Genomic DNA, 72,089 nt, shown 5'->3' on the forward strand with positions numbered 1-72,089 from the left:
GACTTTGCTGCCACGCCAAATCTAATTAGCTTATAAGGTTTCACCTCATCCCTGTAAAATTCCTCTTCGCTCAATCAGTAACTTCAGCATTCAGCAGGCAAGTAACTGTGCTCATGATGTAGTATAAGCTGGATCAGCTATCAAGTTGAAGTGCTGTCTAGTAGTGATGGAAGTTGATTCCAAAATAATTGGTTCTTCAACACCAACTCGCCTAGGACTCGTGATCGACTCTTGGCGAGTCCAAATGCTTGGAGTCGACTCTCTGTCGACACTACGTTGTGTTTCATCTTAATTGGTTCGAGGGACAGTTTGACGGAGGCGTGTGTAATGCAGTAAAGAATTGAGTTTGAATAGTTACTTTGTTTAATTATCAGCTTTAAACTGTTCCAGCACTGCTCATCGGCTGCTGTGAGCACAAACTCTGCTCACAGAAACGTTTTTGATTTGCCTGCGTCTACGTGGCACCACTCTGCACCCTAACGCTATATTTTCTTCATGGTTAGGGTTGCAATAAGCAACGATTAGAAGCTGTACTTGATTCCTTTTCAAACAGTTGAAAAAGACTTTGGAAATGTTTCTTTTCAAAGAATTATGATTTTCTCAGTACATCACCTCAAATTTACTCTTGCCCCTCATTATGTAAAGCTATCTGATGATCAAACGTATTGAAACATTAGTCAGCTGTAATCATTTGTCAAGCTTCCTGATACTGCTTGGTATATCACTATGATCTGTATTCCAAAAACTGGGTAAACTATGTTTAGGATGGTTTAGTCTCTACTGTATTCCTTTATCACAGGTTCTGGTGCTGTCTTGGCTTTAAATTAAGTGGATTTGAAGAGTCGACTCCATCGATTCCAGTGGCTTGAGTCAACTCCAGAAAACCCAAAGTCGTGCATCACTACTGTCTAGTGCCCAGTGCCGGAGTGGGTAATTGCAAGAGTTGGGAGAATTCTTGGTGGGCTGCAAGTGTTTTGGGCCGCTTACTCCGAGGTACTGAAAAAATTCATGCATATAAACACAAGAAAGCTCAGACAAACTCTAAATTTTACAAGTGTATTTCTGTAGTAAAAATAGTAAAATTGAGGGGTTAAACCAGTGGCCCCCACATGATGTAGTACAGCCCTGGTTTGCTGATTGTAACTTGTACAGCTGATAGAGATTAGATAAAGCTAAAGATAGCTTCTTCAGCTTGTGTGTAACTACTGCACTATTTAAGATGGAATGGAAATTCCAAAAAGAAGCTAACATTAGCCTCGAGAGATTATCAAATTAAGCATGACAATGTGGTGCTGGCTAACACAGCAGACAGTGCTTCAAGGAGTTTATCACTGTTTTCATAAAATGGACAGCAGCAGCAAGAACTGCAGAAAACCGTGATGAAAAAGCTAGTTACGGAGGATGAGGACATATCTGAGTAGGTGGGCACCAAGAAACGTTGACAGGGCGTCAACGTGCTTAGCTAACGTTAGGGTCGTTTGTAGCGTATTGTCTGTCATGGTTGTCACATTTAAGACAAAAACGTCTGTCGGTTTTCATTTTATCATTATCTAGCCACCTTGTTTATCTTAGTAGCATAATAAATAATGAATAAGAGACTTTACAGTTGGAGTTTAAGGTGGGCTGGTCTGCATTATAAAACTCCCGGTCTGAAACCAAGTCCCACTCCGGCCACCAGACCAAGTGCACCAAAACAATGGTCTCTGCGCTGAGCAAACTATGAATGAATCAAATCCCATATGTGTAAAAATATGTGTTTGATTGGATAAAAAGAAGCGGTGTAAATGTCATAAGAAATACTAACATATGAAAATGCTTGGATTCCTAAATTAACTAAATTATTTGAAAACAATTATTTGTCACCTGGACAGGCAACCAAAAACCTGTACCATCCAGGGAAATCCAAACCTAATAAATATTCAGCAGTACAGCTCTGGCTAGCCTTCTAACCTAACTGAAAACAAATTTTAAAGAAGAATTTCAAATAAGAATTAAATGTCCAACCAAATTTTAATGAAATTGATTGTGTTTATAAGGTTAGAGTTGAAAGAAGAATAAAAACCAGTGTTTCTTCGTTTTATTACATTATGCCTTTGAAAGCTCAGCATTTCTTTGGCAAATTTGTTGCCTTTTTCACTATTTCACTTAATATTTGGTGGGTCACAGAGCATACATCACCTCTACATTGGGGGAATTGGCATGAAACGGTTTGGGACCCCTTGATTTAGTAGAACACACAGCACTGTAGCTATGTGTTTGAGAGCTGGTGTTTCAGGAGGCTTATCAGACCCATCGCAGTTAATGTTGAAGCTTAGTTGGTTGATGACAGGCTCCCTGTGGGTGCTTTGATTTCCTCCCACAGTCCAAAGACATTAGAGATGCTAAATTGCCTATAGGTGTGAACATGTATGTGTATACATAGTCCTCAAGGTCTGGCTGTGTACCTTAAATGAGTTTAAAGTTGCACTACATTCACTTTCACAGGGGATATGTGCATTTTTGTATATTGTCATAACGTCACTTTTTAAATTAGGTAAATAACATATGCAATTAAAAAATGTAATTGCTATGACATACAGTACAACTGCGTTTTCTAACTACAGATACTGAAAATGTACCCTTAGGATTACCACTCCAATCATGGCACTTGCACCCTAAGTAGTTTTTTCCTGGGAGTACAATTCAAAAGTTTGGATTCCTAAATGGATATCTGTATGTATTTTGTATAAATATGGATTTTTCATAGACACATTTTGATCTGAATGCTCATGCTGAAATGGAAATTAAATTTGTTTTTGCAACAAATACAAATAGTGAAGTTGATTGTGGTATACAAAAATATAAGCCCACAACATGGTTTTCAGCAACATCTTGGCATACATTCATCTTCTTCAGTCTTGTCATCTCAGATGCCTCATCATGAAGCTGCTGAGAAAGCCAGCAGTATGTAAAGCTGCATCAAGACTAAAGTGACTAGATTATTTTAAAGTTAAAATGGACATTTTGTCTCTGCATTATTTTATCTGTTACTTTATAGTTTGGATGTATTAACTATTATTCAGAAAATATGAAAAATGGTAAAAATAAAGATGACTGAGTCTGTTTCCAAACCTTTGACGGATCATGAATGTACTCAGCGTAAGCTTTGCATTACATATTCCAAGTGTTTTCAAGAGGATGCCTGAAATCTTGTGCCGGAATAGGGCTGAGGCTTAAACCGTCATGAATATGGAAAGAAATGGAGAACTGCTGTTTCGAGACCAAGAAAAATTTATTTACAGTGCGTCCATAATCATGTTCAGGAAAGCATGACCCCTCAAATACATCATAAAAATGGCTAAAATGTATCTTGAGGCACAGGTGCTTGAGAAGTGAAAACATAGCATGTTGTATCTCTCCACCACCGAACAGAAGACTGAATAATGACCAAAATAAAAACTGTTCAATAAGGATTTTTTTTTTTTTTAAATGTACGAGATGTTCAAAAAGAATTCAACCAGTCTCCACATTGCAGACATGGAGATCTACTTTCCTGCAGAGTTTTGTTCCAACCTGCATCTAACAAGCCATCTTAACTGATACAAATGTATCTGATCCAGGTAACTTAACAGGAAGTTCTTTATCTGGAGAAGGTTGTGGTTGCAATTAGACTCTGCAGGAAGATGGATCTCCAAGACCAGGGTCATGACCACTGCTGTAGACTGTTGAAACATGGCAACAAAAAGCATTCATGAGAGCAGGAGTGGTGCTTCTGAAACATTTAGGGGCAGGTTCTCAGACATAGATAAAGAGTAGCTTTCAGAGCCAATTGTAATGTTCCATTTCATAATTCACTCTCATTGAGAGACAAGGCCTAATTAGTAACAAACAACTGCCCATGGAAACTATAACTGTTTCATTAATCCAAGTGTATACTTGTGTCTGAGAGACTGGCCAAACGTGAACAAGAAAGGACAGAGTGAAGGGAAAGACAGGGCCATGTTGTAGCAGTCGATGGTGTTGTTTAGCTTTCCATTAATATTGCTTCCATTCCATATCGTCGGGGGGATTCACGTCTACTTTCCGTCTGCCAACATCTGACCAGTTAGTACTGAGAACAGTGCCTCCAGATTCCATCTGTGTAGATTGAAGAGTGACAAAGATTCAGCAAACTACAGACCCTGTTTTAAAGCATGTCATTTTCTTGAGGATGCAACAGAAGGATTTAAAGTGAAAACTGAAACTCATTGTGCTATAATTGTCATAAGAAATAAGTAATTCCAGTTCCACAGCGTACTCTTTGGAACGAAAGCACATGGTTTTTTCATAAATAAAGCACGAGAGAGTGATAGAATTGGACCAGCACATAAATTAATTTTCATTTTCCCAGAGGGAGTTGAGCAAAGCTTCCACTGTGATCGCAAATACGCTCGTCATATTCTACTTAATGTTCATTAAATCGTAATAATTTGGTCTGGAGGGTAATGTCCCAGCCTGTCGTTCCAGATCTCACACATGAGTTCCATTAAAAATGTAGTCAGAAGATACAACGAAAATTGGCAGAAAATGTTCACATATACCGAGAGGAAAAGCTCAAAAAGTCATTTAAAAAGAATATACTTAGAGGGGAATTCCACAGATTTTTCTAAATTTCTGCATAATTAAATCCTTAGCTAACAGAGTCAATTATAGCATTTTGATTTAAAATCCTCCGTTCTAGAGAAACTCAGTCAGAACTGTTCACAGTGGTGGTGACAGGAACCAGACATCTGAATTTTTTTTTTTTCCCCATGTTGTTAAACTGTAACACTCAAACGTACACACTCCTACCAGATGTGAGTTTCATCATACAGATAGGCCAAAAATGAAAGTGCTGAATAACAAAACTCAGTGAAATTTGTGTGCTCATTTTATGACCAAATTTGATTGCATGCAACTTGATGAATAAAGGCCAGTGTCCACCTGTCATGCACTTTAATGCATGCAGCACACTAGCACTGCCACGACAGTAAGGTGGAAGGCTGCACTGATCTATGCACAGTTTCATGCCAAATTCACAATTAATAAATCACTACTTAAATGTACGTTTTCACACTGGATCATTTTCAGATCCGTGCATACGAATGTTTTATGAATAAGGTCCCTGGTTCCCATTACCACTGTAAAGAAGCTGGAGTCAGTAAGTTTCTATGCACCAAATTCACATTAAACCACTCTGTATGACTTTGTTTACATCCCAGCCCCTGAATTATGAAGTAATTTCTAAAAAAGCCAATCAAATTCCCCTTCAGTATCATTGCCCACCTATTTTAACATATAGCAACTCTTATTATCTGTTATTGTTGGAACATACTTGGCAAACTAGTTCCTAAAGAGTGCTTTTGTTACTACAGCATGAGAGACACTCATGTAATTAAGGGGTACTTTTATTCCAACTAAGCACTTACGAAAGACTTGTTCATGGCCCGCTTGACCTCATCCGAGCCGTCTGAGTAGATCTGCTGGAACAGCTTGTTCAGTGCCGCGTCTCCCTCTAGATTCTCATTCTTCTCTTCCTCCTTAATATCGCCCACCAACTTGTCCCACTTGCGGGTGTAGTGGGAGGATGACGGGTACTGGTCTGAAAAAAGAAAGGGAAGAACAGAGGGAGAGGGGAAATCAGGGAGAAGCCTCAGACAGACAGGTTGGCTTAATGACACATGGGAAATTGCCAGCCCGACTTTGTTTGCGAAGAGCAAATATGTGCTTTTGATACTGACTCGGAGAGGGAGCGAAGTGCTTCATGTTGGAAAGGGTGCCTTCTCCTTCCAGCTTCTCCCACCGGATGGCTTCCGTCTTCTTCATCTTAATCTCGACCTGAAGGAGGTGGGCGGGTGGTTGGGGGGGAAGGGAGGTTGGGTAGAGAGGGAGACAATGAGCTATTCTGACAGGGGCACATGCCACAGAAGCAGCAGGGCACACAGGAGCTGTGGAACACCACCCCCGTTCCCCTTCTATAGCTCAACTGAGCTTGCAAAGGAGGGAAGCGCAACACTGAGCAGAAAACTGCAGGGAGAGGGTTCAGATGTCGACACAATTTAAAGATATTTCTGCACAGCTTCCTGATAGGGAATGTTTCTTTCATGAAGGTTAGCACGAGCTGTGATACTGACATTTGGGAATCCGTCCTGGGGAGCGGGGTTGTGCAGGGGTCAATGCAGGAAATAAGGGCAGTTGTACGGTTGCACAAAATGGTTATGGTGAGGGAGAAAAAGAAATAATAAAAGATATCTCTCTTAAATCTCTCGGCGCAGGCCCTGACACGCGCTCATTTCATTCCGAGCAATTTAGCAGTCAATACCGCTTGATCAAGACAGGCACTTACAGCAGTCTGACAGAATGGCATTATCATCAAGCGCTTGTCCTTTAAGATGGAGAATGAAAATATAAATGGGACCAAATTGAAGTCAGTGTTACTGACGCAGCTAAAGCATCAAAGGGCCTTAAATATTGATTTAAAAGGAGGCAATCGTGCTGTAAATTAAAACCCTCGGCATAGTGAGACAGTCCGTGAGAATGTGCGAAAGCATGGAGCAAGAAATTGAGGCAGACACGCAAGTGTGATGGAGGGAATGGAAGAAGGGAGCAAAAGAGTAGAACAGCTAGCGAACATTTTTACGCCTCTCCTGCTTTTCACAGTTTCAAGCCGAGCGGTTACATGAGGCAGATGATAACTTGTGGGGCCTGGCTGTCCCCCCCCACCCACTCCCTCTTCTCTCTTTCTCTGGGCTATACAACATTAATCTCCCCCTACATCTGCTGAGACTGGGTGTAAGGGGAGGTGACAGGCACGGCACGACTGCTGAGATTTCTGACGGGCATCCACGAAGCTTCCTGACAGTGCCATTAAGACCCTGAGGGGTGGCAGAAAAACCCCACCATGCCACCTAAAAAACTCCCTGCCTGTCACCGTCACAGCCATTAAGTGAGCGGGTGGCCATCCCTGGCATGTCACGTATCCTCGTCTGAGCTTCTTAAACTCACAACAACCCCCAAAATACCAAAAAGCAATTGAGGGAGGGGTGGAAGGGAGAGAGAGGGAGAGGGAGAGAAAGAGAGAGCACATGCCGACGACTGGAATGGTGCACTGGCTTGGATTATGAGGCGTCTCGTTAAAAGAAATAAATAAACCAGTAGACGGTGACAGGCGTGGAAATTAAAAAGGGATGCTGTTGCTTATTTGTTTGCGAGGGGAAAATGACTCGCCGGGGTTGCAGTGTGCAAAGCAGCATTTCAGATCATGTCCCCTTTCTATCCTATCCCCATCCATCCTATCCAATAAGGCAGCTGGTAATTGGTTCCTTGTCATCCTGCCATCCCGACGGGCATGGCAAGCAAGGTCAGCCACCTCTCTCTGCAAAAGTGGAGAGAAGAGAATCTGTGGGCTTTTTTCTGGGTCACAGAGGGCAAGTTTATTGAGTTTACTACAAAGATAATAGCGCCGAGTTAAAGGCTTCATGCAAAAAGGACAAGGCTTGATTTGAGAGGGCTTGATTTGTTTATCCCAATCTCGACGAATGCCTGCGAGAAAGCTCCCAAAACGCACTTGTATATAAACACACTCGTATGAGAAATTGCACCCAAGAACCCAAGGATAAAAAAAAAAAGGATGTTGGCATTAACAAGATTAAGTGCAAAATTCCAAGTTTTGACATTCTAATTCACCTCCTACCGGAGAGCAGCCTTAGGCTCTCTGCTTTTCAGAGAGTAAAAATCCTATTATTTGCCAACTCAGACTTCCATGTTGACATTTCATTTGAGGCCATGTTGGAGCGAGAGTGAAAACCCAACCTGAGGTGCTTTGGTTTAAAAAAAAAAAGAAAAAACAGCTTTTGCTTTAAGAGGCTGGTGCTTCCATCCATCTCTAAATTCCTGAGTGCCAGCAAGCCATTGAGTTAGATCAAGGACTAATTACACAGTGCATACACACGACAACACATCATTCACTGTTCACTGCCCCCAAAACCTGGATCAGCACCAAAGTCTGGCACTCTGAAGCCCTTCGATGAAGTCAGATTGCTCTCTGTATTCAAAGTCTTTGGGACGTTCAAGTACCTGGGCGCCCATCCTAAAAGATAAAAGTAGCTTTAATGAGAATATTTTGGTTGTAGATAATGAATTAACATCTCTGAGTTTTTTTCCTACAACATTTTTGTCAAACTACAGAGGATTCAGAGGATTTACTCAAAATTAGGATTTGCTGAATCATGTTAATTTATGTACACATGGCTAGGGATGGGTAATATGACGCTATCGTGATGTAATTTAAGTATCTCATGGATATCGTTAAGTGCTTCAAAAACATAGAACAACTGCATACATCAAAAAAGTAGACCAATTATAGAGAATCTACAAATTGTTTGTCCTCCTGTTCTTTCTTAGTCAACTTTGAAGCGTAATGAATTGTGCTTGCCTTGAAAACATCTGGGATTTGCTTGCTAATTCAAACTACTGGTAAATGTTAATAATAATAAATACAATAATAATAATAATAATATTGATTTATAATACTAACCAATAATAACATTGTTTCTCTTCTGAAATGCAAATCATTGTATTTATAGTTTTTCCATTGCATCTTTTTTTAAATGTGGCAATACTTTTTTGCTGGTATAACTGTCAATTTAAATTTCTTTGCAACCTTAAAAAAAGAAATGCACTAAATATTGCAATACAAGTACTGTAATGTTACGTTTTTGCCATATTGCCCACCCTTACACTGCCCACAAAATCCAGTGATCACTGAATACCGATGCCTAGGTCTGACATCAGGGGGGTCTGAAGGCTGCCTTTTTGGACCTGCAAGTTCTGGTGTATCAGAATCCACACAAGTATGAACAACTAGGCCTGGGTGATTTTCAAAAATAATTAGCACAATATCTTCTAGTTTAAATAAAAAAAAAAAAAAATTGATTATCTATTAATGTATCGCCAGTTTTTCTGAGACTATAAATCTCCCTCTGGGAAAGCCACAGCAGAGATAGTGGGGAATTTACTCTACCGTTGCCTAAGGGTGTTGCCTAAAGGCCCCATAATAACCCAATGTTTTAACAGTAAAAGTGAACAAAACAGATGTGCATGTTATTTAACATTATTGACATTTACTTAACATATTTAGCAAGCTGTTTAGTGGTACACTGGTCGTTTGTAGTTCTCTGGAACTTTCTCAACATGTCATTACGTGGCCCTATTGCCCAGGCTTACAAACAACTACACAAAACCACTAGGTAGTGTTCAGAAAACCCAAGGTCACAAGTGTTCAACATGATGTGCTATACTGTGAAAGAGCTACACAGGCCATACGGGTCAAATATAGAAAAGTGGGATTTTATTTATTTATTTATTTTTAAAAAGTGAAGTCTCTATTCAGCTAGACTCTCCAATGCCTTCTCTTTTAATACTAGTACTTTTATTAAATCAGCTTGGTGCTTTATTCCACTGGGGTTGAGTGGAAAAACAACACTTATTACAAGTTATTCATATTCATAAGGCACTACCATGGAGTGTAGTTTTAAGTACATGGAAAAAATAAATGTAATGTGTTATAATTTTTTAACAATTGATTTTTAAACAATTGTGCTATACATAGGTTCATAGGTCAAAAAACCTCAAGTGGTGGCTATTTGTCTTTTGGCGTGTAACAGCCAGAAAATAATTTACAAACAATTATAAACAACTGTCTTCAATACTTCTACAGTTTCAGAGGCCAGATGCTGTTTTGTGATCGTGTTTTAGAGTAAGAGTAGAGAGAGAGTCATTCTGCATCTGGATTGTAATGCATTTTTGCACATTATTTTTTTTTTTTTAACAATCAAATCATTATAGCACCAAAATGGTTGTAAAAGGCATTACTGGGACCAAGATTAATTTGATATCATGACAACAGTAGATTCAAAAATCTCAATTTACCATAAATATTTTCCATATTATACAGGAAGAGGGACACGAGAAGGTGTTGGGGGTGCTGAAATTTTAAGCAGCATATACGTAGCGTGAATGAAGACATCATGCAAAAAGATTTGTTTTTATAATTTACATCAAACAGAACGTGTAAACATAATGAGAAATGACAGTATACACATATGACAACTGACACATAAGACCGCTGACGCACATCGTCTCTGTGCTTTCGCATACTGGACGAACTTTAAGCAAATGAACTGAGCAGGGACCGTGTGCTGCGGTAATCAATTGTGTCACGTCCACAGTATCATGGTGAGATTTAAAACTGGAACGCACATCGAGTGAGAGTATAATAGTTGATAAAATCATTCCATTAGATTATTATATTTTGAAAGTTTAAAAAACAAATGTCAGTAGGCTACTATGGGGCTCAGAACTGGTTTATAACTTTGCATATACTTTCCCTCTTTGCACCTCAACCTACAAGTGTTAGTGATGCATCCTTAAAGCAGCCAGCAGCTGGTGTGGGAAGGGATTCAGCTCACTGCAATGACAATACAGTGTTACTAGAGGTTTTGAAAATATATAAATAGAATATAAAAATAAAAACTAACAATCTAAAAATAAGCACATATGGGTTGTAACTATGCTGAAATTATTATAAAATTCAGATTTTTTTTACTACTGTTATTATTATTTTTATTACTATTATGTTATTATGAGTAGTAGTAGTAGTATTTGCAGTCCTGAAATGTCTTTCTGTATCTCTGTATGTACAGTGCTGTGCAAACGGCAGCTCTTTTCTATTTCTCAGCAGGAAGTGTGTTTTAGCTTGTAAAAACACTAACATTAGAATCAATACAAATAAACATTAACACAGCAAAACGTAAATTGAAATTCTTAAAAACAGAATAAAGTAATTTAGAAGAACACAGAAAACACAGGTTTAATTCCAGCCTTCTCAGTGCACTCCAGTCATTGTATGCATTTGTTAAAATTCCATCTGCAGCAGACCAAAATTAATTTAATCACATGTACCCGATGGGCCCAGTACAAGGCCCAATAAAAAAAAAAACAAAGCCAGTCATTTAAATCTGCACTTGCTGTGCGCTATAGTGTTTTCTATCTCTATATAAAATATGCATGAGGCATTCATTCTTGTTAAATGTGACTGATGTGTCACATATTTCTATTTGTGTTTTTTTCTGTTTAAAAATCTCAGCAGTTTTGGCTTTGACAGTGTGTTATTAATGGGTAGAAGAGTAGATAAAACAGCAGAAACAGCAACATTTTATGACAGCTTTGAAGGATTAATGAAGGATTGATTAGCTAAACTAGGGATTGGATGGTAACTGCAAATAGTTGGCTTCCTCAAGGAGAGGAGTGGACATGGTTAACACAAAATTACAATGTAGTGTTTATTCTAATGTTAGTGCTTTGTTTGTTTATTTGTATTTATTCTAATGTTACTACTTTACTAAAAAAATGTTTACAGCCCAGATAAATGACCTTAACATCATTTCATTTTCTCAGATGTCTAAGAACTGTGCATGACACTGCATGCTCATTAAAAACTTAAACATACTAGCAGATAAATGATTCCGGTCAGGCAAACATCTAAAGAATGGCTCATTTTAAAACTGAGGCTCCCTTAGCAAGAACAGCACAAAACGCTAAATGCAATGCTGGAAAAAAGCAACTGCACTGCAAAAATCTAGAGCAGACAGGATGCAGTCGACAATGGCTGCAATAATAATGCATTCAGGTGAATGCATAAAGGAGATTAGGATGCATAGCATGTGCTTGTGGGCCATGTCTGACGCTGGCGGGTTAGTGCTGAGCAACGTGCCATGCCGGTGTATTTTCTAAATCCAGGTGCTCCAGAGGAGCCCAGTGGACCTGGGAACAAATGGGGCTTTGTGAGGGCTCTAGTCCAGCGATCAGGAGAGAAGAGCGAGAGAGTAAGAGAGAGAGTGAACATGTGAGTAGCACTGGTGGGGGGGTGGGGTGCACTGGGGGTCAACTGTGTGCCAGGAGTCTCCTGAAGAAGCCTGAGTTTCGCCTCCCTCCCCTCTAGTCCTCATGTTTAAACAGAGCCCTTGTTACACTACCCTATGCAGACACCCATGGAATGCACTTCTTTCCACCGTTGCCATGGCACAAGGTCCAGGGTCCAGAGAGCCCTCCCTCGATGAATATGGCAGTCTGGTAGCAAAACATTTAGAGCGTGTGTGCGCTCTCTTACTGAGACCATTTATTTGCCGTATACTGTGGAATCTGTTTGTTCCACCCAAGCTAGAAATTCAACAGTTACTCAACAACAATGGCTGCACCTTTGATACAGTCCATCAAAACTACTAGTATTAAATAACACTGAACTCCAGTAAAAATAGGTCTGAAGGTTTTCAGTCAATGGAGTGTCTTCTCGCAATAAATGAGTTTCATTTGGGTAACACTGTCAATGCCATTGAGCTATTGGAAAACTAAGAGGGTGCAATGACTCCAAGCAGAGACCATTAGGTGAATGTGAGGCAAGGAAGATAGGTGGTCTGTTTATGCTCATTTAAAGGGAACCCTGACTGTTAAGACACGTGAGCCTCAATGTCCGATACCATTAGAATATCTTGCATAAACCAAGCGGAATTTGTTATTAAAATAGACAACGTTCTTCTACTAGTATGTTGCCATTTTGCTGCACCATCAAATGGTTGCTGTCTTTTTTGTCCATTGAGCAAGAAACAGCGAGCTTAATATCTAATTTAAATCAAATATATCATTCAGCCTTTCCAACTTTAGCTAGAATGTGACACTACCCAAGAGAAAAACGTTTCTGATTGCCTTATTTTCTTATTTCTTAGTGAACTGAGTATACTGCAACCCTATGACATCACAGTGCGACAGTGGCGACCTACTATCAGAGGGACTTTGCCTATTTGTCATGTTTTTATAATAAACAAAACATTTCCATTTGGTTTATACATTATGTATTATCACTATTGGACAGTACACTATTGGACATGCACTGTTACAAAGCCTAAGTCTTAAAAGCCAAATGAGAGCTAAATAAGACATTTTGGAGATTCAAGAAAAATTCCAAAACCCCTGGTGGACAAATGTTGAGATTACTTTACAAGTAATGAGAACTTGTCCAGTATTAATTCTCACTAAATTTGGTCCACTGTATTAAGTGAGTTAGCATTAATGTGATGTTAACACCACTCATTTTAACATTAACACATTTTCCTACTTTAATCTTATGAACCATCTATTTCCAGCTACTGCAATGGCATGAATTTAACACCGAAGTACAAGTATAATCTACTAGCAAAATATACCAGTGATGCAGCACTTTCAGTAATTCTGTAGACTTCATATTCAGGTTCATGTTAAACCTGCATTTGTATGAATGGAAAATAATATTATTGATTGAAGCTTATTCTGTCCACTTATATAATTATAACAGAATACACTGCTTTTAAAATGAGAAAAATAATAGTTTTGGGTCAAACTTGAGCAAATGAGACTATGATTAATCACAATTGTCCACACAAAAGAAGGCAATTAATCACAATTAATTACTTAAATCATTTAACAGCCCTAATTTCTACACTTACTGAATTCCAATTTGTTGTACCTTCAATTAACAAACCAATCTGTAACTAATACAGTGGTTTGCTTGCTTCTTTTAAGGCATATGATGCTAAGCTGCATTTGCTAAGTCAAGCCATAAACCACAAATTTGACCCTAGTAGTGACCAAAGTCTTCATCTCCTGTGCCAATTGCTGGTGTTTTCCTTCAAATCTGAGTGCATGGAGTGAACCAACACTACTCTCAAGCCCCTTTGTGGCACTGCTGGTGCACTTGTCTGTTCTGACTTTGCAATCTTCTGAAAAACGTAGTATTCAGATAAACGTTGTGTAGTGTTAAAATATCTCATTGTATTTTTGACATTATTGGCCACATCTTTAGTAAACATGGCTGCATAAACAGGCATGTATGGCATGTTTTGTAAGAGTTAAATCTGCAACACTGTCCATCTAGAGCAGCAAATGGAGTATTTGTTCGCTTCATTAACAAAAATAGCCTAACATTTAAATGTGTGCAAGCATGCCTGTGAGAACTGGGATGCCCTCTCATTAACTAGCAAGTGAACTCTACCCAGGATGACCCACCCAACTGTAAAGCAATTACATCTTCAAAAGTAACTCGTTAACATGAGAGCGGCCAGCTTCTAATGGTCTATAAGCGCACATTAGTGCACGCTCAGCTTATCACCTCCCTTTGCTGCTATGCTACTTTAACCATTTGTCATGGGGCCATTTAAAGGAGATACAGGCTGGGCGGCATATAAATGCATTTAGACTTAAGTTGACATATGAACCATATGCTTTAAGAATGCTTTTCCGTATCTTTTTAAGCAATCTGAAGGCTTTGATAATTCCAATTATTTCTCCTAAAAAAGTAGAATAGTTTAAAGAGTACATTGACCCTTGAGTGCTGCTGTTCTCTGCCCTCTTGGCATAATCAGAAAACAGGGCCCATTAGCAGGAGGATCGCAGATGTGTGTGTGGAGGTGGGGTCTGGTGGGTAATGCGGAGGAGAAGGAGGCATATTCAGCAAATGCCCATAAATTAACCTCACAAAATAAGCAGAAGGTAGTTAACACACACTATATATTTGCAGAGAAAGGCATCAGAGTTGGACACATCAACATATAGAAGGTCTACATTAACATAACAGAAGACCCTCTATTACATTAAGGTTTGAAGTGACCAAGGTGTGACTAGAAAAAGAGCTTTTTTCAGGCATAATTTGGGAACTGAAGAAGTCACTTGTATTAGCAAATTACAACTACACATATACACACGGGTGACAAATTTAGGGAAAAAGTTGAATAAATTAGTGGAGAAACAGGTGCAGATGCTTCCAAATAGGTGTACTGACTGATACAATTAAGCAATTAATATCCTATCATACTGTGCATGTATAAAAACGCTGAGCAGGTCCAGGTGACCTTAAATTAGACCAAGACGGCAAGAGGAAAAGCTCTAAATGACTCTGAAAGAGCGTTCATTATTGGGACACGGATTTCATGAGCTTCAGCAACAAAGAATGTGTCACTGGCTGGTGTTTGAATAGGAACAATGACCAACATCTGCCTTTAAATCTATGGGAAAGACATCAGTAAATAGTGCTGGAAATTGTAGTCAAAAGTGCACATTCAATGACTGATGCTTGCACATTGGTGTGATGTGTAAGGAAAACAGAAGAGCAACTGTTCCTCATTTGATTGAGAATGTCACTGCTGGATGTGATCAGACTGTGATAGCAAGAGCAGTCCGTCTAAAACTATACAGAAAAGGGCATTATAGCAGGGTTGCAGTGCATAAATCCCTCATTACAAAGACAAATGGCCATCTGAGAGGTCAGTGGTGCAAAAATCATAGGCTCTAATCTACAAAAGGTGTGGAAAAAAGTGATATGATCGGATGAGTCATTCTTCACCATATTCTCCACAAGTGGGCGAGTGTATGTGTGGCGAGAGAAACAGGCCTGAATAATTGACCCCTACGGTGAGGGGTTCAAGCAGCTCTGTTTTGCTGGCAAGGCTGACTTGTCCACCTTGAGGAAACAGTCACTGCAAATCAGTACATTCTGATCAACTTTATCCTATGAAGAAACGTTTCTACTTTCATTTGACATGTTAGAAAGCGCTTTCCACCACCATCATCACATCAATTGAGAGAACATTTTTTGGAAGAATGGTGTTCCATCCCTCCAGTACAGTTCCAGTTGTATAATTTATGCCAAGCTGTTCTGCACCTTACTAAGACACTCAAGGTTACTTTTTTCTTCAATTTGTCATCTGTCTGTATATGAATATGTTTACACTTCAAAAAATTGACATTAGTTATGACTGACTCTTTAAGACAGACCTTAGTGGAAAGGATCCTATAAGTGCTCTGCTCTGGAACCACAGGGTGTAGAAGGTGGATATGTAGGCAGTAATCCTCTCCAGATGGAAGCTTCACGTCTGCTCTCAACTGTGAGGGGGGAAAAAAAACAAAAAAAAACAAAACATAAATGACACCTTGCTACCATTTTGTCAGACTAGACTACAAAGTGTACAGCTAAACAAGGTCTATAACACACCAGTTTCAAATAAGGTGGGCTGATGACTTGGGAGATTAGTATTCTAACAGAAGCAAGACACATCGAGAAAAACAACTTGATATAAATGTTCAATTAACACCTACTCGACTTCCTGTGCCCAACGTCTACAAACCCTTTTGGCCATTTTACACAACTGGCAGCAGTTCTTGCCTTGCAGAGCAGTAGCGGCTGCTGTCGATAAGATTAAAGATCTGTAAATATAAGCGAGGCAAGACGTGAAAACTTTGTTCTACTGAGGCATCACTGCAGGCCTGGAGAAGGAGAAGCCAGGGGGCATGTTTGATGCCCGTGAGCACATGACGCACTGGAAGAAGAGGAGATGGAGGAAGCCCCTGGCTCCAGGGCCCCCGAAACCCCTCCTGCGGCTTCGCTTTGAGGCTCCCTTCAACTCTAAGCCTCCTGCTCACGCCCCCTCTCCTCTCCTTCTACTCCCCCTCCTCATTTCTCCCCCGCTTTACAGAGCTAGTGTGTCATAGAGGAAGACGATGCACCGTCAGGGCGCCGCTAGGGAGCCAGTGAGGCCCCCTCATTACCGCCGCACGGGCTGCTGGGATATCCCAGTGGGAGCCATGAAAACAGCCCGCGGGCAGATTCCCCTGATAGCGCCACATCCATATTTTATCTCATCTCCATCTCATTTGCAACCAAATTATTACACAAAACTCACATTTTCCGTAATTAATTTATAGAAGCCACATCAAACAACGGGCGATACTTTGATTTTTTTTTTTTTTTTAGGCAGAAAGGAATAAGATGGATGGAGGGAGGGAAAAGGAGGAGGTTGAGTGGTTATTTTCATAACTTTTGAGCTTTTTTCACACTCCTCCTTCTTTTAATCTGAAGGCTTTGTGAGCAGACACGTGTAATTGTGTATCACAGTGGCATGCCGCACGTTAGCGACTGTGACCACGCGTGAAATGCCTGTCCAACCCTCTGCAGCAAGAGATGGAGAACAAAATCCCTCAACTCAGCCAGCAATTGATTAAAAAAGCTCAGAGATAGGGTGAAATCTCTCATCTTCATCTAGACATTATGATTAAAGGAGATCTGTGAAAAGATAAGGGTGATGCAGAGGTAAACAATTAAGAAACTGCCATCTTGCTTTTATGTCTGAAATGCTACATTCAAAACAGCAAGTCCTATATAAATATGAAGCAACAAATATTTTGTTTAAAAGTATAATTCAGTCAAAAAACACGACTTTTGCTAACAATGAAAGAAAGTGAATCAAACAGCCTCATGCAAATGACATCGCAATAGCACTGTAGTACTTGAGTTTGGTCTTGGTCTCTAGATGTTCACAACAGCAACTGCACTCGGACTTGTCTTGTTCTTGATAGCTATTGCACTCGAACTTGTCTTGGTCTTAATAGCACTGCAAATTTAGTCTCTGGTTTCAACAGAGTCCATTTAAAAAAAATATTTCCCTTTTAACCGTCACCAACACACAGTGACTCATACTCGGGCAACTCAAAACCAAATCATTCTGTCTCTGTTTCATTTCATTGCACTGAAAGCAGTTAAAGACTAGTTCAGGCTTGGCCTTAAAGAGGACTCAATTTTGTTGATCTTGACTTGGTCTCTGCTAGTCATAGTCTTGAACTTGTCTTGGACTCAACAAAAGTGGTCTAGATGACAGCCCTACATCAAGCTAACTGATGGCTACCTGCTTCAGTTGAAGTATTAGAAACATCAGCACGGTTGATCTAGCTATTATTTTAAGACAGAGGTCCCCAGTCCCAGTCCTTGCGACCTCACACTCTGCAGATTTTTGTGTTTTCACCCACCAAACCTGATTCACCTTCACTTAACTAATTAACAAGTTCCTTGTGTGCTGGGTCAGGAGCACAGAGTAGGGAAAATGCAAAAATGTGCAGGTCACCAGGACTACAATTCAGATCCAACACACCTGCCTCTAATATTCACATGTCCCTAAAGGCCTTCATTACCTGAAGGTGCTAGAGTTGGAGCTAAGCTATGCAGGATGGTAGATGTCTAGGACTAGGATTGATCACCCCAATCTACACTAGATCCTTTTTTAAGTTACGTGGTATAACTAATCTACTGCACTCCAAAATGAATGAACCCCTCGAACATCTCTTCTGTGATTTCATTTAAATTAAGCAAGATCACTTGTTACCTCTTTTTCTTCAAAGGTGACGGTGACATCCTCCTTCTTTGCATTCTTTACCATTATGGTAATAGTGACTTGAGATTCTGTCTGGTACCAGTCATGTCTGAGGGAACAAAGAAGTACATCATGAGCTCCTCATTGATTTTTAGCAGGACCACGACAGAAGCCTCTTCAAAATTTGGAAGTGAATGCGTTTGTTGGCATTATATAGCATTATGCAGTATCACAATACATGAGCCAGTAATTTAGATCACACTTACTTGACAGGCGGGGTTGCAGTTTGCTCCTGAAATTGAGGCACATTTGAGTGTTTGCACATTCCAGGTGTGTGTGGCGGGGGGGGGGAGCAAGGAGGAAAAAAGACAAACACAGATCATGAAAACCCACCCAAAATAGTTTTGAGACATTTTTTTAGCTTTTATACCTAATTTCCTGTGGAGTGCATTTAAGGATATAAAGTGAGCAACAGTGCCCCCAAATGGACAAAAGCATATTACACTGTTAATTCCCTCAACGCGAATGCTCCGAGCATCCTTTGAGTACTGCTGCACCCCCGAGGGCTGATGCTAGTCTGTTTGCTATTCACCGCAGAAAATCAAACTCGGGACGCGAAGGGAGGGAACACAGATCAGGGGAGTAAAAGGAATACGAAAAAGATAAACTGATTTAATGATTTGATGGGGATTTGATTTTTTTATCCAGTGTATCACAGACCCTAGGTAATTCACAAACCCTAGTAATCATATGCTGATGTCATCATGTGTATAACCCAGTGTCAAAAAGGTGGAATTTGTCAGATTTGTTGCTGTGGGTCAGCCATCCCACTTTGATTCTGTACAAATAGAGGTACTCGTTCCTAGCAACATACAAAGAAAGCATACATACCACATTTGAGGTTCCGTTTTGGCTTTGTGCTGTTGAGTGAGAACAAAATAGCAATTAGATGGACGAACTAAAGCTCTCTCAATTTCAACTTTTTTTGATTTTCTTGTAGGAAATGCACTTCCACAACTTTTCTTTAGCTGGTCCATTCTACTTCATGAACTCAATGCAAATGGGGATGCATAATTAAAAAACATAACTCTAGCCGTCATCTCATGCGTATCATAAAATGAAAACACAGCTGGAGGGAAGTGTGCAAAAGTATATCCTGATATAAACTGACACCCATCCCTTTCACTAAGAGTAAAAAAAAATAATGTATTCAAATTGGAGCTCGATTTAAGATGCTCCAAAGGCAATACTGTTCATACAGTAGTTTTAATGCATTCGAGTCTGTTTATGACAAGTCTTAAGCCTCCAAACTATTCCTTCGACGCCTATACGCCTACGCTTAAAGAGTTTGAGAGCTGTTTACCATTCCGAGTGCATTTCTTGCCAGCGTAAATATAAGCCTAAGAGGTCTTTTTCCCCAGTATTAAGCTGTTATGTCTCATAAATTATTGAATATTTTCATAAACAGTATGAGACAGAGCTCGCATCCGACAGCGCATTAATGGCGCCTAAAATGAGGTCGCATTTCAAAAGAAGGGGGGAAAAGAGGGGGAGCGAGAAGGGGTAAAAAAAAAATCCCCATGCATATCTAGTTTTGATCTGTATGGAAAAGTCAGAGGCTGCTAGGGGGAAGGAGAGGGGATTAAAAAAAACACAGCCAAAGAGTAGACAGACGATAAATGTCACTTATGGCATAAAGTAATGTGTAAGCATCTACAATAACCCATACCCTCAACAGAGAAAAGAGAGGGGGAGGAGGAAGACCTTGATCAACTGTAGACACTTCATGCCACGAATACTTACTGCAAATGATGTAGTGCTTAATAACACGACAATCATTAGCCGAGCGGTCTTAATGGGAGCCCCTAATGAGAAATCTACGCTAATTCAGCCTCAGAAAAAGCGACTGATGGGAACTTTGCATGGGGACCGACAGTGGCAAGTCGACTGCAGCTGCAGAGAAGGCCTTTTTAGCACGCTGCTTGATTCTTAAACCTTCTCAAAAGAGCCAGAACAGCGCTGACGTTTTAGAAAATAACACCCGTGCTGCTCCCGGCATGGGCCGCGCAACACTGTGCTAACAACTGATAATGGCTTTGGAATAAAAACATTCAGCTTCTGCTGGTGGCAAATTCAACAGTGTTGTTGTACATCACCGCATTACCAGTTGTTTGTTGCCCCCAGGCAATCATTTTAGTGTGCCGTGTCTAAGAATAGCCAGCCCATGTTCGAGATATTTTATGCACGCTGCTGACATTGTTAGGTCAGTGGGTACGCTCTGACGCTTAAGTCAAATATGGACATCATTGTGATGTGGAGGTCATTGAATACACACTGCTGTTTAATCTGTGAGCTTTTTTGACAAATAGATACAAACCTAAATCTAACCTTAATTCAGACTTTACGCAAAATAATCAAGGGTTTTAGAGACATCTGACTAGTAGAGCTAAGTGTGTTAGTTCAGGGTTGGTACTAATTTAATCACCATGAACAGGGTTTGGTGAGATGTTCATAAATTGCCTATGCGAGGCGAGTCTACAGTCACTGAGGTTCGAGTTCAAATCGGGTTTCGCGTCTCTGGGGTGTGAGTCCAAATCAAGCCTCACGTTTCTGGGGCTCGAGTCTGATTCAGGTCTTGAATTTCTGCTGTTCGAGTCAGACTCAATTCTTGAATCTATGCGGTTTGCATCCAAGTCAAGTGGGGTTTGAGTCTGAATAGAGTCTTGAGCACCAAATGGTGTAAATGCAGCATTTAAAAGAAACAGGCAAAATAACTTGCTTGGTTAGTCAGTAGTTTGTATACCAAGTATGCTAGCTAGCTAGCGCATCAGCTAATCCAACTGATGTTTAAGATTTAAAGCTGATCTGTAATTTCAGACAGATTAGCTCACAACTTCAGCTAAATTAGTTATTGTACCTACTTGCATACTCACTAGCCAAACTACTTGCCAGCAAACTGTTTCAAATTGTTTGGCCTGTTTCTTTTTTTAACACTGCATTTAGTGAATTAATTCTGTCCATCAGACTGAAGGTTCTTCTATAATGGGAGACTTGTTGTTGGTGTATGAACAAATCATGACAAAGTGCATAGTATTACCAAGGAGTGACATGCATAAATAATTTCTCTGACTCCCTCTTATACATTTGCCATGATTAGCCATCACAGCAGATGGCACGACACTGCTTCTTTTCCGTATACCGATACTGATACCTTGAGTATTGGCTGCTGAAAAAACTACTATGTTTTAAGTGAAGCTCTTCACTCGGACATCTGATACAGCACTTTACGCTAATATCAACCACATACCGAAATATCCATCAATGGCCAAGTTTCATTGTACATAGGGCAGGATAATATTACTGTTGTAAAATGAAAATGAGAATCCAGTAGGGATGTATTGATATGGAAATTCTGGGCTGATTCGATAACCAATAATTAACACTTTCTGGTTTCTGATACTGATACAAATATTTAATAAGATATTAGTTCTGTTTGTACATTTTAAAACAAGTTCACATTATAATCAGTATATGAAGTACATTGTACTTAAGACAAGTTAGAACATGGATGCACCATTTCTTTTTCATAGCCATGGCAAAGCTAAATTAGACATGAATATTACTGCTAGCTCTTACAATAATTTATTCACATTAGTTTATTTAATGCAAGCACAAGCTACAAATAAGGGACTGAATTATTAGTTGTAATAACTGGCTATAATTTATACATCAAATCACCCACCACTACTACCACTGCTAAATTTATTTTATTTATTACTATTGCTGTCGATAAACTGTCTATAGATTCTGCATACCCAAAATTAATTAACAATTTAAGCAGACAACTTTTTGTGTTATTTGAACTAAACACTAAAAACTATTAATGAGGTTTTTGTCAGATTTTACCAGTAATTTCAAATATGTTTTGATACAGTAATTTAGCCTCCAGTTTCAGTTGTATAGTTCTATCCCCATTAAAAAATAGGAGTCTGGTCTTGTATGACTGGAAGTAACTGCCCGGCAGCATTGCCAAGATGGCCGCTGAGTGGACAGACTTCCCTATAGAAACTTTGTTTATACTTACTCGCCATTCTTTCTTCACAAAGCTTGATCCACGTTTGAAAGGCTTCATTGGAATCTGTGAAATACAAACAAACATTAAAGCAGTGATACAAGGTCTTACGAGCACTACATCCAGGTTTAAATGAAGATGCTCATATAGACTTGCAGATTTAAGACAGCCTCGTCTGATATGAATAAAATGGAAATTTCAGCTAAAACTCCCCTAAAAAAAGTATGTTTTCCATAAAAGAGAATTTCCATTTCGTATAGATGGAGCAAAATACCTGGCTTAGTAAGACTCTATTTCTTGGCTCCATTTCTACCCAAATGAAAAACTATGGTGGATTATGCTGTCAGTTAACTGTCTAACAAAGTTTTTTCATAAAAAATTCAACTTGAAAATTACTTTAAAATTCAAGTGTACATTGAAGATTTCACACTGACTACCAGTTATGCTACACTGGATTACTATAGGCTACTGTAACAGTTTGTAATAGGTATGGTTTTCTCAAAACAGTTTCCCTGGCTCTAATGCTCTAAACACATACAACTTTAAGTGCGTATATATCACACCAATTTTAACGTATTCCCTCTTCAATTTAACACATTTATTTGAAAGACTATCACAAACCTCTTCATTTCTTTGGTGCATTGTACCCCAGTTTTTCTGTGGACAAAGTTCACTGCTGAAATGAATATGGTAACTGCCTTTGTAACAGAAATTAAACTTGGTAGAAAAATTTTAGTTTGGTTCAGTACTTCTTTTCCGTTATCCCACCTGGGTTCACCACACTTGTCAAAGAGAATATCTTGTCAGTCAGTGACAATAAGAAACAATATACTCGGTACTGAAAAAAATGATTTTTATATATCATGTCCAATAAGCATAAGATGGTCAAAGGAATGATCTCTCAGAATACTTGGCTTTCACAAGTTCAGCTTGGTCTCTAAAACTGATGAATTATCTTTATTATATTCCCCTTATTTGTGTTTTTTGTGTTGTAAACATGTGATGCATACATCCTCTGTATGCACAAACCTACCATCTAGTTCCTTTCCTGTCGTAAAGGCCTGGTGTGCAGCGCTGATGTTATTAAGATGATATTCTGCAATTCTGGAGAGAGCAAATATGAGCATATGGCAAGAAAAATATACTCTGAATAGGTTGTTGCAAATTAAGCCCCAACAGAGAGGTTATGTTAACTAATGAAGGGCACCACTTTAAAAAAAAATCAGAGCTGAAAATGACTGGTCATTATAAAAAAAAATAAAATAACAGTACAATTAAAAATTCAGAACGGAAATTCAAGAACAGGCACACTTACCCTGTTCTCAAGAAGGCAACAGCCATACCAGGCTGAAGCTGCTGTGCTTTCTTAGCATCATCAGCTGCTCCTGAGGATACACAAAGGCCATATACCATGTGAATGATATGGGTAATATAGGATAAAATGTACAAATCTATATGTGTATATCCAATACAGACAGACAGATCAATAGACAGACAGACAGCAAGCCAGATCTATAAACATGTGACCAAGTGCATAAACAGCAAGCCAGAGACAAAAACACCTTTTAAAAAATCTAATGGTTCTTTGCATAGTTAACTTCTCCGTGATTAGAAATCCTGTTGCATGGTGCTTTGAAGAACCTTTTAAAAAGAGTCTGTATAGCACCAATAATGGTTTTGCTATTGTTACAAGTCTAAGAATCCTTTTTAGGCAAATGCATAAAGATGCGTTATGTTCCTTGTGAATTGTAAATTACAATAATTTCTAAAAAGGCTACGACAAATTTTAAATACCACTTTAAACACGACAAAATAACGCACTGAAAAGGAGAACGTAGCATGCACAACAACTTACTGTCGTAGTCCTGGAGCAGGATGTGTGCGTAAGCTCGCTGACAGAGCCATTCTGCATTGTCCGCTGTCTCTCCTAAAGCCACATTCAGCTCCTAGAGATACAACAGAACTGGTCAGCTTGGAAATAGATATTAAAGTGAGGCAATAATAAGGGACAGCATTAATATTTTAACCCAACAAACCACCTGACCAGCACAGCTGTACGTGGAATATTCTGGATCTGAGCAACGGTAGCTAAGCTAACCTAGCTAGCTAGCTACTTCGCTGCCCACACAGTGTGCATGCAGTGAGTGAACATATCTGCTGTCCACTGTAACGTTAACGATACCTGATAATTTTCTAGATGAAACGTGAATTCGTTGTGATCGTGGACATAAAGCGAGTTTACACAGCTATGTTAGTTAGCTAACACAGGTAAAGCAAACTAGCCGGCTAATAATATTAGCTACAGCTAGACACGACAACACCAAGACTTGCATGTAAACCAGCTAATTAAATGCTTAGTATTTAACAACTAAACACCGCGAAGCTGGTAAAGTGTCACATAAACACGGACAACTTTGCAGACCTAGCTAGATTACTTTGTCCAACCTCGGCTAGCGAGCTAGCAGCCACTTAATATGAGGCTGAAGTCCGTTTCCTGTTCCAATTGTCCCGTTCCACCTTAAACGGTGCGGCGGTTACTTTCTGGTGCTACAATGTAACGTTAACTTCTGCCCCATTTAAGGTGGAACGTGAAAATTCGAACAAGAAGCTGGCGGTTAATTAGCCCCATCCAGTCAATTCAGGTTGAAGGAGATCGTGCTACATAAAGGCAGTGCTAGTCCGTTAGCGGTTTTTCTTCTATGTTATATTAAGGTAGACTGTACGTTTCAGGTCCTGTATCTAACGGTCCTAAGCGAGTTAGCCAGCTAGCAAGCCGACTTTTTAAAACCAGCAACACAGGCTAGCTAACGTTAGCTAGCTTGGCTAATAGCATTACCTCAAGAGCTCGTTTCGGGTCCTCATCTATGAAACTGTCAGTAAAACTCCTGCAACAAGAAAAAATGTCAGTGATATGTCATTAACAGGCGTGCTGTAGCGAGGTATTCGGGAGGTCTGGGAGCGTGTTGTCTACCTGTCGCTCGCCATGATTGCGCTCTTTCCGTGACTGAACGTCTAGAAAGTTCTCTCTGAAAACTGAAACTAAAGGGCCTCTACCGCCTTCCGCCATGTAAACATGAACACTGTCAAACTCGTACCGCGGGAGATCACCCGACAAGATAAAAGCACGACGTGCTCAGGTCTGTAACGTTAAACTTTGTACATTTATGACAACAAATTTAACCCAGATATTTGACCAGATTATTGTTATTATTATTTTTGTTGCCACTGCTATAATAAAACCTGGTATCCTTTTTCTTCGGGACTGTAGTGCAAAGTTTTCTGGAATGATTTTTCTCATTTCTCACATCTTTAACCTTATTCAACAATTGCCTTTGGTGTATCAAGTGCACAAAATAAAAGCTTTGTAGTGAATGTACAATTATTTTTGGTTCTATTTTCCTATTTAATTTTTTCCATTTTTTCTATTCTATTTCTAGTTCCTGTACAATTATTATTTGTACTTTTTTGCCCTTGTATGTTGTTAAATTACATTTTAGCAGTTGATCAGCCTACAGCCAGCTAGTGAACATTAGCTTATATCTACATTTATTAGCTAAATCATTTCTATTAAGCAAACTATTAAACCTACCAGAGAAATTTTGCTAAAGGAAAAACGGAAACATCAGTGTTCTTATTAGCTACGCAATTCAGTGATTTTACTTAAAGGAAATCTGAGGGATTTGTACTTGCATTTTGTAATTCATGCTAAGCTATTTTAGCCGTAACTTTCAAACCACTTCCTTGTTTCTGCACTCAAGTGTCCATTTTATCAGCTCCACTTACCATATTGGTGCACTTTGTAGTTCTACAATTACTCACTGTAGTCCATCTGTTGCTCTCTATACCTTGTTAGCCCCCTTTCACCCTGTTCTTTAATGGTCAGGACTCTCACAGGTGATGGATCATTCTCAGCACTGCACTGACACTGATGTGGTGCTGGTGTGTTAGTATGTGTTGTGCTGGTACGAGTGGATCAGACACAGCAGTGCTGCTGGATAAACACCTCAGTATCACTGCTGGACTGAGAATAGTCCACCAACCAAAATTATCCAGCCAACAGTGTCCTGCGAGCAGCGTCCTGTGACCACTGATGAAGGACTAGAGGATGACCAACACAAACTGTGCAGCAGCAGATGAGCTACTGTCTCTGACTTTACATCTATAAGGTGGACCAACAATGTAGGTGTGTGGAATAGAGTGGACAGTGAGTGGACCCCGTGTTTAAAAACTCATGTCTGATCCACTTGTACATGGTACATGTATATGGTACATGGTCATAGAAACTGATAAAATGGACTAGGAGTGTAGCTACACGGTAGGTGTACTTATTAAAGTGGTCAGTCAGTTTATGTATATAAATTTATTTTGGACATTTTTTTGAAAGCAGAGAAACAAGGTTTCTACCAGCTAATAGACTAACCAATGACAGTGTACTACAGCAAGAAACCACCTTCTTGATCATGTTGTATAATACAGTTATTTCAGCTATCAGGTTTCACTACAAAAGAAATCATTCAAAGCCTCCAAACTTGTTGAAAATGCTTAATATTTTATTTCTTAAATACAAGCTGTATAACTCGACAACCGTTTGCAATATAAAATGGATCAAAATCAAAGAGTGATATAAAAAGCTTCTTAATCTTTTCATGTTCAATGATGTCAGCAAAAAGTTCAGATAATAAGACATCTCCCTCGACTGCATAGATATTGCATCAAATATAAGCAAAAAATGAGACCATCATCTTCAAAGATATAATAAGTAGAGACATTATCATTATTATTATGGCTTTGTTATCCACAAGCATTGTACAGGCTTTTTTCCATTAACATATAAAGTGAGATGTATGAAAACGAAAAAATAAAAAACAAACAAGTCACGTTCAACCGTTACAATTGTCAGTAATATAGCACATTAACAGACTGAAGACAAGAGCCAAACACAGAGGAGGCAGAACAGACTTAATTGCTGGCATATACAAAAGAAATGTCAGAGCAGGAATCCTTCTCTTTTTGGTCATAGATTGATTTACGTTAAGCCTAAAAGTCTTGTGACTCAGGTAAATTATATAATTTTTACTTAAGAATGTATGCAGACAAAAAGAATATGGAATCAATATGGAATATGTTTTCATCAAGATGGAAAATATGCAAAATAATCAGATCTCTAAGTACCTTGGACCCAAAGCTGAGAAACAGAGAGTTATTGTGGAGTTCAGGCATGTAGCTCAATGTTAACATAGACTGAGACAACAGCTACAGTAAACAATGCTGAACCTTTTTGAAATATGCATGGGAAAAGATTTATATTAATAATAATATTATAATATTAAACTGCAGTGCTGTAGCTACTTGAGATCACATTACGCTTTGGAGTGGTCAATACGATAATAATTGCCATCTTGATATATTACATCAAATTATGTCACAATATGCCTTTCTGAGTATATCATGGATGTCATCAGTATTTAAAGAGCAACAACTGCACGTTTATTAAAAAGGGAGCACCACTAGTCTTATTTATTTAGATTTAGTGCAGCACAGTATGCAGATCACTGAATAAAAGTCATTGTATTCATAGTTTTTGACAGTATTTTAAAATGTGGCTTCACAGGTTCTTTTCTGTCTGTTTCAACTTATCATGCCCCAGAAAAACTAAATATCCTGATGTATATCAGGTTTTGAGAATAAAAAAATATGGCAATATTTGAAATAAATATATCAAAAATAAAGCATGCCTTATTACTATGCATAGCAAAGTTGGGTATTTGGTCCAGGTAAGAATGGGGTCTTTTTTAATAGACAGGGTCTTTGTTACGATATGCCAATATGATTGTAATCATATGACATGACTGCATGATTGGTCCATACTGTTGTGCACGACATACAGTATCACTATTTAAAAAGAAAAAAACTAAAAAGCTGTGAAGTTGTTTTAGTAATGAGTTTGCTAATTGAGGTTACATTAACTCCTTCCTATCTCCTCTCAAATACAGTAGTTGCAGTTAGGTTTAACAGCTAAACGGTCATTTCATTCATTTGTGATAGATCTCTTAAAAGAGATTGGCCTTTTATTTCATGGCGACATAACTGACATCATCAGTACAACCCTGAGGCATAACATTGCAGTACATTATTTAGGGCACTTACGTGAAGAAAAAGGATTCAAAATGAGAATAAGTTGCATAATCAAGTCAACCTAAAAGATTTCATAGCATAGCAAGTCAAACATGGTGCAAGAAACAAGGGAAAAAAAGAGGAGTGACTAAATTCCAGTGCATGTACAAGTCCCAAAGGAATGTGATGAGTAAGGCTTTATGGTGTTGGAAAAATGATGGTTCACTCCGAAATCTTGCCTGAGCTTAGCCTGAAGACTCCACAGACTCACTGTTGGAAGTGTAACCCACCCAAGAGTCATTAATGATGACAACACTTAGGGGCTCCATCTTCATTTCAGAGGGGCTCCCCATGCCCATATCTGCAATATGGTGCACATCTTGGGAGTGGTTAGCTTCACTTAGCTCTGTGGTCTCAGAAAGTTCTTTGGGTTCTGGGTCTAGGCCTACTTGACCTGAGATGTGTTTTGGTTCTGTTGCCGTGACAACGGAATGGATAACAGTACCAGGAGGCTGAGTCACCAGCTGCTGCCCTCCTCCAACAAACGTCACCACTGAGGTACTGGTACCACCTGACCCTGAAGTAGAGGTTGTTACCACCTCACAGTGGGTGGGTTCATCTTGGCTAGGATTCGACGAAGACTCGTCCAAGGCAACATCCTGCAAAACAAGGGTTACCTCCTCGGAGTCTGGAATGGCTTGCATAATGAACTGAGGAGAGGTTAACACAGACCCATCCATTCCTTGTTCAGTGGGTGTTACTGGAACCAGCTGCAGCGTAACAATTTGAGTAGCCTGGCTGTCTGCCTGCCCCTCGCCGGCCTGAACCTCCAGCTGTTCCGGTTGTACTTCCATGGTCGCTTGCTTCTCACGGAGGCTCTCCAATAGCTGAGCAGTGCGAAAGACTGAACCATGTTGACCTGGCTGGATGGACTGAACGTTCTGGAGAGTCCTCAACATCTCAGCAGAAACAATGGGCAGATGTTGTTGCTGGATAAGACCTAACGGACGAGCGGCCCTGGTGGTGCCTGTTGCGTCAACACCATGCTGGACCGCTCCACGCTGGCTACCGTTGACCATCGTACGGCCTTTTGTGGTCTGAGAGGGCACTTTGTTTGAAGGCAACAGTTTTGGTTGGGGGGGAGGGGAGCAGTTAAAGCTCTGGTCACTGGAGGGATGTTCATCATCCTCATTTTGAACGCCATTATCTTTACCACCGCTGCTGTCATCGTCATCTCCTATGTAGACAATGTTTTTTGGCATCTCTGCAAACTGATACACCAGTCTCTGTCCCTCAACTTTATTCAGGATACCACGCTGATAGTAGTATCTATTAAAAGCAAAAGAGGCAAACAGCACCCACATTTAACATAATGAAGGTAACAAGTAAACAACAAGCACGGAAAGAGAAAAGTAAAAAAACAAAGAAACCTACCGCAGTGCTCTTCCCATTGTTTCATAGTTCATGTCAGGTTTGTTTTTGTGTTTGCCCCATAACTGAGACACAGCCTTGGAATCCACAAGTTTGAATATGCCCTTTTCCCGATTGGTCCACTTGATGTACCTGGGGCAGGCATTCCTGTCTTGCAGCAAAGCAATCAAGAACTCCCAAAGGTACAATGTATTTCCTGGAGGCAAGTCAAGATTTCTCAAATATTCTCAAATATTTCTCAAATAGTTTCATCAATAGAAACCATAATGAACTGCAATAAAAAAAAGGTTCTCACCTTTGCTGTCCTTGCTTTTCTTAACAGTAATGTCAGGCATTGGTGAATGTGGCCTTGGTCGTTTTGGTTTTCTACCTGAGAGCCATAAAAAGGTACCACCATGTATTAATAACAACAAAACAAGCTGGGCTCAAATTAGAAAACTAATTAATTTTAATCTTAAGAAACTGTTTGAGGTTGATAGTTTCAAGTCACCTCTCTTAGCCTTTGGCTTGTTTTCCTCTATGATGCCTTTCTGAAACCGCTGTTGCTGTCCAACAAAACTATCCGCCAGAATGTGGGCACCATCTCCCAGAGGTGAGGTCAAAAATATGTGAGCTATGTGGTAAGAAGAAGAAAAAACAAATAAAATGAATAACTTTCAGGACTGTGGTGAGAAAAACATAAAAGGGAATTTGACTGCTTTTCAAATATATTCCAAAGTTCTACATAATTTAAATGTTGAACTGTGTAAGCAAATTTAATTAGAGTGATTTAATGGGAAACAGTGCCCTGTGGAGAAACTTTCCCACTCAAGATTTCTTTACAGTGGTGCTGATAGGAACCAGGGTCACAATGTCAATGCAAAGTTTTCTTTGGGGACTATTTTGCCTAAGAACAGCTTGCATGTACCTCTTCACCTTTAAAGCACTTCTAACACTTTACATCAAAACTTAAAAACCAATGTCTCAGGCACCGGTGGAAATATTTATCAATTTTTGTAATAACTTCATGAGGTAGCTTTTAAAGGCATTACACGCTTCAGACATCTGGTTCCAATTGCTGCTGTGGATAATTTTGACTTGCTAGATTTCTCCACATTGCCTTTTCACATTAAACCACTCTGAATGACTTTATCTTTAGTTAATTTATCCAGAAAGTCTGAAAAATTTTGAATTTCCCTTTATAATAAAGTATCCATAAAAACATTAAGAAAATGTTTAATATAGATCAACATTCCAGTTGAAACAAGATTTCCACAAAGGTAAGAAAGTGAACCCCTGGAGGATGAAGAACTTTTAAGAAGGAAGAAGCTTAACAACCCCATCTACTCACAGAAATGTTTCTCATCCAGGGACAGTGGACCTGATGAGTCTATATTCAGCAAGGCTTCTGCAGCTTCTGCCGTCTCCACAGTATCCTCATTACCACTCTGATATGCTTCCACTGGAGGTTAAACAGAAAGCAACATATCAGTTGCCAGTTTCACAGGACAAAAATACAAAAATGCAGCAAAGCCACCTGACAACATGCTTGAGTGGCCAGTGCTAATGCTATTTTCAAATACAGTGAAACCAAAAACTTTTGGCTGTCTCTTCTGACAACATAGACATCACTCTTATGTATTATTATAAAATGAATTCCACCAATTTCAAAAATTCTGTATAATTCAATCATTAAGATGTAAACAAAATTATAAAATGATTCGTGGTAGATAAACCTGCCAACTTTCTGATTTCTTTACAGTGGTGGTTATAGGAACCAGGGGTTTCAATGTCTACGACATAAAAACTGCAACTTTATTTACTATCCAAAATGAGCAGGGAACCTACATGTGTTCTGATTTTTTATATGAGATGTTGACTGTGGTCAAATAGTGATAAATCTGGAAAAAGTATTTTTTCTTTAAGGATTACTTTGCCACACAGCACCATACATGTATCCCTCTTTTTAAATTTAGTTTTAGGCCAAATCCTTACCTCAAAACTTTTGTAAAACAATGTCTGGGACATCAATCAGCATATTCGTAACCATGTATCATATTGTAACTTCCTGTGAGGGAGCCTTAAACTCTTCAGGAGGCATTAAACTCTTCAGACGTCTGGTTCCTATCACTACCACTGTGAACAATTTTGACTAGGTAAGTTTCTGTACAATGGAGCATTTCACATCAAATCTCTCTGAATGACTCTGTTTACATCTCAACCATTTAATTATGCAGACATTTAGGAAAAATCGGTGGTATTCCCCTTTAAGTGTGCTTTTTGTCATTTCGTTTAGCGTTCAACCATCAACCTTTTCAGTTCCCCTTCTGTCAACTCTTTCAAATTTACACATCTTCGTGAAAACTGAGTGGCCAGAGCTCAATGACCTGAGGGAGGAACACGTCAAGCTGAGATAAGCGACAACTATGAGAACTATGGCAGCTATCAGGCTAACAGGTCTTAGCATACAGTAGCTACCAAACAAACAACAAGAAGACAAAAATTGCCTATCAGCTCCTCCAGCCGTGTTAAGAGTTAGCTACAGTGTGTAGCAGTGCCTCGGTGTGTTAAAGACGTGGTATATCCCCGATTTCATGCGCGGGGTGGGCTACAAACAGAGAAACCCAGCTAACCAAGTCATCACCCCCAACATACAGCTGAGTTAGCCAACTAACGTGAAAGTGCTCTCACCCTGAATACACAAGCAAAACTTACTTTTCGCCAGCTCGGTACTTGGAAAACGTGCGGAGGATCTGAAGTTTAGACGAAAATTGGAAGTTTAAAAGCGGGTTAAATGTTTTCATATTCGGCTCGACTGCAGTCGAGCAGCTCCTGGCTCCCTCCCTCCACCATCCCCACCATGGTGGACATCAGCATTGTGCTACAGGCGGCTTCCTTCATGGCGGCCCACGTGAGAGGTGGGCCTGTGTTTGAGGTCTGAGAGGAAAATAACCTGACTGCTAGTTCACGGACTGGTGAGTGGACTCAAACAGCCACATGCAGAAATGTGAAAACTTACTTTCTTTATTTAATAGCTAATTTATTATAATTAATTTATTAGCTATTAAATAGATAACACGTAGAGTAAACACACAAGGGGATGTATTGAAAGTTAACAAGGCCTGTGTGGGAAAAATAACATCTCTGCTAGCTGATAGTTAACATTCAAGCACACACACATTGTTGTAAAAAAACATTGTTGTAAGAAAACAAACATTTTTGTTTTCTTCTCTTTTTTAAAAAAATGTATACATTTATCTCCCTTTTAAAAATTAAAGCAAGGAAAACAATTCTACGGGAAAGTGTAGACTCAGTGGTCAGAGGGAAATAATCTAACTGCTAGCATTGGAACAAGTTAATGTTTAACCTTAAAATATTATTTAATTTAATTTAATTTTTTTCTTAAAATTCAAGGAAAACAACTCTGCAGGGAAATGTTGAGGTGGAAAAAACAATAGATCCTTCGTAACTGCTAGCTCACTATTAACTGGCTTTGTCCTAGCCTGCACAACAAGCAAGTTAATGTGAAAATGAGTTATATATGTATTTTCAGTAAATTAAACTTTAAATAAAACAATTGTAGAGGAAAATGTAGTCTGTGGTGTCTGGGGAAAGATAATTTCACTGGTAGCCATCCTGGCCTATGCACTGAGCAAGTTAATATGAAATATTAAATATATCTCAAATACGAAAACCTGAAATTTATTCCTTAAATAACAAGAAGTTCACCTGAAAACCTTGTTCTTTTTTCCTTTTTTTTTTTAATTTAAAGCTTGAGGGAAATGATTTTAGAGAGAAATGTAGATATAGCTGGACAGATCCTAGCCTACACATCAAACAGGAAAACATATTAAAGCCTGGAAGAAAATGTTTTTTAAAGGGAAACTGAAGAGAGTGTAAGAGAAAAATAACTTCACTGCTAATTCACTTGCATCAGGGTTTATGTCCTAAGGCGTACATCTGAACCAACAAAAAGTTAATGTGAAAGCATTTTCATGAAATAAAAACCTATGAAATGGTTCTGGAGGGGAGTGTAGACTCTGCAAAGGAAAAATAATGTAATTGCTAGCTCATTCAAAGCTGGGTTACTTATCCTACATCCTAGTCTACACCTCAAAGAAAGCATTAAGTTAACATTAATTTTTAAAATTATTATTATTATTATTAAAACTTGTGAAGCAGAAGGGAGTCCCAATGTGAGTTTCAATAGCCTACATCTTCGCCTAAAATATGCAAATTATGCATGTCAGAGCATGACCTGAATTTTAGCACTTTGTGCACATGCACCCATTCACGCTGCCTGTGAGATTGGGCCCTCACTGTCAGAGGCTGATATGACGAACTGAAACACAATTACAAGGACTTAAATTGAAACCTGAGCGGAAATTGTACTTCACCTGTCAGTTGCTGTAGGTCCTCCACAGTCTCTTGCTCCAGCCCTGTTTCTAGGTGACCACCTGTCAATGGCTGCTCACAAGTCAGCCCCGAGTAGTTGAGGAGGTGGGTGTGTGGCATTTGCTCCACAATTACCGCTGGGAAAGTTGATGGATCTGCCAGCTGCAGATAGCATGGAGGGGAAAAAAAGCTGTAATATTATGGCTGAAGTGTCAGACAGTTCTCGATATAGCACGGCATGAAAATCTTTTTTTTTTTCTCTCTCTGTCGACAGCATTAGCTTGTTCCATAATAGAAGTGGGTTGAGTGAATCAGGGTCACTCACAGCTTTCATAAATGTATCCCACACAGTAAACCAGCACATGAATAATTAACAATAGAAATGAGTTCTCAACTTTTTCAACCTTCTCTGCCTTTTTTTCCATATGGGGCATTTGGCTATGTCAAACCTACTTTGAATAGCCTCCTGGAAGTACCCAAATGCATGGACAGACCTAAAGCGAAATGATATTAATGGTGCTTACCTGCAAACTGTCGTCATCTTGCTTGCTTGCACCCTCCCAGGCGCTCTCGGTCTGCTGAACTACAGCGGCCATAATGAACACGAGTGGGAGTTCTATAGTGTCATCACAGCAAGCCTTTTCCAGGGTACAGAGACTAGTTACAGTTCCAAAAGGCCTAGTTCAGCGTGCAGGCCCCTTTAAGGCCTAATAAAGGGCGGTCTGTCTGAAGATCCATGTTGCAATACCATCGAAGAAGCACTTGTGGGTTCACTTCGATGCTGGCTGACTGAAGTTGTTGCCAATGGTGATACAGGACCGGAACTCTCAACCTATGATAGAGGAACACTGCAGGTTAGTTCTGGCTCCCGAGATCACCTCGGTGCGCTATTCGCAATCATGCCAATTCTACGAATATCCACCATCGTTCAAAGGATGAACAAGTAAATACATTATGCATTTTCTTCATCTTTGGTTCCTACGTACCCCTTCTGATCAACAGATGAAAACGTAGAGTAAATGTTACATCCCAGTTCAAAACAGTATCTACTAACATTTGCTTTCCGTTCCCTTCACAGCCGTCACCGTGCTGTTTCCAGACTCTGTAAACAACATTTTCTCTCTCTTTCCATGTCTGCTCTAGCTGCACTCCCTTATCTCTCACTGTAGACACACCATGCACGAAACAGGAAGGAAGTGTCTTGTTGACGTCAGGCCAGACGAGAGTGGGTAGAAACAGCAGCTGCAGACAGGATGGCAGAAAGGCTCAGAGAATGGATGGCAGTGCCGACAATGGAAACAAAACCAAACCAGAAGCCCTCAGAATACATGTTAGACAAGGGTCAGAGTTGGAGAAAGCTCAAGTCAAGTTAAGCTTTCGTTTTTTTTTCAACGACACCAGACCCACTTTATTTAAATACAATTTTATAATAGTTTAAACATCACTTTGATTTGACAAACTAAAGAAAATCAGTTTATTTTGGAGCTGTAATGGTGCAGGTTTATGGCTCTAACAAGACTGTCCATTAATAGGAGTCAGCTGTAAATGAGCAGATTAAAGTTCACAACCAAGACTGTGTTGCTTAATCAGTAGTGGTAACAATAAATGATATCCAGTGGCGCATGGACAAATGCAAGGGACTGTATGTGAGTCCGTACTCAATTTACAAACTCTTATAACTACGTTACTTACACAGTAGTTTTATAGTAGTTAACAAATTATTTATTGTATTTACTGAATATTTAGTTTTAAGATGAACAACTGAATTGAAGCCTGAAGTTTAAAGGGGTTTCATGCCAAAAATATAATGTAGTGGTTGTTAATGTGAAGAAAGTATAATGAGCATTTGATATTGTAAAGTATAAAAAGCATTTGATAGTATTATTTTTAAATGTGGTTCTTTTTAATCTGTTCCAGCGAATAAAATCTCAGAAAAACTAAGTATCATGATGCATATTAAGGTGAAAATTCACCTTAATATGCATCATGATACTTAGTTTTTCTGAGATTTTATTCGCTGGAACAGATTAAAAAGAACCACATTTAAAAATAATACTATCAAATGCTTTTGAATATACTGTATATATATAATATACTGAATATTATTCCATGTTTCAATAAGTCCAGTTAAACAGTACTAACTATGCTCTCTTTATAACAAAACATGAAGTTGGTCATTATTCTTTAGGTACTGACAGTATTCACAGTATGCAGAAAAACACTTATTGTGACACAGTTCATCATAGTATGTTAAGTATCGTATTGCCCAACTATATATATATATATATATATATATATATATATATATGTATATGTATGTATGTATGTATGCAATGACAACATATTGCAATATACTCTATTTAGATTTTGTAATGTAAGCATAACATTTAACAATATATTTCAGTTTCATAGAGCTTAAAGCAACACATGAAACTACACCCCCAGCAGACCCATCAACAAAGCAAAGTGAGGCAGTCTGTCAACAAATTTTTCTCAGAACACGCTAAAGATTTTCCACACTTCAGCATCATACTTAATATGCTAAACAGCTGAACCAGTGGAACTAGACATTTCATCTGAAGATTATAAACCATGATATCCAGCATCCTTCAAAAGATCATCAAAGTAAGTACAATTTCCATTTTCAGCTCATATCGCAATAGCGTAAAAGTTCAGAAACAACCATCTAGAACACCTAGACTGAGTAGAAAGCCCTCCTGCAGTAATGTTAATAAGTGAGATCAGTAGATGTCAGCATTACCTGAAGTAGAAGTAACTGCTTCATCAGTGCTTTTGATGAGCATTGCCTTTCGTACCGCTGACTATGAGATCACTACGTAGTGGCTTTGATCTCACTTGTTTGCTGTATGTATGGTTGCAACTGTCTAGAAACCCCAAGGGTGTTGGTAAATGTTTTGGGTTATACCTGAAAAGCCTGTTTCTAGCTGCACCAATAATGCTGTTGTCCTATGAAAATCAGTCTCTCCTCTCTCTCTCTCTCTCTCTCTCTTGCTCTCTCTATCACCGTCACCCATCCCCCTCTTACTTCACCACTCCCTCCTTTAGTGTCATATTACAGCACGTAAGCATGGTGACGGCACCTTGACAACCGGCCTAGTGCAAGGCACACCTGGACTGCTGGAGGTTCCTCTAGCTTCAAGGCATTCCCTAGGGTTACATTTCTGTCCTCCTATAGGTAATACACCTGTGTCTGCTTATGTATGGTACAGTTTACTGAACCAATTCAAATCATATAGCACCACTGCCAACCCTAAGGTCACTTAGAAGCAACATACACAACAACAACCATGTAAAAGTTCCAGTTCCAGGACGGTTAAAGTACTGAGAAAAAGAGAATTGTTTTAAGCTGGGAAGACTGAGAAGAGCAGACTTAAAAGGATTGTGATAAAGACTTACATAGTTTACTGGCTGTGATGCTAAAAGTTCTGCCCTTAGCGGGGACCAGTCTGATTTTAAGGGATAGCTAGAATCCAGTGACAAATTGATTGAAAATTTCTAATTACTTCTCTTAACCTCTTCAACTACTTGAGACCACCGTTGGTTCCAAAACGTACTTCGTCATATTCTTCATAACTTTCATATTCAAAAAATATGAAAGTGGGTGTCATATGAGAGCTGTAATTTTCTTCTTTCCAGTCAAATAGATGGGTAATGTAATTTTAAACTCGTATAATAAAAGAAGTTGACCCATTTTTTCACAAATCTGAGCTCAAATGGCATCTCTTCAGTGATATACTCTGTAAAAATTATTTTTATAAAATAATATAAAGAGCGTCTAAGATTTTTGGCTTTCAGCAGTAAATTGTAAGCATATAGCAATATGTGTATGATCATAAAACACATTTTCTGTTCATTTGAGGGGAGCTTTTAAAACAAAATAAAATAAACTAAAAAAATTGACATTTTTTTCATGCAGTTACTGAGTCATATGGACAAACCGAAATATACCCTGGAGAATAAGAGGTTAAAATGTAATGGGATTACTTTACTCATTGCTTCCTGGAAAAGGTCATATCACTACTCATTTCTTCACTTATGCTCTAAAACCCATACAAATCTGCAACTGCAAAGTACAAGCAAAAACCCAACAGTCCTTTCAGTACTTTATTAAGAAATAAATAACCAGTCTACCAATTACAGTTATTACACACATAATCATAATTATTTTCCACAGTTGTTAGCTTTCACTGCCATATGTGTACATTGCAATCAAACAAAATGCGAATTGGCTGAGTTGGGTTGATGTACTCGTGTAAACTGAGGAAAGCAGAAAATGCATTTTCTGACTTGGTGGTATATCACCTTTAGAAGATAGTAGTGAGTAATGTTTGTTAATTTCGTGCTTGTTAAAAAGACCTTTAAAGGGGGGCAGCGAGTAATGTTTGTTTATTTGAGCTGAAGTGGCGTCTGCCTTCTGTTCACTAATTATCAACAGCCAGGAGACAAGCAAGGTAATCAGTAAAGTTGGTCACTTTTATGGTACTGTTAGAAATAAAGGTGCTGTTCAGGTACATTTTTCGTTCATGAAGGTACAAACAATGTAAATGTATCCTCAAAGGTACAACAGTGGTTTTAAGGTTCAATTGTGTACCTTAAATAGGTTTTTCCAGGTGAAAAGTACATATTTGTATGTTTTCATAATCTAATATTTTAAAACAGAAATATAAAATAAGAAGCCTGGAGACGAGACGGGGTGTGTGGAGTCAGTACAACTTAGAACATATAATTTCAATGGATTATGGTACAATTAGGTTCCCTGACTAAAGGTACTGAGATGTACCCTTGAGGGTACCACCCCAATGAAGAGAGGTACTGCCTCAGTGACAGTTTTGTATTTTTTTTTCTGATAGTGTAGTAATTTAATGGCTGCTCACTGCAAACAAAAAAGATAAATTGTGAATTGCACTTATTTACATGGTTGGGGCTCTCTTGTTTCAACAGAGGCATTTCTCTCCATCAGTTTCATATTAGCATGATTAGGTGCTTGGGCAGAATGCTCGTGGAGTTTACAAGCACTTCATGCACTGGCACTGGTCATATTCACAATCAGTCACACAATCAGCTATCACAGGTAGCTGTTGTAGATGTATGATCGCTTCTCTGAAATACCCCAGACAGAAAATGATTGGTTATTACTTGCTCTGGGCCAGGAAATGAAACAAACAGCAGCGCTAGCTTGATGACCTGTTTCTTTTGGGTAACCGCTGGTGTGAACCTTATTGTCGTTGTTGCAGTTGCCTCCGAAACAGCAGCTTCTAAAGAGACTTGAAAGTCTTGTAGATTCTCCACAGCCTTTTTAGATCCTCCACAGGCCTAATTATCTAGACTCTGAATATGTTTAGAGCCATGTTTTGGTTCTCAAAGCTGAAAAATCAGGGCATTAAACAGGAAGTCAGCTTTTAATTTATGTATAAAAAGAAAATGAAATTTCAGAACACTGCAATAAGACATGTTTTGTGACACATTAACATGAACTAAACCTCTGTGGCTCTTTTTATAGACCATATGACATTGATTTTTTCTCATTTAAGGGGAGTCATTTAGATGGGCAGCCAAAATCCAAAAGATTTTGGTACATCTGATACATATCTGTTGTTTTCCATGTTATCTAACCATGGTCAATGTGGATGTTGCATATTACTGAGTCAGCGTAAGAAAAACAAGCTCTCTTCAGAATCCCTTTGACTACTTTGACTACTAAGAAAGGAAGGTGCTTTCCTAGCTGGGGGACTGTTGTGAGCTTTCACATTCTGTCACTGGGTGAAATCCCTACTCTTGTAGTGGAACCTTTTATTCTAATAGTGTGATTAAAAGCCTGCCCACTTATCCAGTGGATGTTTAACAAACCAATTCTTTTTTTTTTTTTTTTAACCCTTGGACCCTTTAAATGCCAGGCTCATTACATCCCAGGTCTTATTAGTAACTAAATGGACTACACTGCAAATTGTGTGTAATAGAAGTTTGAACCCACCAGCTTAAAAGTCCTGACTATTTAAGGGGTTAATGTAGAGGCTAAAAGCAGCTGTGTCTGACTTTGTCTGACAATCTGCTCCTCTTTAATGACATTACTCAAGGTTGTTATCACATTTGTTTTGATATCTAAAGAACATGATGTAACAAAGCTGAACATTCCTAGATTTTATTTTGTTTGTGCAAGCAAATAAATCAATAGAAATATACTTCACACTTCAGTCACCTTTTATAGTTATTCTGATGAAAAAGGTCATTAATAAGCCAGTAAAGGCAGCATCATGCTTCTTTTATATATGGATAGTAAAATACAGTGATGGACACAAAGCTCCAGTTCTATATGTTGATTCATTTTGCTGCCCAGCATGGACCAACTATGTGCACCAACTACTCTAGTGACAGATTTTAATGCAATAAACAGGACAAAGTATTAGTGATGACACATTAGGAAAGATATAGTTAATGCCCAAAAGGACACCTCTGAATATTTGTCGTCAGGCATTAAAATCTATATGCCCAATGTGAACATTGTGGTGGAGAGGTGAACCGATATGGGAATTGGGGGCCAATACCAATGTCTGCTGTTTTTATGTACATATCTGGTGATGCCAATACATACATTTTTTTTATAAAATGTGCAAATCTTGAATAAAAGACAGACATTTTAGCACAGTGGCCCAGTGTTCTTCTGAAGAACAATAAATATGTCATGAAATATCACTCAAATCTGGATATCTGTCCGATGAATTTTCGATGTAATGGTGATATCATTGTGCATCCCTACTGAAAAGTTAAATGCCTTACGGTTAAATGCCTGATTTTGGTGCCCAGTCAACAAAAGGCCAAAAAGCAGGAGATGAAACCAACCGTACGCTACCATTTACAAGTTTGAATACATCTATTTGAATGTTTTTCATAAGAAAATGTTTCTAAAACAAATGTAACTGGTGTAGTTGGTGCCTATGTATGAAAGTAGTTAAAGAACAAAATTAATTTTGTTGTTTTCAGTGTACATTATAGGGCCAAAAATTTGTGGACACCTGCTCCTCCAATGTTTCTTCCAAAATCAAAAGTATTGAAAAGGAGTTTGTCCCCCTCTGCTGCTGTTACTGGGGAAGGGGGTTGCACTAAATGTTGGAATTGCTGTGAGGATTTGATTGCGTTTAGCAGCAGGAGCACTAGTGAGATCAAGTATTGATGTTGTATGATTAGTTCTGGATCACAAACGCCACTCCAACTCATTCGAAAGGTATTTGTTGCTCCATCATTCTAGAGAACGCAGCTCAATGCTGAGGGGGGGCTTCATACCCCTCTAGCCTATGCTTGGCATTGGACATGGTGACCTTGGGCTCATGTGCGGCTGCTCAAGAGCATCCTGATCTATTGTCAGTGCTTTTCTATGAAGACTATACAAGCTGTGTGTACATTTGAACTCCTGTGTCAGCAGTGAGTGTACCTTAATGCAGCTGAATTCACTAATAAGAAACTTTTGGACATGTATGTGGAGCTTCTTCAAGCTTCTCACCTAGCTCCTCATGAAGCTGCTTGAGAGAACAGCAAAAGTGTATAAAGTTTCATCAAGGCAAATGGTGTCTACCCTGGGAGATTCTAAAATATAGGCATTTTAATTTGTTTAACACTTTTATGATCACATTCTTATTGCACGTGTTGTTTATAATATTTAGTTTGACATCTCCACTATTATTCTGAGATGTGCAGAATGGTGAAACTAAGGGAAATCTATCTGTGAACATCTATATCTTTTTAATGGTATTGTAGACGACTTTTGCCCCTGACTGCAAACAACATGAATGCAGTTTGTGTCATTTCTTCACATGTTAACCATCCTTTGACTCTGACTTGCGCAAACAGCCTCCACACCTCCAGCGTTGGGGGCTGCTTGAGCTTAGGTGTTGGGGGAGGGGGACGGAACAAACAAGTGTGGCGGTTATCAGAGGCAAAGCACAGAGGAAGCTGGGTGGGCTCAACTTTCGCACTGAGACAGGAGGCCAGACAGCCACCGGACCCCAGTGGTGTGTGATGAGTTTCTTTTTTAAGCTCCTGCGGCCACCTTTCAACTGCTGTTTTAATGTTAAAGAAATAGTTTGGCAAAAATACAAATGCACACAATGGCCGCTTACCCAAATGTAGTAGGTCGGCCAAGACGTGTCTGTTGTCTAAAGTTTGTGTCTGTAGTTTTGCAGCAAAGATACGAGTCTAATATAGCTACTAATGGAAGCTTAAAATTACCATTACCAAACATACATGCCTAAATGATGACTTGCTTGTTTCTGACAGTGCTATGAAATTGAAAAATAGTATTGTCATATATCCAAAAACAGTAGTAGCAGCCTTTTTCAAGCATCTGTACTTGTCTGTACACTCTCAAAAAAAAAAAAAACATACTAAAATGTCACTGGGGTGGTCTCCCTCTTGTCACTGGGGTGGTACCCTCAAGGGTACATCATCAGGAAACATAATTGTACCATTTTCCATTGAAGTTTTTTTTAAGTTGCATTGACTCCATAGGCCTGTCTTGATTTCAGCCTTTTTATTGTATTGTTCTATTTTAAAACATCCTGTCTTCCACTTAATGACCACTAGGATAGGCTCAGGCACCACTGCGACCCAGAAGGATAAGCGACTTGGATAGTGTGAATGTGTTTGTGTGTGTGTGTTAAAACAAAGTACAAATATATATTTTTCCTTGGGAACAAACTTATTGAAGGTGCATAATTACACCCTAAAACAACTGTTGTAGCTTTGAGGGCACATTTACATTGTTTGCCTTGATGAATGAAAAATGTACCTGCACAGTACCTTTATTTCTAACAGTGTATTTTTGTCCTTTTTGCCAGCTCATTAGCTTCATTAGCCTTATAGCTCTTTAAGCAAACTTCGGACACAAACGTGTCTTGGCTGATTGGCTGCATGTGGTGTAAGGGAAAAAAGTGTACATTTGATTTCTCACCAAGCTCAGTGAACATATTTTAATGGTCACAGTTGACATGCATTGTATAACGTCTTGTAGCTGCAGGTAGCCATTCTATTCTGACCATCAAAATGGAAACAGTGTTTAGAAAAATTCATAGAAAGCTTCAGAAAGTGTGGCCTGCAGTGTGTAAGATATGATGAAGTGCTGTATGTTTATACAGTACCTCATAAACAGACTTTGCTCCTTTCGTAATGACGCCTCCCTCATATAAATTCCCAGAGAGAGAATGCGCAAAAAAGCTCTGTTTTCAAATCTGCTGCCTCCAACATCGTGTTTGTAAGTCCTAAGTCGGTCAAACTCTCTGCAAAGAAGCTGAACAACTTCTTCTGCCTATCACCATGTGCGTTGTTATGCAGAGTAGCCCCCCCATTCCTATCTTCCCTGCTGTATTTCTCATGTAGAAGTGTAACAGACGAGCCAACGGCGTTGCAAACTGCTTATCAGCACTAGTTTATGCTGTCTCTGCCACCCTTGTTATCAACCTTGGCCTATTTTTTGTGGTGGGGGTTGTGGTGGTGGTGGGTGTTTTGATTATGCTGCAGTACGCTGGCAATAAGTCCGGTTTGGTGCCCCCCAGGTGTGCGCCGGATCGGGCTGCGTGTCCTTAGATATACATATCAAACACATTCACCAGGCCACAGAGGTAAAAAGCACACTCACAGAACATTAACGTTGAAAGTACGGTCAGGTGTGGGTGCACGTTGGCTTTCTGTGATGTGTTCTCCCTCCCTCGCTCATGCTCTCTTGCTCACTTTCCACCACCTCCACACGATCGTGGAGAGAGATTTGGTCATGTAAGAACTGTGCGTTAAAGTGATACTTTGGCAAAAGATCAAATTGAAACAAGTTTTATTCTTCAATCAACCAAGATGTTTGGCGCCTCTTTACTTTTGCACTGGAGCTAGGAGGCTAAGTTGCTAACAAGTAATAGAAACGTATGTACACCAATTAGCATTGTGCAGACTTCATGTCTAAGTCATCAAATCATATTAAGTAATCTCAAATTGACTTGCGTATATGGTTTCTGACACTGTGGTATCCTGTTATCTATAAAAAACAGACAAAAGTGTAGGCAAAACGTATAAGCAAATTCAGGTATTCAAGATGGCTGCTACTGCTGTTTTTAGCTATGCGACATAGAGCTATTTGTGCGTTTATGTAGATAACAGTTTACCATACAGTGGCAGAAACCACTTCAACAAGTCAGTGTGCATTACTTGGCCAATTGCCTACATTTAAGGAAAGGGGAAAGTTATGTAAATTAGATTTTTCACCAAACTACCTCTTTAACACCCCTATTGCTGTGATGTCTTTTTCGGTTAAATTCAAAGGGGCATTGTTACGCCAGATATTCTTTCTGTGGTAAGGGCTTATGGACTAATGTGAATGTCTGTTCTAGAACATACAGGAATTCAAATGATCTTCAGGTAAATGATGGTGCAAACTCGAAAGGCACTTTACATGACTAACAACTTTTCAGATCATTCAATCCAGTCATTACCTAATTGCTAGGAATGCAGTTAAACATCAACTTACAACTATTTATAAGTAGTAATGCCATCTGAACAAACTCTGTTTAGATGAACAGTGTATGAACAGCTGTTTGGCCTGATGAAGCCTACCATTACAGGCCTCAAACCTATAATAGGAAACCTCATGCTTTTGTATACCGAATAGCTTTACACAGTCAGTCCAACAGCTTGTTGTTTTGTCTCAGTGCAGCAAGTAGTTTCACCTTGCTTTGGCTGGTTCTGTAACGTGAGAAAAAGGGACTTACGGTAGTTCATTAACCTCCAAGTTAAAGTTTCAACAGTGGAAAAAAGGGAACCCTTCTGAACAACTGACAAGCCAACATGTCTCTCGTCAACCGCCAACTTCTTATTGCTTTCACTTTCTCCTCTGACTTCTTCGCCTAGTCTTGTCATGAAGCAAAGTTCTCCAGCTGGATTTTTCACCTTCCAACTAATATATTACTCTTTGTCTATTTATGAACTACCTGAAGGTGTAACATACCTTAGAACTTGTGTCCACAGGACTTGCTTTCCAAACCCCCTTGTTTGTGGTGTGCTGCTGAATGTAGTAATGGTTGTTTGCACTAAGGTGAGTTCCTCCTTTTGTCAACCCCCCTTCTCGCAGCCAGCCGGGCGTACGCTGCTGCCGCGAAAGCTACGCCCACTTCTGCTTTCAGCCTGACATTCAACAGTCAAGCAAAAACCACATCACCCATGGCAACCATGAGTGCAGGCTTCACCGCAGGGAACACAGATAACCCGTTGCTTGTTAACAGGCAGATGAGTGCAAAGAGCCTATTCAAATAGTTTAGCCGCTCAGCCAAGGGGGGGGCGAAGGGTTCTGCTCGCTGAACGTCTCTCTACTGACACCCAATGGAGGCTCTAGGGCCTTGTTTGGATTGTTTGCTTCAATAACAAGATCATAAATGGTACTGTGCAAAAGTACCATGTGCTTTCGTTTATTTCATTTTCAGTCAAAATAGCCATTAAGTACAGGTACATTTTTAAGGATAAAATTTTTAGGATATATTTTTGAGGAGATTAGATATAAGTTAATCCACTTGCACAAGAAAAGGAAAAGTAAAATCAACAAAACAAAAAAGCCCAAAAATGATTTAAAGATATAGAGAAAATGGGATGCCTAACTAACTTACAAGTCCTAGTAGACCACCAAAACTCTCCATCAGATAAACAGTACTCAGAGATTTCATCTTTGAGAGGCAGGAGAACATCCAGCTCGACTTTTGCTTCAGATCTGAAAAAATCCACAGGTGTTTCTGTCCATCCTTTCACTGTGAGAAGACAACTCAACCCAACAGTTTGGGTTCAGGTAACAGCTACATGTCCTTTCAGTCTGAAAGGACATGTAGCTGTTACGGAAGTCTTTACTGAGAAAAGGAAGACAAAAATGAAGGAAAATTGGGATGTGAAGTATGGATTGATGAGTCTAAATTTGTAATTGAGATTAATTTGATCATGAGAAGCAGAAAGTGCAACCAACTTCTAAGACTGAACTTTGGAGGTGTGGAAAAATATCCCTGCAGATGCTCCAGAAAAGAATGGAAACTGTACTAAAGGCAAAGAGTGAACACAGTAAATACAGAAAAGTTATGCTTTAAAGTTATGTTGAGACTTTTGTGAAATTTTCTATCAAAGTTTTATGCCTTTTTTATGTGGGCTAAAAAATGTAAGATGTAAATGTAATTTAAACGTAAGAGCTGTTGGGAACTTAAGTGAAAGGTGGTCTCTGCTTTAGGTGGTTACAACTTTAGTCTTGCACTGCAGCTACAAGGCTAATATAGCTAGTAAGTATTGAAGCTTGTATTTGTGACTTTGCATCATAAACACTGCATGCATAAATCATCACACTTACCTCATACAGCATTGGATTGTTAGGTAATCTCAAATAGATATGCTTATGACACTGTATGACATGCTATTGTTTTTAACAATGAACAAAAATATGGTCCAAAGCTAAAAACTAGTAGTAGAAGCCTGAGTTTTGTGTGTTGTCTATTTTGCCAGCTTGTTAGCTACATCACCCTTGTAGCTCCAGGGCACAACTATAGGACCTAACTTCAGATTGTTTCAGCTGATCATCGGTACTTGATCTAAGGAAAAGTATGTAAATTTGAATCTTTGTCAAATTGCACCTTTGGAAAGGAACCCATTCCATTGTTCTGTGCTGCAGATAGGCTTGTGTGAATGTTACATGACATGTCATCTACAAAAATAGAATGAATTCAGCTAAAAAAAACAGTAGTATTAGCCATTTGTAACCCTAAATATTGTCTCAACTTTTGCCCATTTTTACAGGTAACAGTATTCTGCATGTCAGACACAAACCTCAGACAGTAGTATGTCTTGACTGATCAACTACATCTGGGGTAAGCTGAAAGTTGTGTACGTTTGATTTTTTCCTGAACTGCTTTAAGCCTCGACACTTTGTGGTTATCACTCATTAATTAAATGCTTGGAGAGGAAGATTAATGCTCTTGTTGGACCACTGCTAGGAGAAACCTGTTGATCGCCCAGTAGGGGTCACTATTAGATTTGCTCAGAGCTCAGTACCCTTGAGGCTCCTAATGAGATGCCTGTGGGCATCTGCACATGTGAGGTACGAGAACAGAAGGCGATGAAAGCTCATCGCGCTTTACCCACCTTCTCTCAACACAGGCTTTGTTCTGAAACAACCTTTCCCACTTGTTGCCGCCTCCCTTCTTCTCTGTGTTTCTCTCAGTCAAGTTTGCAGTGGTGGGTTGTGTGACCTGATTTCTGCCTGTGCACTTATAATGAAGGCGTGGGCGATAGGAACATCAAGAATGCTTTCTCTCTTGGCCTTAAATTAAAGCGATAGTTTGGTGAAAAAGCAGATGTGCACACTTTTTCTCTTAACCCAAGTGTAGTTGATCCACCAAGATATGTTTGTTTTCTGAACATTGCTTTTTTGCACTGAGGCTATGAGGCCAATGTATCTAACAAGTAATATATACCTCAACAATGAGCATCAAGCTAACCACATGCCTGAAGTATCACTGTCCTGCCTTAAACCACAGTGAGTTATGAAGTTTTCTCAAATAGTCTTGCTTATGTGGTTTCAGGCACTGTATAGCATATTGTTTCTACTATGACATACTGTTTATCCAACAGACGTCATCACTGCTGTCTTATTTTAAGAATAGTATATTCTTTCAAAAACATTATTGGCACCAGTGAAGAATATTTTAAATAAAACCGAAGAAATTACTTCAAATAAAGCTTGCTTTTTTATTGCTCCTAGTCTTCAGGAAGTCTATTATTGTTTATGACCATTTCCTGTGTCCATGGGTTATAAATATGAGCTCAGGCACATGTAAAGTCCCTTTGTCCTCCATCAACATGGGTAAAACCAAAGAGCTGCCAACTCAAATGAGACAGAAGGCTGTGGACCTGCACAGATTAGGAAATGGATATAAAAAAAAGAGTAGTCCTTTGAAATTACTATTAAGCACAATCAGGGTGATAATAAAAAAAGTTTGAAAATCATGGTACAGTTGAATATTTGCTTGAAGAGGACTGTCGCACTGCCCCCACATACAGTGCGGAGGAGGATAAGAAAATTAGGAACTGAAAGATCACAGTTTCAGGACTGCACAGTTTAGTCAGTCAGACGCCAGATCCATGACTGGAAGATTTTTGGAAGAGTTCCATGAAAGAAGCCTTTCCTAAGAGCAAGCCACAAAATGCAGCAACTGAACTGTGCAAAATGTCCTTGGAACTGCAAATGGAACCATGTGATGTGGTCAGATGAGACAAAAAATGAACTTTTTGGCCACCATCATGTTTGGTGAATAAAGAGACTGCATACAACGAAAAGCACCTGATACCCACTGTCAAATATGGCGGTGGATCATTGATGCTTTAGGGCTGCTCTGCTGCAGCCAATGACATAGCAAATTCCAGTAAATGCCAGGAAATTTGTCCTGGCAATTCGTGTGCCATTACCAGAAGGCTGAGAGTTGGCTGTGTGGGCACATTTTAGCAAGATAATGACCCTAAACCCACATCAAATCCACGCAGAAACGGTTGCAGGAACACAAAACCAAAATTTTGCAATGGCCCAATGTCCAGATTTGAACCCACCTGAAAACCTGTGGTGTGTTTTGAAGAGGGCAGTTCATAAGTGAAGACCAAAGAATATTGAGGAATTGGAAACGTTCTGAATGGAGGAGTGGTCCAAAACTAAAGATCCCTCAACCAGAGTTCTCCAACCTTGTTAAGCATTACAGAATTCAGCTCAGTGCTGTTATTTTGCCAGGGAAGGCTTCACCAAATGCCAATATTTTTGAAACCTATGTTTTGAAAAAAAAGTTTTTATTTTACAAAACACAGAGTAAAAATAAAAGCATGCAGCTTACCATTTGTTTAAGCCCAAAACACAACCCCATTTCCAAAAAAGTTGGGACGCTGTGCAAATGTAAATAAAAACAAAATGCAATGATGTGCAGAACATTTAAACCCTTTATTTCATTGAGAATAGTAGAAAGACAACATATCAAATGTTGAAACTGAAAAATTCTATTGTTTTTTGAAAAATATATGCCCATTTAGAATTTGATGCCAGCAACACGTTCCAAAAAAGTTGGGACGGGGGCAACAACAGGCTGGTAAAGTTGTGTAATGCTAAAAAAACACCTGGTGGTTGATTGGCAACAGGTCAGTACCCTGACTGTGTATAAAAAGAGCATCCCAGACAGGCTGAGTCTTTCAAAAGTAAAGATGAGGAGGGTTTCACCACTCTGTGAAAGACTGCATGATCAAATGGTGCAACAATTCAAGAATAACGTTTCTCAACATAAAATAGCAAAGAATGTGTGCTTTTCATCATCTACAGTACATAATAACATTAAAAGATTTAGAGGATCTGGAGAAATCTCTGTATGCAGGGGACAAGGCCAAAAACCAGTATTTGCTGGCCATGATCTTTGGGCCCTCAGGTGGCACTGCATTTGTAGTGGAAATCACTGCATGGGCTCAGAAACATTTCAGAAAACCACTGTTTGTAAAAGCAGTTCGTCGCTGCATCCACAAATGCAAGTTAAAACTCTAAAACGCAAATCAACATTTGAATTTTTTTTTGGAAATCATGGACACTGTGTCCTCCGGGCTAAAGACCACTCAGCTCAATATCAGTGCACAGTTCAAAAGCCAGTATTCATGGTGGTTAAGGGGAGCATTAGTGCACATGGCATGGGCGACTTGCACATCTGTGAAGGCACCATTAATGCTGAATGATATATACATGTTTTGGCAACATATGCTGGCATCCAGATGACGTCTTTTTCAGGGAAGGCTTCGTTTATTTCAGCAAAACAATGTCAAACCACATTCTGCATGTATTACAACAGCATTGCTCCGTATTAAAAGAGTCTGGGTGCTAAACTGGCCTGCCTGCAGTCCAGACCTGTCACCACTGATAACATTTAGCGCATTATTAAAATACGACAAATGAGCCCCCGAACTGTTGAACAGCTTAAATCCTATATCAAATAAAAATGATAAAACATTTCACTTTCAGAACTACAGCAATTGGTGTCCTCAGTTCCCAGTTTCCTCAGTTCGCTTACAGAGTGTTGTTACAAGAAGAGGTGATGAAACACAGTGGTAAACATGCCCCTGTCCCAACTTTTTTGGAACGTGTTGTTGGCATTAAATTCAAAATGGGCATATATTTTTTCAAAAAACAATACAATTCTCAGTTTCAAGATTTGATATGTTGTCTTTGTAGTATTTTCCTTTAAAAATATGGTTTACATGATTTGCATATCATTGTATTCCTTTTTTTATTTACATTCTGCACAGCGTCCCAACTTTTTTTGGAAATTGGGTTGTATAATTTATTGCACGTGTAGTTTATTTAAGCTCATTTTCATTAGAGGGGGGCCAGTAATTCAAGATCTGACTGAAGCTAAAAACTGTGGGCCTCTTGAAACATGAATTTTGTCTATTTTCATAGCTAACTGTATCAGCTTCCATTACTTGTTAGCTATATTAGCCTTGTTTCTCTGTAGCGCAAAATGAAAGAAACTTCAGACACCAAACATCGTCTAGATGGACAATGGTGATGGACATCTATGGAAATTATATTATTGAGAGAACAGTTTCTTTAAAATTGTAACTGTAACTTGTGGGCTTACATTTCCTAATGGCTCTTTCGTTTTGAAATAAGTAAGGGAAGGGACGTCACTCACCACTGAACCTTCACTGTTTGGACTGGAAAGTCGGAATACACTTCAGATCTTCAGATTCACGGCCAAGAGACTTTTAAAAACATTGCTTTTGTGGGCCTAAAGTACTGTTAAAATGCTTTAAAGTCCAATTCTGAAATGCCTTCTTTTGTATTTTACTGTGGTCCTGGGTGGTAGCAGAAAATAGAAGAATGAGTGAGAACCTGCCACGTTTGAAGCATATGGTGCCATATGCTGCTGCCATATGCTTAAATAAAGCCAATAAACAAACCAACAAACTATTCAAGGCCTGTTGTTTTTTCTTACATCCATCCGTAAACAATGCTTCAATTCTGTCTGGCACACTCTGTCATCTAACACTTTTTTTCCCTGACAGGAAAAGGGGGAAAAAATCAAAGGAGCCACATCAGTGAAAAACTAACATTTATTTAGATGGCAAAAAAATATTTATTTGTTGAATATTATGCATGAGCGTTCTCAAAAAAAGAACTGGGGCCTCTTTATCATTTGTATTTTCTTTTTTCGCTGGATAACAGTTCTTCTGGCCAACAAACAGTAGTTTATAATTTTTTTCAAAATTAGCAATTTTATAATATTATCTCCCTCATCACAGACTTGATAAGTGATGAACCGATTTTGGAACTTGCAGTATATCTAGAAGTGTTTTTTTGTCTTTTCAACTTTTTTTTCCTTAAGGAAGTATCACTGTCAGGCTTAAAATGTCATCAAACATCTCACCTCATAATGTCAGATTGGATTCCACAGTCTATTCAGTTAAAAACAAGCGTGACCAAAATTTACCATGGCTCTTCGGTCTCCTGAAGGCATTTTCTTATAACACATCTGATTTAAGCATCATTTTATTCTGTTGACATTCAGATTGCTTCGGTCCTCAGGGAGTTTTTTCCCCCCATTTCAAACATTTTTGTAGTTAAAGATACTTTAATGAAATGATATCAAAACACCTCCTTTGCCCCAAGCCCTGCGCAGTCAGTAGAAATGATTTCCGAAACACAAAGTAACACGATTTTAAATGAAAATGTGTTGCAGTGCACTGCCCTGCATTAAAATAACAATAATAAGTGGCTCTACTCCTCTGGACTGTGCCTGAAATGTTTGCCTTGCACTCTTATAAATAAAGGCTCCTAAATGGTTCTTGGGTTAGATGTACAGTCCTACGAAAAAAACTTTAACTGGTATAGAACCTTTACATTACGTGGAGGTTCTTAAAACTCTAAAAAGGCTGTTCAAACTTGCACCTCATTTATAAAAATGGCTGTACCATCCACTGAAGGGAAACCATAAGTGGTTGTTCTATTGCATTGCTCTGAAGAACCTTCTGGCAAGTGTGAAAGTTTGAAGAACCTCTTTTAATTTTAATAGAGATCAATTTTAATGTAAAAGTTGTATAGCAATTAAAGAGTTTCCCTACAAATGTAGGTCCAAGCCAAGAACTGTTTAGTTTACTGTACACTCGTAAACATAAAGGTGCCAAAGAGTGAAAAGAATCATTCAGTGGATTTTTCTAAACGTCATTTGTGAGTGTGACTCGTTTTGAAAGTTTAAAGAACCTCCCTATAATGTTCCACAAAGTACATCTTAAATTGGTATAGAACCTTCAAATGTAAAGGTTCTGAAACTTTTGAAATGTTCTTTACATTCACAGATCCATTTCTTCAAACACTGGATCTCATTCACCAATATCATCCTAAGTTTTTTCTTAAATTTGTTCTTGAGAAAGTTCCTAAGAAAAAGTCTACGTCAGATTCATGACGTGTTCTTAAACCACAGAATTCTCACCTTTGTGCTCTTGATTATGCACTGATTCTGTTCTTACCTAAGAACAAATCTCAAATAAGAAAACATTGGTGAATGTCAGAATCTTCGAGAAAACTGCGGAAGTGGGTTTTAAGAAGAAATATCTTCTTAAGAACACTTGGTGAGTGAGGCCCAGTGTCCTTTAGGTTTATGTTTTGGAATATACTGACAACAAATGTACTTCATTTTCATTCAAATAAGTTTTACTATAAGATGACCAAGTGTCTACAACACTGCAGCCTATCCATATGTTTACCTATTTGACAATAAATAAATAATCAATTGAGAAAAAAGCCATCTCATTTCTTTCTACACCTCCTTTTGGCAAACAGAGACAGGGACTGCACAAGGCCCCTTCATACCTTTCTCTGGCTCTCTCTCTGCTTCCCAGCACTGAGCCTTTGATTACTTCAACATTTATTTTTCTCTGAAGTGTTTGAACTGCTAAGCCAAAAGTATGTGCGGGCCCATTTTCACTCTCCTCTCCAAATGTTAGTGTAACTTGAGCCAGATGTAACTTAGTGAACTTTCTCTTGCAGGCTGTCAGTCAAAATTGCACTGGCGAACTGTGCAAGGAGAGCATCGTTCAAATAAGGCAACACAATCAGTGCTGATACTTTTTATTGACCTTGGGGACGTTGTGTGACGATGGCCCGTGTGTTGATTGGGGATGTCTCTGCAGAGCCATGGACAGTTTGTCAAACAGCATTTTCACAGCATAAATGGAATTCATACTGACGGGTTTGGCCTTCAAGACATATCTGATAATGACATCCTCCAGATTTGGTCTTTTGGCATCATATTATGTCAACTGGTTGGCAGCGATAAGTAACACAAGCAGGTTCAAGAGAGAGGCGTAAATCGGATCTTATGAGCTCTTGAGGAAACAAAAACCACGTAAGAAATGACAATGTAATTTACTTGCTGCCCACTGTGTATCAAGCAGGGGCCTGTCTCGCAAGGAGATGGCTGGTTAACATTAAGCTTACTTCAATCTAACCCTGGATTTTCTGTTTTATGACTGTGGATCACTATGTACAGGGCTATGTCACCAAGGTAGCTTATGCTGCAAGTCTGGGATTCTGTATTATGGACAGCTCTTGGATTAATCAGGGCAGACCTTCTGATCAATCAGCGATAGCCTTCTGATGGATCTGGATACACATAGTCATGTTCTTTGGACGTTTTTGGTGTCAATTAGGTTAAGAATATCCCTTTTTTAGCAGAGGAAATATATCACTGTTGTTGAAACAAAACCTTGCATCTCCAAAATGATAACTTTACGGGAGAAGGAAAAAACCTTCTTTACTTTTAATGTAAGTCAATGGAACCAGACTTTTTTCTGTGTCATTTTTGGCCCATTCATCATGAAATTGACACACAATTTAAAAAGCAACAGGCATTTTCAAATAATGACAAAAACTGAAAAACAACAAAAGTGGAGATAGAAGGTTTTGTCCCGACAGCAGTGATATACGACATGGATGTTAAGAAGGTAAAGCAAATAGTATGACAGTAAGCACTAATATAGTATAGTAGTAGTGCTGACAGTGTTTCTTTTTCACAATTATAAATTACATTCTACATATTTACATTGTATGATTTCTTCTTCCTTCATTGAAAAATAAGTTGCTTGATTCCTCATGTTTCATCCAGTTGGCTATTCATAAATGTCATGCTTACATGGGCATAAACACAAGGATTAAACACGAGGATCTAAACCTGGTTTAACACAAAGTTGTTGACCACTCTCATAAAACGAGTTCACTGTGGTTCCATTTGTTAGGTTTTGTAAAATTTAAATTTAAGCACCCTGTCTAAGTTAAACTTAAGGTATATTATTAACTTTTTGTAGCTACCCATGAGTCACAGGTGTAACTTTGCTCAATCACCGCAGGTCCCAGTGCGATCGCCCCTCTTGCATTATTGGTAGTTACACCACTCTGAGAGCAACAGAATAGATTTTAGAATAATTGATGGCCTGCGGTACAGTGTTAGACTGTTGCTGTAGTTTGTGTGGTTACACATGGGGTGGATTTGTCAAATGGAGGAAGACTGTGGGAAGTTCGGAGTAGATAACAGTTCTCCAAACCCAAGAGATCTGGATGCTTTTCCAAATATTCATGCCAACTATTTTTGTGGCGTGTTCTTCACCAAGAGGGTAAAGCAGAGAGCGCAGCAGAGGATTCTCATCCAAGAATCTCCTTTGAAGCTGAAACGCTCCATGCTGTTTGAATTTTTTAACATTTTTGAGTGGCAGAAGGGGGAAAAAAGCCTAAACAGAATGTTTACTGCATAGAGCATTAGAACAAAATGCAATTACATAGTGGAACGCACGATATTGACAATAATAGTTGTTACTATTCATTAATAGAAAACAAGTAAACATTAGAATTCATGGACCCAAGAAGAGAAAACACTATTAAGTCAAAAAAAAAGGCTTAAAACTACTTGACGAAACCCTTGAACATCTCTTCATTTGTCCCTCACTGTTTCCATGGACAAATGGCCTCGGAAATTAAACTTTTAGGTCATTTAAAGCAATTTTAGGTAAACAGATGTAATCAATCAGCCACTGGATCAACAAGGCTAATGAAAGCTAGCTAACAAGTAATGGGAGCTTACAACCACCAGTTAGCATTGACAAGCTGCAGGGGTAAATCATCTCACTTGCTTCAAACCATGTAGAGTATGGTTTCTGACACTGTTCGACACACATATCTGCAGAAATAGGCCAAACAATACATCACAAAGCTAAAAACATCTTGGAAACTTGAACTTTGTATGATGCTAATTGATTGTTTTAAGCTTCCATGACTTGTTGGCTACATTAGACTCTTAGCTCTGCTGCACAACTCCAGAAGCAAACTTCAGGCAACAAATATGTCTTGGCTGGTCAACTACATTTGGGATAAAATGTAAAAAAAATGTAAAATAAAAAGGGGAAAATTCAGTAAATTTGATTTTGTGCAGAACCAGGGCCTCAGATGATAGGTAACAGCAAGTCGAGGGCAAGATGCTCTGATGGTCAAGGCTTGATTTTTCTGACAGTCAGTGGTGCTGCTGTTCTCGATTTTACAGCCCCAGAGGGAGGATACACGGGGGGTGGACTCCAGCCCCGAAAAATACAGAGGGGACCTTTCACGGCATTAATGCGGCGTGCGTGATGATCACTTAGGGGAAGGGAGGGACGTTAGTGCAGTCATAAGAGAAGGCAGTGTACTCAGAGTCTCTCACATGATGGCCTTCAGTAACGCTCCTGTAAATCTTGTGACCTCTGCATAAGGCAGGGCACAGATAAAGCCAATAAGTGCGATAAAGATTAATGAGATCACTTTTGTTGGAGCAACACTGTATAACCCCAGATAGGTCATGGTGTGTCTTACACGAGGCATATTTAGGTCATAACCCAATTCTGTACAACAGACCATTCAGTTCAAATGCTCTTTATTAGTAAGAAACAAGTGAGGTTGAAACTATTGAAGTTTCAGTTCAAAGCCCGTATATCAACAGAAAGAGTTGCTCCAATATGCTCTCTGTAGCATCTTTATAAGACTCACAAAAGTTTATTACCTTAATTTAAGTCCATAATTAAGCAAGCGGGCTGCATGTGTTCAGTAAGTTCTGCTGATTTGGTCACATAACGGTTCTTTCTTTCTGACCCAGTTCTGTCGTTTCTTTATCCGAACAGAAAGTCGGATATGATTAACAGAGATTGATCATGTCATGAGAAGGATATATTCAAATTTGATCAATGCTAATAACACATTTAGCCTCCTTGCTAGCACAAAAATGCAAATACAGAAAGCGTAATAGATACATTCTGTCTTTTCAAAACAAAAACATAACACACAGTAAATACAAAACAGCTTGTTTTTAGATGATGTATGACATGTACATCAACTCTAAGACCTTCAACAGATAAGAGTTACAATCACAGTTCAATTGAGTAACATTGAAGACTTTCAATTACTAATATCAAGATATATAACAAATCATACGACCACACAGATCATAAAGTTATTGCCAGCATGTAATGGCATATCTTAGTAACTCTAAGCTATCAAAATATAGACAAGGCACACATGGTACCATCTGGAAAATCCCTGCATTAAAGAAGGAAGCAGAGTCAGCCACTAATACTGTGATACAAAGCAGATAAAAGGCACAACTATCATAAGCTCTTGGTCCTACCAGCCTACAGCTTTGACTATTACATAACAGTGAGATGAATTTCTGCATTTTTATATGTTTTAAGTATTTCCATTCAAACTAATATAATGACCTTATGACACACAAATAAGCATAATTTGATTAAACATTAAAACAAGAGCTTTTAATGCATTGGAAAATGTATATTATTCCGTACTGCAGGCAGTTCCATTACTGGAAGGACAGAACATATCACACACTCTCTTCTGACCCATTCGAAAGGGTCATATCAGTTTTGAAACAATAGTTTCCACAGTCCTCAAAATCCACATGGCACACATTTTACAAGCATCTGTAATTTGCAGTTCAACATTCAGCCCCCTTCAGTGAAACTGTCATGTTCTGGGAAATCTTCTAACTCAGTAAATATAGTTATGTAGCGATAAAGGAGCTGAAGAAATAGGGCCATTGTCTCTAAACCTTTGGAATATCCAACAGAGATGTCGTCTCTGGATAAGCAATTTCAGAACAAAGCAGGCATTGTAGTTCCAGGCCTTTAAGTGCGGTTGAACGTTTAACATAATTACATCAGTACATTTGAGTAATCTTTCTTTGGCCTTTATATAGACTACAAAGCGTAATACATGCTAGCATTCATTTATAACTTTCAACGCACAAAGAAATGGTCTAGCATCTCACTAGATCTGTCTAGTGGAAAAGAATTCCACCAAGCAAGCCAAAAGGAAAACTACATACTTGGCCACCAAGTCTATACTGGAACCAAAAGGGTGTAAATCTTTGACCTCACAAGAATTCAGTTCGATTTTTTAGGAAACGATTCAACGCATCATAAATCTCAAATTTCACCATAATTCGATTTTATACAATTACAGTACAATTTGGATTTTTTTAAAAACACAGAATACATAAATGTAACTGGAGAAACTATTTACGTAGTGAAAAATAAGCAATAAAAACAATATACTATGATGGGATTTTTTACCTTTGAAAGAAAACGAGTGCATACTTGAATATTATTAGAGTCTGTCTCTGATTAAACCATAGATGCAGTTGAATCATCACCTTCAGATGTATTTTTATACCCCTAGGACCCATAGATCCATTCAGATGACAATGCACAATGAATGTTGAAGGACACACGATTCCCATGAATGGGAATTTTGAGCCATTGCTAACAAATACTGTTGTGTCCATCTAGGTATAGAGAACCCAGCTTCTTTTGTGGCCCAGTAGTTGCGACAAAGACCCCAATAATGTCTCAAATTATGTACTGTATCATGCCAGACCAGACCCTGAAATAATTCTAAGTTAGGGCTAGTTTTCCAGTCACGGATTAAGCCTGGTCTTGGACTAAGCTGCAATGCGAATAATGAATCCTCATTGAAGATCTCTTTAGTCTAGGCTTGGGCCCAATCTGGGTTTGGGAAATTTCTGTTTAAAGCTAGTTTCACAAAACTAGTGTTCCCAGCCCAGTAGTTAAGTGGACGTGTACTTGTTAGAGATTCGACTGTTGCTTTGTTCTGATCCTCGATCCGTCGTTTTCAGCTTCATGCAGGACTGCTTGTCGTCCATGGCTAGCATCTCGGGAGGCAGGCACCAGCAACACAGGCAAGACTGAACACAAAGAATGGAGAGAAATGCTATACTTCAGATTGAATGTAGGATGGACACAACAAATAGGCACTGAATAACAATATAATCAACTGACCTGACTGGAATGAAATTGAATAAAAGTTCACATGAAGGACTGACTTCAAGTTCTGATGCTAAATGGATTTAACATGCATTCAGTGATAAGAATTGGGGCTGAACAAGCAGGGACAAAAATAGATCATCAAAATCGCATCAAACACACGACTTTATGTAAATATTTTTAAGATGTTATTTTAAAGCCATCCATTTTGCCTTGCCAGATATTAATTAGGCACTCTGCCCAAGTAGTCATAACCAGTGTGTTAGGTAACTGTTCAGAAATATCAGAAAACAGCCGTACTTTTTATTGAGGTTATATTTCTGTCAGCACCCAGAATAGTGCCTTGTGACTTGCATTGGCTACCTTACTTAACAGCACAGGCAGCATAAAAGGGCATTTGATAAATAAAAATTTGATAAACTTACCCTGAAGCAGCTCTTGAAGCGCTTGCTGACCATGTATAAAGCAATTGGGTTGATGCATGAGTTCACTGATGCCATGTTGATCCCAATGTAGTCGAGGACAAGGAAGAAGCTGGAGGCAAACAGTATAACACAACATGTACAGTTGTATGCGCACCTGGTCAAATGACGTTTTCTTGATTTTCTAAGAAAAAATAAGTTGACATTCTCTACAGAGAACACACTTCTGCACATTTTAATACACAATTACTCTTTATTTGCTGAATTTACATATTGGGGGAATAAAACATAAAATGTTGCCTGTGTGAAGGTTATGATGTCATAAAATATCATATTTAAGTTTGTTACATGTAGAGAAAGTGTTAACTTATTTTCACTTAGAAAATCAACAAAACGTCAACAAAACAGGAGTAGTGAAACGTAAATACAGTAGAAGTACTGTACAAATTCATACAGTAGTATACAGTGAGTACATTTGGTGCATAAGGAAAACCATGATAAAACATGCCACCAAAGTTCTAATGGTGGGTATGTGCATGTTTTTACCTCAGAAGTTCACAGCGGTTGGGGTCTTCCTCATTATAAATGGTCAGTTTGAGGATACGGCTCAGGTGCAGAGGCAACCAGCAGAGGGCAAAGACCAATACCAGACAGAACACCGTCTTGGCCACCTCACGTCGCTATGGAAAAGAAATAGGGGTATAAGAACAACACGAGTGCATTGATCTGAAGGTAGCATTTACACATTGCTTTGATACTGGAAAGTTAGAATCTATTCTAATTGATTATAGTAATGTTCAGTAAAGCATGCACTCGTTTTGGGCTGTTTTCAAACTTGTAAATAAAAAATACTATCATAAAACATATAAATAAAACAATTATCTCCAAAATTTTGGAGACTTTACAGGAGGGACCAAAAACATTCTTTACTTTTAATGTAGGTTAATGTAAACATTTCTTATTCCAAGCAATTTTTTAGCAGTTCTATTAGTCCATTCATCATGAAAGTTGCACATAATATAAAGGGAGGCTGCTGCGCTCAAATAATAAAACAAATAAATAAATTGAGATTCTTGTTTTTTTATGCTTCACTGTTTTTTTTTAAGTATATTCCACAACTGTGTGAATAGTGCCTTCCTTCCCATAATTAGTGCATTTTTAAAAAATAATTCGTATTTGTACCAAAATAATCAAATTGTGGTGATATCTGAGATGCATTCCTAAAGAAATTTTTTCAAACTGAATTATTGTTATGTCAGAGATTTACATCCCAAAAACAAAATGTTCATCTCTTTACTACTGCTTGACGCCATGAAGATCAGAAGCAAGCTCCAGTCAGCAATTCCTTAAACGATGAATTAGCTGCACATGGAGTTTGCAGATGTGTAGCGCAGAGCATGGAAAACATGGGAACAGAATACTCTGAAAGGCATTCCATACAGTTTGCAAGTGTTTGCTTACAAAATGCTGTTGCACAAAAAATTTGCACTTGTTGACAGAGGCCTTTGGACTGTAGGAATGAAATTCAAAGGTTCTGTACAGTCGCCTAGTGTACTAACGAGGCCTGTCTAAAATTTTAGCTGATGATTAAATGCCATATAAATACTTGGATTAACAATTTGTATTTTTAGTACACTGTGAGCAACTACTAAATTACAAACTACTAATGGCCTAAAGTGGCTTAATTAACTATTTTGCTTACTAGCTTCCAACTAACAACACACACAGTTTGAGCTAAAACAAACATTACTCGCCACTGCCCTCTAAATATGTTATAGCACCAGTCAGTTAGGACTTTTGTTGTTTTTGTAAAACTGTAATAACTGTAAATTCTTTAATTATTACCTATTTAACCCAACGGTTGAAAACGTACCCACATTCAGTTTGTTACGATATAAATATATGATTGTGAAAACTAACAACTGTGGAAAACCATTGCAGTCAGTTTAAATAACTGCAGTCAGTTCAAATAATTGTGATTCGACTATTATGTAATAATTGCAACAGGCCTAATACTGACCTGTTTCAGATGGTCATTCAGAGCAATCTGGACGCCATTCTTCTTTCTCAGCATTTCACAAGTCATGAGGGTGTAGAAGATGGCTGTGCAGGCCAGCGGCATACAGAAGTAAAAGCTGAACAGCCACCAGTCTTTTGCTGACTTATAAAACTGACAACAGACAAGCACATCACATTACACTGGCACCACATTAACAGCATATTTAGCTTCAAAAAGAATATGTGACCAAAGTTTTCTAATGGCTGTCCACTTGAACCTCACACATGAATTACTGAATCCATTCTCCAGGGACAGCACTTAAATCGTGCCCAATTTTCAGTTCATTGTGTAAAAACGCTATTGACACCAGCTTTTAGTCCACTGTAATAATTCGGGCCCAAAGAAATATATAAGGTGATATAAAGCCTTGCAGTCATGTTAGACATACCTGCATGAACTGGCTCTTTTGCATTGGATGCAGCAGACAGATCCTGAGGTGCTCTCCTTTGTAGTCCATAGCAATCATATCAAAGGCAATGGCCTCTGGCACTGCCAGGACAATGGAGAGAAACCATATCAGAGTGATCTCGATGGCTGTCCACTTAGGCACTCCAATACCTTTAATGCGGTTCCAGGATGCTACTGCGCGGTACCTTGGAAAAACAGACCGGAGGTTAGAAAGATTAGGATCTCAGTGTTGCTTTCTTTGTAGCCTTCAGATGAAAGTATATTACCTATGAAACCTGACATATCATCTGTTATACCACAAATACAGGTTTTTGTTGTTATTCCTAAACAATAGGCTCAATTTATATGTAGCAAAGAGTGAAAACAAGGAGGCACAGCATGACATTAATGCAAACTTGTGTGTGATAATAATGTCGGTGAAGGATGTGTACCTGTCTATGCTTAAGGCACATAAACTCAACACTGTGATGCCAACTGATGCCTTCTGAACAAAAGGTACCAGTTTACAGAGTCCAACGCCAAAAGGCCAGTCTTCAGCCAGAAGCTGAAAGAGAAAATCAGCACTCAGTTAATCTGTAAAGGGCAAAAAATGTCTAAATGGCAGTTGAGTACAGTGTTTGGTATCGGCTGCTTTTTCAGATCAGTTTGTTTATGCAGTACTGTGTTTTGACTAAAACCCTTTGTTTTGCAATTGTGAACCTTGACTAGCTTACATGTAAGCAGGAAGTGCAAATATTCTGGATATCTACAACATATTACTGCTCATATGTTATTACTGTGTGTAAAATTGTGTAAATGTATGCAGGATCTATTGGAGGAAAATAAATGAAACAAACACAACTCTGTTCTGTTCACTGAGATCTCTGTTTAGTCTCTTTAGAAACATTTGCATGAAACACCTTTAACTTAATTTAACACCGTGCTTATGCAATTATGTTTAATATGATTAGCATAATTGCAGAATGCATAATCTGTAATTGCATAATGCATAATCTGTTGTAATTCTTGCACAGAAAACAAATACACGGGATCATTTCACGCTTTCGTAATGCATATTGGAAACATATGTGGAGATTGCTCCAAATTGAGGGGAAATCTTCTGGAACGCATTTAAGCTACTGAAGATAACTACGCAAACAGACACACAGGCTGGTGAGTTGTCTCATACAGATTGTACTTAATATGATAAATATTTAAAAACACTGAATAACAACTAATAATACATTATTATAAATAATCAAATAACACACTTTAGCTATAAGACAAATAAAATTGGCTATGCTATTTACTATAACATTATATAGTAGAAAATGTAGTGAAAAGCACAGCTTTTGTATATCATTGTGATATCATGGTGGAAAAAACTTCCAAACTTTCAAAAACTAGCACCAATCAACAACTCACACATGTTCACATGTTCATGTCACATGCCACAACGTGGAATACTGATCCTGACTGTAAACAACTGAACTGAATCGTGGTGTGTATCTATGTGTGTGTGTATGTAGGCATGTATGTGTACATGGATTTAAACAATGAATCATGACACTGAGAATTGTGCCATCTAATAAGCTAGGTGCACAGTTTCAACACTCATGCTTTCATGCTTTTTCTTAATTAATACAGATTTTGTTTAAAATATTGTGAGAATATTAAATGGCAAACTCTGAGCCTAAATGTGGGATGAGTGTACCCTAGATTTATGTACATATACACATGTATATATATATTCGCTGCTGTCAGAACAAAGCAAGTATAATGTTAATACTAATAATATATATTATTAATAATAATATTAATAATATTTGGACAGTTTATTTTTTTAGAACCTTTTTATTCTAAATGAGCAACAGAACATCTTGCTAATTAAAAAAAATAATAAATTAATAACTTTATCACTCTGAACCTATACCCTGTGTGTCCCACTAAACCCACTCTACTACATGCAAGATCCTACATATTTGCATAAGCATCCTTAATGATCACTGAGCCAATGCTTCCTCACTCCTCATCTACTGCTGTGCTTCACAGCTTTGTGCCGCTGCCCTGACACAGCTGACCCACATCATCAGCTAATGAACCCTTCGTGGGTGTGTTAACGCAGGGGAAACACTCAGCTGTGCGGGGCAGGGGCACTCCGGGACCACTGATGTAGTGTTTCTAATGGTGGGGCCCACCTTGTACACGTTGATGGGAATATCTATGACGATGTGCAGCAGGTCCCCCAAAGCCAGACTGGCGATGAGGATGTTGGGCCCGTTACGCATGCACTTATTTTTGTATATGATCCTAAGCAGGGTGGAGTTGCCGATGATGCCCACCACGAACACCAGGCATGAGACCACCGTGTTGATGTACTTGAAGGTGTCTCTGATCTCCGTGGGGCCCGTGCACATGGGCGGCAGAAGCCGCGGCCGTCGAGGCGCAGACATGTTGGCGCTGCGCTGGATGAACCTGTCCCGCTCAGCCTCGGCTCTTTGGCTCGAGTCCTTCACCTGAGCGCAGGCCAAGATAAAGTGCCCCGCCAAGAAAACGAGCGAAAAAAGGAAAAATCTGCCAGTTCTCATCTTTGTTTGTTCCCTTCTCCTCCTCCGTAAAGCAGCCCAGTGAAAGTAATAACGGCGGTTACTTTATCATCACACAGCTCAAAAAGCTCAAAAAGCCCAAAAAGCTCAGAAAGCGCGCGCGGCGGATCGGCGAAGCATTCTGAGGTAAATGTTTGACAGCTTTTTGTTAGAAACCTGTTGCTCGTTTCCTCACAGAAAAGACAGAAACGTCCAAAATTAGCGAAAAAAGTTTTATCCCGTTACAATTTCAGTTGTCGTTCTCCTCACAGGTAGCTAAAACGCCCACCCCTCATAAGCTGCTCCTCGACGCCGTTGGGAAGATCAGCTCTGTCAGGCCAGCGTGCTCCATGTTGTCGCTCTGAAGAGAACCTGAGGCGCCGTGAAGAAGCAGCAGTGACTCGGTGTTAAAGCCGTTTCTTGTTTCCCCAAGAAATGCAAGGCTGCTGTCGACCCCTCCTACCAAACAACACGGGCTACTTTTTTTCGAGGTAGGCTACAGCCCACATGACTGACCACAGTGCAGAGAAGGAGGTGGTTTTGTTTAAGAGGAGGCAAATATGTTGATGGCCTTCATGTGATCAGAGGGTAATAGTTTGATCACTTGGCTTTATGATATCATTCATTTCCTCAGGCTCAGACTTGTGCTGTGGTATTCATGTTCTGCCCTCCACTACACCCAGTTTTGGTCCAGCACACTCTTATAACACAGATCTATAGTAGGGTTTTGTTTTTTTATAGTAGGGAATTTTATCTTGATCTTTCTATCTTTGGTGCCAAAGTGCAATGTTTGTGGTGGGCCAAGCAACAAACATACAAAACAGTATACAAACAGCTAAAGAAAGTAGGTTTCAAATGTTTTTAGAAGTGTTTTTTATACTTTAGGAGCCATATTGCAGAAACTTCCTGTCTTTTCGTCTTAGATATTTAAGATATTTAAGATATTTTGTCTTAGATATTAAGATATTTATATTACAAAAGCAAATCTTAATTTAGGAATCTTATCTTCTCATACAGCATCTTATCTCAAGTTAGGAAATCTTAACCTACTCGATCAATGTCGACAATCAACTGTCATGTCTGTTACCTAGCAACCGACCTTACGCCCGCAGATGATATGTAAACACACACACACACACACACACACACACATCTTCTAGACCGCTTATCCTTCTGGGTCACGGGGGGAGCTGGAGCCTGTCTCAGCAGTCATTGGGTGGAAGGCAGGATACACCCTGGACAGGTCACCAGTCCATTACAGGGCTGAAATGTAAACATGCAATTAAAATAAGTTAGCTAGCCAGACAGCTAACATTAGCTACCATTACTAATGTAGAAAAGGTCAAGCAAAACTAAAGTGTGATAAACCTGAAGTTAGGAATATTGTGACAGTGCTTCACGCTGTTTATCAGAGCGTTTCCAGTTTCAGTCTCCATTTCTCTAACACTTGAGCTGGCCGTGCTAACATTACTCCTCCTAATAAACAGACACACGTTCAGCTCTGTCTCCACATTATTCACCATCGTCACTGTAATATTTCATCTAACGAGTTCTCATCAACATTAACGCATGGAGGTATTAAGAGAGGACGGTGGATATCAGGTCTGCAGAGTCTTTTAAAACGCTGTTAGAAACAAAAATGTCAAAGCACCATTTTCAACGTAGATATATGTAACATCATTATGCTAGTTATAGTGAACTATGCTGCCTGTCACTGCATAAAACAATAGAAACAGACAGTTAAAACGGAAGTCTTAGAGTTGGGACAGTATTAAAGAAATTTTGTCTAGTTAGGATGTTTCTGTAAAGATGATGAACTTGAGAACTGTAATAGCTTCTGTCCTAAATTCAGTCCTAACTGAAGTTGTCATGTTAACTAAACAGATAAGTTTTCAGACGTAAGATGTTCTAAGATGTAATACGGCCCCAGCAGTGCAATTTGCAATTTTAAAAAGAAAATAAGAATTTAATAAGATATTGCTATATATCTCACTGTGTAACTGCTTGGACCTGTTTGGACCTACTTTGGCCTACAGACCACACTTTGGACTAGAGGTGGGTAATATGGCAAAACGTAATATGATATTTCAGAAAGTTTACAAAACACAGGGTGTCATGACACTGTTTCTTACATCTGATAAGTTAGACCAGACAAAGCAGTGCCCTATTTTAGAAATACGATAAACTATTCCACTTGTATTCAACATTTCATGCTCTGTGTTGCGCTAAATTCAATTAAACAGGACCAATTATGCCCTCTTTAATCGAACATGCAGTTGGGAAGTGATTTTTACGTACTAATGAAATCCACAATGTCTTCAGAAAAGCATATTGTGAAACATTGTGATGTAATTTATCACAATAACAATAAATATTGCCATACTGCTTTGGACAGCCCTGGACTGGCTTGCACAAGGGTTTATGCTTATCTAGGTGTAAAATTTAGAAAAAAGTTCTTATTTAACATTAGTTAGTTTCATACTATCCTTTTTCTAAATTTGGTTGCACTCCAAATCCATAAGTCAAATCTCAACTAGTAAAGACTAACGTGTAAGTCTCTAACATGACGATACACATTCAGAACCAATCAGTAAACCCAGTGCCATGGAAAGCCATGATGGCAGTTGGCTCTGACTTTTCCATGACCAAAATATCCAGCCTAGAAGAGAACGATGTGTACAAGTTAAACTGAATAAAACAAATTATCTATAGCCACTGTGTTTATTCTTTAACATTTCTTTGAAAACAACCAAAAATGCAGCTTTTTAAACGACAATTTCTGGCTAACCGACACAACAGGAGCCTTAGTTTAGCCGTTTGGGCAGCTGCTGAGTCTCACTGAGCTGGAGTGTGTTTAGTTTCATGCTCGGAGTGAAAATCAGGATGATGAGTAAAGCTGTGAGTAAAATCGCAGCCTATAGCGGTTAGAATTTTATCTTAGTTAATCAAAAATTAGTTTGTAATCTTTTTTGTGTGTTTTTTTGTGGTTTCTGGTGGTTTCTTTGCATTTTTCTTGAAGCTATTTAACTACATATTTACATCTGTTAGATTTGACCTCATTAGTTTGTGCCCCACTCCACAAAACTATAATAATTGTCCATAGGTACTGTAAGTTTTTATAGGACTCCTGTAGTAAATCATGCATACAAAAATGTTGAAAAGCTGCCATTGAAAACTGACATAATTTCTGCAGTCTATATTCAGATACAGTTGGCAGACACTCTAGTTGGCATATGGAGGATACAGTTGCGTGTGCATTAATAGGACAGTCAATAAAAATGTGAAGGACAGGAAAATTCATATCCAAATGCATTTTTACATTTAATTTTCAACATAGTATTTGTAACAGCAGGGGAAGCAGGCAGGGAGAATGTGAATGTTCATGTCCTTTTTTTATTTAATATAAACATTTGGACTTCAGTATGTTCCATATGTCTTCCATTAACTGTAAATACATCCAAAGGGGTCTATAATATACATACGTTCATTTTTCCATGATAAACTGAATGAGTAAAATAAATAATTAAATAAAACTTTTTAAAAGAGAGCCCTTGAGATGCATTTACTCATAAAACATATTACAGGGTCAGAGTCAAGCAAAACAGTACAAATCAATCAGTAAAAGCTGGATTATTGTTGAAATACAGACTACTCTTTCCACACAGGGAAAATGGAAGCTTTCAGCTGTCTCATCCACCTGAGCCTGTGGGACCTCAGATATCACCTCCACCTGTTCCTGATTTCTCAGACCCTTTGGATGAGCTTCCAAGAATTTGCCGTGTCTTCCAAAAGCACAGGCTCCACCACATGTGCAAGTCTCAACGGTTGTCCTGAATGAGAAGAACTGAAAATCAGTGCCCCATAGGAGAGTCATTTTCCTATGTCCCACGTCAAAGCACTTGTACAGATTAATTTGCTGAGATGCACAGCACAAGTCTGGGCTCCATCTCCAGTTTCTGCTCCCCTGGTGTTTCTTGGTGGAGACATTTTGGATATATCAGCATGCTCCACCCTCTTGTTGATGTCTGCCAAGGGGATAGTCGACCTCAATAAGCCCCTGGAAAGTGCCTGTGTGTTCTTGGCCCTTCTCATTTCAAGGTATGTAGAAAAGCAAACACCATGTTTCAGAATTTCATAAGCTGATATGAGTGAACAGACCTAGGATATTTTTCAGATAAAGTCTGGTCAGTGCATATGACCTTCTAAGCCTGAAAGCCATCTGAGGGCCCTTTTAATAGAGCTCTTATCAAGCATTGTTCCAACAAAGAGCTTATAAAAATATAATAATGTCACAATCACTGCCACAGTAAAGAAATTGATGAGTCGATAAGGTTTTCTACAATAACCCATTTCATATCAGAATACTCTAGATGACTTTGTTTACTTCTCTGTGGGTGAACTATGCAAAAAAAAAAATAGCGTTAACATCAATATAAGGTTTAGTACAGACCATACCTCTAACTGCACTTGAGTTTATGAAGTCATGTCACCAGCATTTTGACTAGTAGGCCATCATCATGGCAGAAATGAAAAGTAATGTTAGGTGGTCTTAATAGATCTACAATCAAAATCAGTCACATGATCTGATTTTAAATAAAAAAAATTGATGTAGGATAAAAGAAATAAGGCCATCCCATAGTCTAAAGTACGTTATGGCATATAAGGCACAGCAGATTATATTTGTTATGTTATATTTTTCTTATATTATGTTTATTTGTGTATAGCCAAGATATGTAGGATATTAGACAAAGAAATTTAAGACGAGCTCTCATTTGCCTTCTTGTTTGATTGCACATCCAGTTTGCTGGTCACTTTGTACATTTTTAGCTGTATTTGGCTGATGAAGTTACTAAGCAGTGTTGTTCTTTTTTGTGTATGTTTTTTGAGGCTCTGGCTTTCTAGGGGGGTTGATGGTCAAATAAATATGACCAAAAGGTATTTAATTCTACTAATTCAAGTCACCAACTAATTAAAAAGATATTCTTGAGTTGTTTTAGATGTGTTAGACCAGAGTCAATGGACCCTTAGTTTGCATCAAACAGCTGAACTGTGGTCTGCCAAAAATCGTAGGTCTCCATCCACTTCCAAGCTAACTGTGATTCGGTTCACTGCTGGTGAGAACACATTTTTATGATGGTCTGCTTAATCTGCCTGTTTAAACATCTCACTCTTGACTGAGGCTAATATCGTTCTTAATGGCAGACAAGCAACAACAGTCAAGCATTTGGTTTTGTCACATGGACTGTAGAAAGCACTTTAGATAGGCTGGGCCAGGGATTTGCGACCTGATTGGTTGAACTAAAACTGATGAGTAATTGAGCCAGATGAGTCAGAGATCAGGTGAGGCTGATTTTATTTATTTATTTTTTTAATTACTTTTGTTCTGATACATGTAGACATGAAAGTTCTGTACTGTCATGCAGCATAATGGGTATAATGCATTTTATCAAGAATATATTTGAGGGATAGATGTGGATTTTGTACTGTGATGGACCAGTGAAAGTTAAACTAAAAAATGGGTTTGTTTAATGGAGGCAAACGAGAAAATAACAGAGCGCTTGTGTCCCTGCCAAGTGTCTGACCAACCAAAGCACGATCTCCCACTTGTATTATTTTGTGTACTTCAGCAAATGCCAGTACCTTATTCAGAGATCATGAAACACCAAATTTCAGCAAGGAGCCAATAGCAGCAGTTAGAAGCTTGTGAGGACCAGTCTTAAACAGTAAACTCTTCAGTGTCATTTAGAATCTTGATTTTGACACCCTTGCACTTAACCAGGCCCTTTTTGCTCATGTCCAACATCCCTTTCCTCACCGAACTATCTGCTGTTATGCAATGACTTGTTTCAGGACATAAGGGAATGGCCTGACACAAGCACAGGAATTAGTTTGTTTTTCAGTCTGTCTGTCTCTTTACCAGGCCCTTCCAGCAGCTCCACAGACAGGGTCCCCTGATACATAAAGGTCACACTGAGGCTGACGTGAGTAGGCATCTTGTTCATAACTTCTCAGATGTCTTCTACAGTTGTACAAGGTGTGTGTGTGTGTGTGTGTGTGTGTTTCTCTCTCTCTCTCTCTCTCTCTCTCTCTCTCTCTCTCTTACACACACACACACACACACACATACGCACACGCACACAGAGTCATCATCAGTTAAAATGCATTGTATCAAAGGTGAACATTTACATTTTGGCTAATAATCAGTCACTTTCATTCATTTTCATTCGGACACTTTTGATATAAACTGTTCTGAGAGTTGATGTTTTTACACTGTGTGTGTGTGTGTGTGTGTGTGTGTGTGTTCTCTCTCTCTCTCTCTCTCTCTCTCTTTTTACACTGTGTGTGTGTTTGTGTGTATAAACTATTTGGTATTACTAAAAGAAACCATTGTCATGGTGTTAGGGAAGTTGTTGTTTGTTGAACTGATGTCTCGTATACAGTCATATGCTTAAGTTTGAACACCAGTCAAATGACGTTTTGTGAAATTATGTTAATGTCCTTTATAGTGGACAAACCTATGTACTTATGCTTTAAAATGTGCAGAAATGTCTTCTCTATAGAGGAAGTGTTAATTCATTTTCACAGGAAAACATGAAACTTGACCACGGGTGCCCAAACATTTTCATACGACTGTAGCTTGGTAACATTGCAAGACTCGCACCAGCAGACTGGCATCTCTTCAGCAAAGGAAGGCACCAGTGATGATAAAGTATGGATAGTGATAACTGATAATTATGTTGTGGCTGGTTATTCACACTTTAATTTCACACTTTATTCCACAAATGAATTATTAATGCAGTGAGCATAAGAAGGTTTAAACTCTGCTGCAGGCTGCTTAATATTGTTAGGCTATATGGCTCACTGGAATATGAAGGCATTTGCAATTTAAACCTTTCAAGGTACTAGTAATGCCATTGAGGTGCCCCAAATGTATGTTTTCAGTACCTTTAGTTAGGAAACATAATTGTAGCAGATTCTGTAGCAGTTATGTTTTTAAGTTGCATTGACACATGAAGTATTCCTAAGTTGTTTTGGATGTGCGTGTATTGAAGTCCACACCAAGCAACTGAACCATGGCCCTCCAAAAACGCATCAGAGCGTGGTTTACATAGTGCGCGCCAATGCTGTATGTTCATGGAAGTAGATAATGATGAGTATAATAGTGCATAGTAATACTGTATAGTGTATAATAATATGTATAATAGTGTATAATAACACTTTATGGTGTATTAATATGTATTAAGAGTATTTTTGATTTGAAGCGTGAAAATAAGAGTGCTTGTATTCCTTCCAAATTTCTGACCAATCAAAGAACGCAAAGGTCACTTTCATATATTTCTTGGTGTACTTCAACAATTGCAGTGTGAAACTAATCAAACCAAATAAAAAAGATAAAATGTAACAATAACCAAACTTTGGTGCGGGCTTTAGCAAACAACCTAGGTATATGAAAACAGGCTTAACCACTAAACTCTACAGTGCCTTTTGGAATCTTTACACTCCTGGTCTTAACCAAGCCCTTTGTTCATGTCCAACATCCCCTTCCTCACCAACTTGTTTCAGGGAAAAGAGAATGGCCTGACACAACCACAGGAACTAAATTACACCCTGTCCTGACTTAAAGCTATGAAAAGGTATAAACATGCACCTTTGCCCTGGGAAAGTGAATGTAGCATACCATTGAAACTCATTTAAGGCACACAGTTGGGTCTAAAGGACTATGTTATACAGTTATGGGTAAATTTGCGTTGTTTGTATCTTAGGTTGAATGTCTTTAGTGCATTTACAACATCAGTGTATCTAGCTACCTCTGTTGTCCTCTGCTCGGAACAGTGACTGCCATTTTCAGTCTGCAGCATCAAAGTGTGACTTTGTGAGCAGCTTATCAGTTGTAATCGTTGATCGTCGGACTGATGATATAATAAACAGGAAAATAAAGTTTTTTAGATGATAATATTGGCCACTCATATTTTGCGTACCTCATTATTAGCATCTAGCCATCACATGCATTTG

At 38.8% G+C, this 72,089-nt stretch overlaps 3 protein-coding genes across 6 annotated transcripts; all 3 read right to left on the reverse strand.

The window, feature by feature from the left end:
- Positions 1–3,252: 3,252 nt before the first annotated feature.
- Positions 3,253–25,402, reverse strand: sugt1 (SGT1 homolog, MIS12 kinetochore complex assembly cochaperone). Its single transcript, XM_036557210.1, has 13 exons — positions 25,268–25,402; positions 25,133–25,181; positions 24,152–24,242; positions 23,612–23,681; positions 23,330–23,400; positions 22,309–22,362; positions 19,116–19,144; positions 18,491–18,516; positions 18,237–18,333; positions 15,859–15,966; positions 5,739–5,835; positions 5,427–5,599; positions 3,253–4,116 (listed from the first exon to the last, which is right to left on the reverse strand). The coding sequence occupies exons 1-13, from the start codon at positions 25,279–25,281 to the stop codon at positions 4,015–4,017; spliced, it is 981 nt and encodes a 326-aa protein (XP_036413103.1). The 5' UTR covers positions 25,282–25,402; the 3' UTR covers positions 3,253–4,014.
- A 2,617-nt stretch (positions 25,403–28,019) lies between these two features.
- Positions 28,020–45,445, reverse strand: LOC118798037 (ETS-related transcription factor Elf-1-like). 4 transcript variants are annotated; one of them, XM_036557346.1, is made up of 9 exons: positions 36,977–37,259; positions 35,270–35,457; positions 34,740–35,047; positions 34,218–34,377; positions 31,172–31,282; positions 30,332–30,454; positions 30,137–30,211; positions 29,845–30,037; positions 28,020–29,739 (listed from the first exon to the last, which is right to left on the reverse strand). In XM_036557346.1, the coding sequence occupies exons 3-9, from the start codon at positions 34,809–34,811 to the stop codon at positions 28,656–28,658; spliced, it is 1,818 nt and encodes a 605-aa protein (XP_036413239.1). In that variant the 5' UTR covers positions 34,812–35,047; positions 35,270–35,457; positions 36,977–37,259; the 3' UTR covers positions 28,020–28,655. The 4 variants fall into 4 exon arrangements, with proteins under 4 accessions (XP_036413239.1, XP_036413238.1, XP_036413237.1 ...); XM_036557345.1 differs by having other exon boundaries at positions 35,202–35,457; XM_036557344.1 differs by lacking the exons at positions 35,270–35,457; positions 36,977–37,259 and adding an exon at positions 45,215–45,445.
- Positions 45,446–56,612: 11,167 nt separating this feature from the next.
- On the reverse strand, positions 56,613–64,566 carry ednrba (endothelin receptor Ba). The gene is made up of 7 exons (XM_036557712.1): positions 63,690–64,566; positions 61,944–62,056; positions 61,493–61,697; positions 61,066–61,215; positions 59,592–59,725; positions 59,049–59,157; positions 56,613–58,544 (listed from the first exon to the last, which is right to left on the reverse strand). The coding sequence occupies exons 1-7, from the start codon at positions 64,077–64,079 to the stop codon at positions 58,407–58,409; spliced, it is 1,239 nt and encodes a 412-aa protein (XP_036413605.1). The 5' UTR covers positions 64,080–64,566; the 3' UTR covers positions 56,613–58,406.
- Between the last annotated feature and the right edge of the window lie 7,523 nt (positions 64,567–72,089).

The sequence above is a fragment of the Colossoma macropomum genome, unplaced genomic scaffold (genome assembly GCF_904425465.1).
Source record: "Colossoma macropomum unplaced genomic scaffold, Colossoma_macropomum, whole genome shotgun sequence".
NCBI lineage: Eukaryota > Metazoa > Chordata > Actinopteri > Characiformes > Serrasalmidae > Colossoma > Colossoma macropomum.

Bases quoted from the DNA above. Each gene is read 5' to 3' on its own strand.
- LOC118798037 (XM_036557344.1), bottom strand. From the start codon at position 34,811: ATGGCCGCTGTAGTTCAGCAGACCGAGAGCGCCTGGGAGGGTGCAAGC. The intron at 31,283-34,217 runs GTGAAGTACAAT...TTTAACCTCCAG, and splicing joins GGACCTACAGCAACTGACAG to TGGAAGCATATCAGAGTGGT. The intron at 30,455-31,171 runs GTGAGTAGATGG...CTTACCACATAG, and splicing joins CCTGGATGAGAAACATTTCT to CTCACATATTTTTGACCTCA.
- ednrba (XM_036557712.1), bottom strand. From the start codon at position 64,079: ATGAGAACTGGCAGATTTTTCCTTTTTTCGCTCGTTTTCTTGGCGGGG. The intron at 62,057-63,689 runs GTGGGCCCCACC...TTTCTCTTTCAG, and splicing joins TTCCCATCAACGTGTACAAG to CTTCTGGCTGAAGACTGGCC. The intron at 61,698-61,943 runs GTACACATCCTT...TGTTTTTCCAAG, and splicing joins TGTGCCTTAAGCATAGACAG to GTACCGCGCAGTAGCATCCT.
- sugt1 (XM_036557210.1), bottom strand. The intron at 24,243-25,132 runs GTAATGCTATTA...TTGTATCTCTAG, and splicing joins ACCCGAAACGAGCTCTTGAG to GAGCTGAATGTGGCTTTAGG. The intron at 15,967-18,236 runs GTAACAAGTGAT...CCCCCCTCACAG, and splicing joins TCACCTTTGAAGAAAAAGAG to TTGAGAGCAGACGTGAAGCT.